We start from the raw sequence: 72089 nt of genomic DNA, 5'->3' as shown, positions 1-72089 counted from the left end.
TGAGAAACGTGTGGTAGGCCGGAAACGAAGAAATGTGACCAATACTGGGGAGGTTGTAGCAAAAAGACGAAAAGTCGATGAACCTAAAATTACAAGCAGAAACAAAAAGGATTCTGTTGAAGATGTTGTTGGTTTTCAATTTGAAAACAGTTCTGGTGTCAACTGCTATGATAATGTAGTGGTTAATGTTTTGTTTTCTCTAGAAAATGTAAAAGAAGAGATTGTGGTCAATTCTGATCAAAGATTTTGCAGTTTGTTAAATTCTGTGTTAGAGAAATGTAGCACTGATAGAACAAACATAGAAAGTGTGTCTGAAATTCGAAATCTGTTAGACAGATGTTCAGGCCAAACACAATTCTCTCAAAATATTCAGCAAGATTGTCAGGAGTTTTTAATGTATATGCTTGATGTATTGCATGCTGAAGGTGTAGATGTAGATCAGCTGTTTGGGCTTTCTTATCAATGGCAGCATGACTGCGAGAACTGTATGGTATCAAGTACTACTAGTGTAGACTCAGAAAGATTTATATATTTAACTTTGCCAGACAGTAAATCAGTCTCCTTTAATAAGCTAGTAAAAGCAGCTGATCACAACATGGAGTGTAGCCAATGTAAATCTGAAATGATGTCCACATTATTTATACGAACATATGGCCAGTATGTCATTTTAATGTTCCAACGATGTAGGCCTGATGGAACAAAATTGACAACTTTAATTAAAAATTTTGTAGCTTCGCAGTTGTCAATATCAGGAAGGACTTTTGTAACTGCAGCAATTATATATCATGACGGCCCTTCAATAACATCAGGACATTACACAGCTTATTTAAAGTCTAGAAATGGCTGGTCATTCTGCAACGATTCTGTTTTAATTTTCAAAAAAAAATTGCTGTATGACCTTAAAAACTCTTACCTGGTGTTTTTAAAACCAAAATTTTAGGGAAATAATCTCGGGATGTGCTCTGTGGAATTTCAAGAAGTTCTAATGGCTCCTACACAATTTGGCCTTGAGGATAAGTGTAGTTCAGAGACATAACTTCTAACCATAAGACTGGACGTCATGGAGAAATAAGTGCACTTTGAATGAGTTCAGAAAAACTATTTCTTTTTATAAGCTAATTGAAGCAGCCAATCAAAACATAGAGTAGAGGGAATGTAAGTCTGCAATGCTGTCTACTGTTTTACATTGCTTTGTGATTGAAAGTGATGTAGAGAATTAAATAATTGTACTAGTCATAGAGTTAGTGTAAGTCTGCTTCATAGTAAGCAGTATCAGGGTCATAGGAAATGTAGAACATGACTGAGCAAGAAGAGGAAGATATTACTATTCCTGGATTGTGAAAATGATCTTCAACATTTTAATTCTGAAAGTTGCAGAAATGCCAAATGACGGGATTGGCTTACAAGAAATCCAAGAGTTATAAATGGCTCTGACAAGATTTGGCCTTGTGGAAACTTGTGGTAGAGAGCAAGAAGTCATTTATTGCATGTAACATGTTTTTAAAAACGATGGAGATTTTCTTTCAGAAAGTGGCGGGCTGAAAGTAATAACAGCACAACAGAGTGTAAGCTGTTCATAGGACATCCTTTGACGTCATGGAAAGTAAGTTAACTTTAAGGAGTTCTGAATTCTGATTTGTTATGTTGTATGGGTTTTTTAAACACAATCATTTTGATTGTGTTTTTTTTTCCCCGCTGTTATATGATGAATACCTTCAAATCACTGTTTTTAGTGAATTTTGATACATTCTGAGAACAGCAAAAATAAACCATTTAACATGTATAATTAATTCTGTACTGTTTGCATTTATGATGTATATGTAGAACTGTGTAGGAGGCATGGAGAAGGTGAGGCTTCTGTAAGTGTCAAAGTTGTTGCATGCAGTGCTGCGCTTCTGCGTATTCTTTCATATGCTAGACTACATCTGCACAATGAGATACCTAAGCAAAGGAAACACAAGTGATGTGATTGTGAAATGAGCAAAATAAATTGCACATATTTCATTTACATCACCTGTGTTTCCTATCATTACGAAGCACATTGTGTAGATCAAGTTTAGGTCTGTCCAGGGAAACATAGGAGGTTTGGACTTTGTTCAAGAGTGCAGTGGACATGACTCACTTCATTGGTAGACCTTCACATATATTATGTCCTCTATTCTCTTCAACAACTCGAAATTTCATCTGCAACCCTGAGCAGGCCTCACCTCAAACAAACCTCTGGATAGGAGACATCTTATTGGCATCCTGAAGCAATTATTTAAAATGTTAGTGTCTTGCGACACTTTTCTGAGACAACAGCAATGCAAAAGATGCACCATATTTTAAGATAGGCCTCACTTCATCTGCATCAAGATACTGTTAGTTTAAAATGTATATCTTTAGGACTGTGTAGGGGGCCTGGAGAAGCAGAAGCTTCTGTAAGTGTCAAAGTTGTTGAAAAACTGTTTGTCCTTCAATCTTTTCCCTTGTCTTTTGTAATTTTTAAATACATGTTTTAATATTTTTCAAATGTTTGTTCTCTCTTTCACAGATTGAAAGTATAAAAACAAAAAGTGAGTAATTTAACGACAATTATAAGGTAAATGTTTTGTACTCTTTTCGTTACATTTCTATCACATTTAACTTCTATTAGTTCCACTGCTTCATTTCTTTAACCCTCAGTTTCCTGCCTTTGCTACTTCCCTCATTCCTTTCTCTATTACCTACTTACTCAACTCCTTCCACTCTTTTTCTCAGTCCCTCTCTTCTCATAGTTCCTCACTCTTGTTCACTCACTCCGTCTCTATTACTCTTAGTGTCTTTGACTGATCACTCTATCACTATTTGTTCATAATGCTTTCTCTGTGTAGTTGAAGCACACTAAGGGGCATATTATGAACACAGCCAATAAAATTATTGCTCTTTTTATTGGCAGAAAACTGGTGCAAAAGTGGTTTTAGCGGCAGTTTTCTGCCGCAAAAGCAGCTTTAGCGACACATTTCTGCCAATAAAAGCTGCAAAACTTTTATTGCCTATGTTGATGATATGGCTCTATGTTACTTACATTTCTTTGCTATTTCAATTAATCTTTTTCTGTTATTTTTTGTTTTCTGTTTTCTATTTTTTCTCTCTGTTATTCCTCATGTTTTAATCTTATTTTGAACATTCACTCACATTCTCCAAGAAACTCTTCTTTGTTAATGTTATACTCTCTTTTTTTTTCTTTCACTTCGTTATCTATTTTGTTTTTCACAATTATACCCTCTTCCGTCTTTTCTTCGGTAAATAGATCTATTAAACAGTATCTCTTCTTTACTCCCTATAGCTGTCTTTCTTTTAACATCACTCTCTGTTTACTTTCCTTATACTTACTCTTTTTTTTTTTTAACTTTTTTTTGGTTAGCTCCCGGTCCGCGTACCGGGAAGCTAACCGGGAAGCGAACCAAAAGAAATAGAGCTTGCCAGAGTGCTAAACATTCTAGCAATTTTTTTTGAAAGGGAAGGTAGTTCTGAAAAGAACTTTTTTTTAATATTTTTGTTGTTTTATATTTTTTTTTTTTTTTTTGAAATTTTTTTGTTTTTTTTGTATTTTTTGAACGATTTTATATTTTTTTTGGTTTTTTTTGGGGGGGGGGGAAACAACAAAAAACAGGCATTGAAAAGGGCTCAACAGGAGCAAAAAAAAAATTACTGGGGGCGGTTAGGGCAATTATGGTGTTCATACGCCAGGTTGATAGCATTTATGCTCATATTGCCACATGCTAACAACGCACGACAGTGCATACAAGTGTGGATCATGTGGCCAAAATTTTCTTGTATGTTTGGCACAGTTTCCCGTGCCTCTGCTGGTGTCAATGAAATGGATATTCTTGATCTGGCCACAGGAGTTGATCTTGGATTTTCCTGCGAATCCCGTATTTCCGCCCGGCTATAATTGAGTGGATGCTTCCTTGTCATGTGCCTGTGCATAGTATGGTTGCCATAACTATATTTCTTATCCGTCCCTCTGGATAATTTTTCTTTACAGATGAGGCAGGTGACATACCTCACATTCACTTTTTTTTGGCCACGAGGGATCGAATAAAACTGCCAGATGAAACTGGCTTTCTTATGGGAAACCCGGGTCACTTCTTCTAAGAACTGTGGTTCTTCTCCCTCCTCTTCATCCATTTCTTCCTCTTCCTCCTCAGTGTTGGTCATCACCTGGGGAGGTGGTCCTCTCTTCCCATGAGGAGGTGGAGGTGGTGGTGGGGGTCCACCAGCTGAAGCAACTACTGAAGCCATTTCTGATATAGTAATAAAGGTCTTCCTCTCACAATGATGAAAGTCAGAGTGAGGAAAGAAGGAGGGGTTTTCATAATTTGGGAAAAACAATACTTCTCAACCAATGAAAAGTGTTATTTTTAGGTCACCTGACCTAGCCTTACATCATTATGAAACCAAAAGTGAAATGAACCAATGAAAAGTTTTATTAACAAGTCACATGACCTCTCACGCTCATGTTACGCGCTGCGGAACGCGCCCCGGTTAGCTTCCGGGTCGCTGAGCTTCGCGCCTCGGTCCGCGCCCCGGGACACTTCCGGGTGCGCTAACGCGGTACGTCACAAGACGCATTACGCGGCAACGCGATACATCGCGCTTTCGCGACGCGCCGCGGATCGCTTCCGGAGAGCTGCGTTTCGCGCGTCGGTCCGCGCCCCGGGGCACTTCCGGGTGCGCTAACGCAGTACGTCATAAGACGCATTACGCGGCAACGCGATACCGTCACTATGTTGATTTCTTACCGGTTCGCGGACCGGGTCGCGGCATCAATTTGAGCTAACGGAAAGCTTCCCGGTTCGCGGACCGGGAGCGAAACAAAAAAAATATTTTAAAAAAATTATTAATAAACATATAAAATATATTTTTGGATTTAAAGAAGAATACATTTTACAGCTATAGATATTAGCTTTTAAAAAACCAATGAAATTCACTGAAAAAACCATAGGTTATAGACCATATATAGTTAGGAATTAGCATTTACAAAACCTTGAAAATTCACTGAAAAAACCATAGGTTATACACCATATATCGTTAGGAATTAGCATTTAAAAAACCTTATTTTACTCACACAAAACCAATGAAATTCCATATATAGTTAGTTGTACTAACTATATATCGCGCACCCGCAATCCACTGCTGATCATGTCACATATTACATCATTCATGACATGGTCAGTGACATCACTGATGACATCTCAAATGACATCACTGATGACATCACTGATGACATCTCAAATGACATCACTGATGACATCACTGATGACAACATCCAGTGACTGTATTTTTCTGTAAAGTTAAAATATGTCTTACATATTTAAGAATGAGTGGATGTATAAGTGTCTGGATGAAGGATTTAGTAGGTGCATGACTGACTGTATGAGTGAGTGGTTAAATGTGTCTCACTGAGTGCATGGGTTAGTGACTAAACTGTCTTAATTTGTGCATCATTATGTCTGTTGTTCTGTAAACTGCTGCATGTGTTGATCAGTAGCTATATGAGTAACTATATGGGTTATTGATTGGTTGCCCAAGCATTTGTATGGGAGACTGAGTGTGTATGTGGGTGGCTGGGAGGTGTATGACTCTGTGCATAGATGTATGGGTTCAAAAGTGCATGTGGAAACAGCTGTATGGGCGGTTGACTGTGTGCATGACTGTATTGGTGAGTGAATAGATATCTCAGTGCTACATGTCAAAGTAAGTACATATGTAAAATACAGTACATGTGAGAGTTGACATATATAAATAACTGTGCATAAGAGCCAGTGAATGTGTGAGTGGCTGTATGGATCATTGTGAACTTGTATCCAGGATTGTATAAGTGAGTAAATATGTTTTAGTATATGTTTGAATAAGTAAGGTGTGTATAACTGTATAGTTGTGAAAATGGAGGTGTGATTGATTCTTTGCATGACTGACTAGGTGTGTAAGTAACTCCATGGATGAGTGACAGTCTGTGAGTGTCTGTTTACACTGAGTGTATCTAAGGTTATATTAGAGTCTGAAGAGGTTCATCGTATTATCACATGAATGATGTCATCAGTGATGTGATCAGTAATGTCAAATGAGATGTCATCAGTGATGTCATCAGTGATGTCATTTGAGATGTCATCAGTGATGTCATCAGTGATGTCATTTGAGATGTCATCAGTGATGTCATCAGTGATGTCACTGACCATGTCATGAATGATGTAATATGTGACATGATCAGCAGTGGATTGCGGGTGCGCGATATATAGTTAGTACAACTAACTATATATGGAATTTCATTGGTTTTGTGTGAGTAAAATAAGGTTTTTTAAATGCTAATTCCTAACTATATATGGTGTATAACCTATGGTTTTTTCAGTGAATTTTCAAGGTTTTGTAAATGCTAATTCCTAACTATATATGGTCTATAACCTATGGTTTTTTCAGTGAATATATATATATATATGGCGGAGGTGAGGGCAAAATAAAATAGCTTCAGCAATACTTTTGGGTCTGCATCCTTTCTTGCTGGCAAAGCGAGTTTGGGAACGGAGTTTAGAATTATGGCTCTATGAATGCAGGGTACTAAAGGCAATAATGTTATGCAGGGAGGGGAGGAGCCAAGCTCGCGAGCGTAATGGTCGCCTTTTAGCTCGGCTCCCGCAGCCCTCCGGCCTGATCGTCTATCCTGTATCATATCCTGTCCGGAGACGACACATTATCGGAGAATTGGAGACGGAACACCTCGCTTGTACTCACCGTTTGGCCCGGAGGTTTCGACGTGCAGCGGTTCCGAAGTTGTGCCCTCCGCAAGACCGGGGCCTCCATGGAACCTGGACCGGGACCTAGCCTGTGGGATCCGACGACTGTCGGCCCCGGTCGAGAGAGTGAACCAATGATGAGAGCCGTTGTGCGAACATCCCGGCGATCCTGATCCGGGCCTGCCCTGGAGGCCGCGAGGCTGATATGGGTGAGATGCACCGGGGACTGATTCTGTGAAGGGGTTCCCCCCGCCGCTGCTGTGTCCGGCGGCCCTGGACCTCTGCGCCCGGACTCTGCTTGTTGGGGGCACCGGTGCTGGTGTAGGCGGAGACCCGCATTGGGCGGACATCCTTTCTGCACCAAGGCTGCCATTGCTGGGAACCCCCCGGAGCTCTGTAAAGTCCTACATTTTTTAACTGTTTTTTGAGAGTCGCGGAGGGTGGCGACTGGGCTGACTTTGCGAAATGGCGGACGACCCTCTGAAACTTGTATCGCCTCGTGGCGGCGGGCTTGGGTTGCCTGATTGCGCGGGGGTCCGGTCTGGTGAGTGTGAACTTACAGTCCGAGATATCCTGGAAGCTCTGAGATCCCTGCGCGCATCCCTGGCCCCCGATGTCCCTGTGAGCCCGCCACGATCTGCCGCCATTTTGAGCAACCGTTTCTTCTTGCTCCCCTCTTGTTTCAGAGACTCCATTGCCTCGCCCCCCTCAACTGCTGCAAGTGTTGCTGCCGCTGATCGACGATCATTTTGTGTGCCAGTGACTTTGGAGCTCCCTGCTTTTCGAGGCTCGGACCCCGGGGACTTGGACATTGTGCCGCGGCCCTGTTCGGCTCGGATGCCTAGAAATATTGGTGGACTGCCGCCTGCACCTGCATCGCTGGCTACGCGTTTGTCTATTGCAGAGAACCCCTCGCTTTCCCAAACGGCGAAACTGAACTCCTGTTCTTCCTCACCCGTGCTGCGATTGCTGATGCATTTAAACTCTCTACTCGGACTTTTGCTCACTTGCGGACCGATTGACCCCCCTTGTCTATATGGTAGTCATAATGTTTTTCGATTGTGTGCTGGTCTTGTATTGAGTAGCTCATTTCACATTGTCATGTGGTGGGTGGGATTTGTGGTTCGGAAGGGATGGGGGTGATATGTACGACTCCTGGTGGATTATTGGTGTGCGACCTCGTGGCGCCGTTGTTTGTACCCATAGCGCGGTGGGAGGGCCCCTTCTCTGTAAGTTTTACGGCGCTTGAAATGGTGTCGTCCTGGTCTGTTTTTTGCTGCGACTGTCTGGTTGGGCGGAGGGCTGCGGCCGACCGTATTGATTTCTGTTCTCATGCTCCTCCCTCCTGTTTTCTTTATTTCTGTTTATGTTTCTTTTTGTCTCGTTCTTCTCTCTTTCTTTTCTTGCTATATTTCGGTTTCTGGTTTAGGGCGACAGGCACGCTGTCTGAAGGGTAGGCCATAGCCTTCTACAGGGGTGCAGGGTGGGATGGGTGGGTTGGGTTCTATTTGTTGTTTGTTTTATAGTTCTATGGCCCTTTTGTATCCCTTTATAGTAATGCCGCGTCTGTCCTTGCCTCCCGTGGTATGTTCGGGGTGGGGTGTGTGGCGTCGTTGATCCTCCTCTTATGGGTTGGTTGCTTTTCATCTCGATTGCTGTACCCTCCTTGTTGCTGATACTCCTGTTTTCTCCTGTACTCTCGCCACGGGACGCCTGTTTCGGCGTGGTCTTCTTTCTTTCGTTTTTCTATTTCATTTCCTTTTATAATTTTTCCGCCTTGTCCTTCTCCCCTTCCCCTCTTTCCCCCCTCTCCCCCCTTTTCCTCGCCCCCCCCCCTTTTCCTAGAGGTCACTATGACGGGTTAGTTTTTGATGTAATGTATATCCGATCCCTCTGTTCTGGCTCGGCTGTGATGTTGGGTGGTGGGCATGTAAAGATTATAATGATCACGTGTCGATTGTGTCTGAATTATCCCTATCTCCCTGTGTGTATTGTGTTGCCTCTCCTGTATTACGGCCCCATACCCCCTTATTGTCGCTGAGGATGGTTTTGGGACTTCGGACTCCTCTATATCGAAAGTGAGCCTCTCGTACCCCTTATCCCCATATTATAAAATTAACCTTCTTTGCTCCTGTTTCTTGGCCGTCTGGTTCCTATGTGTTTTCTACCCTTTTTACGATTGTATTGCCTCTGATTCTTGCTGATTGTATCTGTAATGTTTGCCTTGGAACCTCTGACCGCTTTACATATTGAGGCCGGCCGATTTGGTTGTAGGCCTAGACTTGTATATCCTTTTGACGCTAATAAAGGTTTTACAAAAAAAAAAAAAAAATAATGTTATGCAGCGCTTCACAGGACTTCAAGTACCAGAATGCCAATGCATGTCCGGAATGTGCCGCGCCCACTCAGGGCGGCCTCATTCAATTAAATAAATATAAATGAAGCACTGGTTTGTCATGTCCCTCTGTGAAGCCTTCCATGATTACGGGGCGTTCCAGCCTCAAAACGCATCGGAAATGGTGAAATGCATGAAATGTGTCAGGAAGCAAGCTACAGCGAGGCACATTCTGCTGGAAGGCTAGAGACAGCGTTGTGTGCTCTTTCGAAGCTTTAGGGATTTTGTTGTTCCACATATATGTATATATATTAAAAACAGGTAAATCTATATATATATATATATATATTCACTGAAAAAACCATAGGTTATAGACCATATATAGTTAGGAATTAGCATTTACAAAACCTTGAAAATTCACTGAAAAAACCATAGGTTATAGACCATATATAGTTAGGAATTAGCATTTAAAAAACCTTATTTTACTCACACAAAACCATTGAAATTCCATATATAGTTAGTTGTACTAACTATATATCGCGCACCCGCAATCCACTGCTGATGATGTCACATATTACATCATTCATGACATGGTCAGTGACATCACTGATGACATCACTGATGACATCTCAAATGACATCACTGATGACATCACTGATGACGTCATCCAGTGACTGTATGTTTCTGTAAAGTTAAAATATGTCTTACATATTTAAGAATTAGTGGATTTATAAATGTCTGGATGAAGGATTTATTAGGTGCATGACTGACTGTATGAGTGAGTGGTTAAATGTGTCTCACTGAGTGCATGGGTTAGTGACTAAACTGTCTCAATTTGTGCATCATTATCTTTGTTGTTCTATAAACTGCTGCATGTGTTGATCATTAGCTATATGATTAACTATATGCGTTATTGATTGGTTTCCTACGTATTTGTATGGGAGACTGAGAGTGTGTATGGGTGGCTGGTAGGTGTATGACTCTGTGCATAGATGTGTGAGCAGTTGATTCACTAGATGTATGGGTTCAAAAGTGCATGTGGAAACAGCTGTATGGGCGGTTGACTGTGTGCATGAGTGTATGGGTGAGTGAATGGATATCTCAGTGCTGCATGTAAAAGTAAGTACATATGTAAAAAACAGTACATGTGAGAGTTGACATATATAAATAACTGTGCATAAGAGCCAGTGAATGTGTGAGTGGCTGTATGGATCATTGTGAACTTGTATCAGGGATTGTATAAGAGAGTAAATATGTGTTAGTATATCTTTGAATAAGTAAGGTGTGTATAACTGTATAGTTGAGAAAATGGATGTGTGATTGATTCTTTCCATGACTGACTAGGTGTGTGTGTAACTCTATGGATGAGTGACAGTCTGTGAGTGTCTGTTTACACTTACTGTATCTAAGGTTATATTAGAGTCTGAAGAGCTTCATCGTATTATCACATGAATGATGTCATCAGTGATGTCATCAGTAATGTCAAATGAGATGTCATCAGTGATGTCATCAGCGATGTCATTTGAGATGTCATCAGTGATGTCATCAGTGATGTCATTTGAGATGTCATCAGTGATGTCATCAGTGATGTCATTTGAGATGTCATCAGTGATGTCATCAGTGATGTCATTTGAGATGTCATCAGTGATGTCATCAGTGATGTCACTGACCATGTCATGAATGATGTAATATGTGACATCATCAGCAGTGGATTGCGGGTGCGCGATATATAGTTAGTACAACTAACTATATATGGAATTTCAATGGTTTTGTGTGAGTAAAATAAGGTTTTTTAAATGCTAATTCCTAACTATATATGGTCTATAACCTATGGTTTTTTCAGTGAATTTTCAAGGTTTTGTAAATGCTAATTCCTAACTATATATGGTCTATAACCTATGGTTTTTTCAGTGAATTTCATTGGTTTTTTAAAAGCTAATATCTACAGAAGTAAAATGTATTCTTCTTTAAATCCAAAAATATATTTTATATGTTTATTAATAATTTTTTTTTAATATTTTTTTGGTTTCGCTCCCGGTCCGCTAACCGGGAAGCTTCCAGTTAGCTCAATTCGATTCCGCGATCCCGTCCGCGAACCGGTAACAAATCAACATAGTGACGGTATTGCGTTGCCGCGTAATGCGTCTTATGACGTACTGCGTTAGCGCACCCGGAAGTGCCCCGGGGCGCGGACCGAGGCGCGAAACGCAACTCCCCGGAAGCGATCCGCGGCGCGAAAGCGCGACGTATCGCGTTGCCGCGAAATGCGTCTTGTGACGTACTGCGTTAGCGCACCCGGAAGTGTCCCTGGGCGCGGACCGAGGCGCGAAGCGCAGCGAACCGGAAGCTAACCGGGGAGCGTTCCGCAGCGCGTAACATGAAAGTTAGAGTCATGTGACTTGTTAATAAAGCTTTTCATTGGTTCATTTCACTTTTAGTTTCATAATTATGGAAGGCTAGGTCAGGTGACCTAAAAATAACACTTTTCATTGGTTGAGAAGTATTGTTTTTTCCAAATGATGAAAACCCCTCCTTCTTTCCTCACTCTGACTTTCATCATTGTGAGAGGAAGACCTTTATTAATACTTGAGAAATGACTTCAGTACTTGCTTCAGCTGGTGCACCCCCACCACCACCTCCACCTCCTCATGGGAAGAGAGGACCACCTCCCCAGGTGATCACCAACACAGAGGAGGAAGAGGAAGAACTAGAGGAAGAGGAGAGAGAAGAACCACAGTTCTTGGAAGAGGTGCCCCGGGTTTCCCATAGGAAAGCCAGTTTCATCTGGCAGTTTTATTCAATCCCTCCAGGGCAAAAGAAAGTGAATGCGAGGTATGTCACCTGCCTCATCTGCAAAGAGAAATTATCAAGAGGGACTGATAAAAAGTATAGCTATGGGAACTATACCATGCATAGGCACATGACCAGGAAGCATCCACTTAATTACAGCCGGGCGGAAATACGGGATATGGAACAAAACCCAACAGCAACTCCTGTGGCCAGGTCAACATCGTCAATATCATTGACACCAGCAGAGGCACGGGAAACTGTGCCAAACATCCAAGAGAATTTTGGGCACATGAAACATACTTGTATGCACTGTGGTGCGTTGATATCATGTGGTAACATGAGTATTAATGCCATCAACCTGGCTTATGACAATCATAATTGCCCTAACCGCCCCCAGTAATTTTTTTTTGCTCCTGTTGAGCCCTTTTCAACGCCTGTTTTTTGTTGTTCCCCCCCCCCAAAAAAAACAAAAAAAATATAAAATCGTTCAAAAAATACAAAAAAAACAAAAAATGTTCAAAAAATACAAAAAAAATATAAAACAACAAAAATATAAAAAAAAAAGTTCTTTTCAGAACTACCTTCCCTTTCCAAAAAAATTGCTAGAATGTTTAGCACTCTGGCAAGCTCTATTTCTTTTGGTTCGCTTCCGGTTTAGCTTCCCGGTACGCGTACCGGGAGCTAACCAAAAAAAAAAACTTTTTAAAAAAAAAGAGTAAGTATAAGGAAAGTAAACAGAGAGTGATGTTTCAAGAAAGACAGCTATAGGGAGTAAAGAAGAGATACTATTTAATAGATCTATTTACCAAAGAACAGACAGAAGATGGTATAATTGTGAAAAACAAAATAGATAACGAAGTGAAAGAAAAACAAGCATTGGCATAGCCAATAGGTATCGACTTTTGGACCTTCTAAGTCTTTAGTTATGCAGCATAATATCCTTGGTGCAGCAACATCAACTGTTGCATGGCTAAACACGTATAAGGTCCCAAAGGCGAGACCTATTGTCTATGCCAATGCTTGTTTCTTAAGTAGAATTGCAATACGTATGGCTCTTCCATGTAAAAAAATCTTATCTTGTGCTCTAAAGATTGCTAAAGTCTCGACAGAGAACAGGCTAGATTGTAAGTAGGGTAAATTGCGCTTGGTGATCTGTTTGAGGGAGCGTCTGCTTTGCCTGGTGTCTTTGGAGAGCAATTTTGATTGTTATACTGGACAATATAGCCCTAATGTAAATAACATAGGGGCATATTATCAACATAGGCAATAAAAGTTTTGCAGCTTTTATCGGCAGAAATGTGTCGCTAAAGCTGCTTTTGCGGCAGAAAACTGCCGCTAAAGCCGCTTTTGCACCAGTTTTCTGCCAATAAAAAGAGCAATAATTTTATTGGCTGCATTCATAATATGCCCCTTAGTGTGCTTCAACTACACAGAGAAAGCATTATGAACAAATAGTGATACAGTGATCAGTCAAAGACACTAAGAGTAATAGAGACGGAGTGAGTGAACAAGAGTGAGGAACTATGAGAAGAGAGGGACTGAGAAAAAAAGTGGAAGGAGTTGAGTAAGTAGGTAATAGAGAAAGGAATGAGGGAAGTAGCAAAGGCAGGAAACTGAGGATTAAAGAAATGAAGCAGTGGAACTAATAGTAGTTCAATGTGATAGAAATGTAACGAAAAGAGTACAAAATACTTACCTTATAATTGTCGTTAAATTCCTCACTTTTTATTTTTATACTTTCAATCTGTGAAAGAGAGAACAAACATTTGAAAAATATAAAAACATGTATTAAAAAATTACAAAAGACAAGGGCAAAGATTGAAGGACAAACAGTTTTTCAATAACTTTGACACTTACAGAAGCTACACAGTCCTAAAGATATACATTTTAAACTAACACTATCTTGATGCAGATGAAGTGAGGCCTATCTTAAAACATGGTGCATCTTTTGCATTGCTGTTGTCTCAGAAAAGTGTCGCAAGACACTAAAATTTAAAATAATTGCTTCAGGATGCCAATAAGATGTCTACTATCCAGAGTTTTGTTTCAGGTGAGGCCTACTCAGGGTTGCAGATGAAATTTCGAGTTGTTGAAGAGAATAGAGGACATAATACATGTGAAGGTCTACCAATGAAGTGAGTCATGTCCACTGCAATCTTCAACAAAGTCCAAACCTCCTATGTTTCCCTGGACAGACCTAAACTTGATCTGCACAATGTGATTCGTAATGATAGGAAACACACATGATGTAATTGAAATACATGCAATTTATTTTGCTCATTTCACAATCACGTCACTTGTGTTTCCTTTGCTTATTTATCTCATTGTGCAGATGTAGTCTAGCATATCAAAGAATACGCAGAAGTGCAGCACTGCATGCAACAACTTTGACACTTACAGAAGCCTCACCTTCTCCATGCCTCCTACACAGTTCTACATATACATCATAAATGCAAACAGTACAGAATTAATTATACATCTTAAATGGTTTATTTTTGCTGTTCTCAGAATGTATCAAAATTCACTAAAAACAGTGACTTGAAGGTATTCATCATGTAACAGCGGGGAAAAAAAAACACAATCAAAATGATTGTGTTTAAAAAACCCATACAACATCAGAAATTAAAATTCAGAACTCCTTAAAGTTAACTTACTTTCCATGACGTCCAAGGATGTCCTATGAACAGCTTACACTCTTCTGTGCTGTTATTACTTTCAGCCCGCCACTTTCTGAAAGAAAACCTCCATCGTTTTTAAAAACACGTTACATGCAATAAATGACTTCTTGCTCTGTACCACTATTTTCCACAAGGCCAAATCTAGTCAGAGATATTTATAACTCTTGGATTTCTTGTAAGCCAATCCCATCATTTGGCATTTCCGCAACTTTCACAATTAAAATGTTGAAGATCATTTTCACAATCCTGGAATAGTAATATCTTCCCCTTCTTGCTCAGTCATGTTCTACATTTCCTATGACACTGATACTGCTTAATATGAAGCAGACTTACACTACCTCTATGAGTAGTACAATTATTTAATTCTCTACATCACTTTTAATCTCAAAGCAATGTAAAACAGTAGACAGCATTGCAGACTTACATTCCCTCTACTCCATGTTTTGATTGGCTGCTTCAATTAGCTTATGAAAAGAAACAGTTTTTCTGAACTCATTCAAAGTGCACATATATCTCCATGATGTCCAATCCTATGATTAGAAGTTATGTCTCTGAACTACACTTATCCTCAAGGCCAAATTGTGTGGGAGCCATTAGAACTTCTTGAAATTCCACAGAGCACATCCCGAGATTATTTCCCTAAAATTTTTGTTTTAAAAACACCAGGTAAGAGTTTTTAAGGTCATACGGCAATTTTTTTTTGAAAATTAAAACAGAATCATTGCAGAATGACCAGCCATTTCTAGACTTTAAATAAGCTGTGTAATGTCCTGATGATATTGAAGGGCCGTCATGATATATAATTGCTGTAGTTACAAAAGTCCTTCCTGATATTGACAACTGCGAAGCTACAAAATTTTTTATTAAAGTTGTCAATTTTGTTCCATCAGGCCTACATCGTTGGAACATTAAAATGACGTACTGGCCATATGTTCGTATAAATAATGTGGACATCATTTCAGATTTACATTGGCTACACTCCATGTTGTGATTAGCAGCTTTTACTAGCTTATTAAAGGAGACTGATTTACTGTCTGGCAAAGTTAAATATATAAATCTTTCTGAGTCTACACTAGTAGTACTTGATACCATACAGTTCTCGCAGTCATGCTGCCATTGATAGGAAAGCCCAAACAGCTGATCTACATCTACACCTTCAGCATGTAATACATCAAGCATATACATTAAAAACTCCTGACAATCTTGCTGAATATTTTGAGAGAATTGTGTTTGGCCTGAACATCTATCTAACAGATTTCTAATTTCAGACACACTTTCTATGTTTCTTCTATCAGTGGTACATTTCTCTAACACAGAATTTAACAAACTGCAAAATCTTTGATCAGAATTGACCACAATCTCTTCTTTTACATTTTTTAGAGAAAACAAAACATTAATTACTACATTAGCATAGCAGTTGACACCAGAACTGTTTTCAAACTGAAAACCAACAACATCTTCAACAGAATCCTCTTTGTTTCTGCTTGTAATTTTAGGTTCATCGACTTTTCGTCTTTTTGCTACAACCTCCCCAGTATTGGTCACATTTCTTCGTTTCCGGCCTACCACACGTTTCTCAAACAAAGGATACTGAGGCAAATGTGGCGCATACTCTCTTCTTAACCTATTGTATTCCTTAACACAATCTAGATCCGCACAAATGTTTGTGACATCACACTCAATCAAGTACAATCCCGATAAAGTTCTAACTCGTGACAATGCCACGTATGCCATACCTTCCTTGAACACAGAACTGCCAATATTCACCAATGCACAGTCTACACTTAAACCTTGCGATTTATGGATTGTCACCGCATATGCCAAGCAAACAGGAAACTGCTTACGGCGAACATATAAGTCTTTCACAAGCAAAAATCTAGCAGAGCAACGACCAATTAGCTGTACTTCCTCAATGCCATCAAATTTAATTTTTAAAAATTCAATTCCATCTCTATTTCTGTATTTTACAAAATCAACAACATTACCCATTGACCCATTTACCAGACCTCTTTCAACATGTAAATTCCTTCTTAAAATTATACGGCAGTTCAAGCCAACATTCAGAGTCTTTTCAAAACCTGCAGTTTTAGATATAGTCTTCTCTAATGAATCCAATTTTGTTTTCAGATTCTCAGACAAAATAATTGTTGATCCCATATGCTCTACTCTGTCAATAGCTTCCAGTTTCACAATCTCTTGCTTTTCTAAATTCAACATTTTGTTGTTGAATTTGGCACATTCTGCAAGAGTTGGCATCAAACATATTCCAGATTTCTTATCAGTAATTTTCTGAAAAATATTCTCAGGCACAACATCTTGTTCTGGATACAAATTTGACAGTAATCGTGCATGTAAAGCTTCTTTCCCATGCTCGGTCACTTTTCCAATTCTAACATCTTGTAGAATAGTCTTGTAAACTTCATCCTTCGCCTGACGCATATTTTCATGCAGTTCAGCATAATTGAAGTTTAACCATATATTGACGTTGCCAATGCTGCCTAGGCACTTCCTGGTATCTTCATGCGTGAGCATTTTGAACACAGGTTGCCCTTTCACTGGTGTCAGCTGTAGAAGATCTCCGAAAACAATGATGTGTTTGCCACCAAATAACACATCATACTCTGTTTTGAGAACTTCTTGCATCCTCAAATGCACAAAGGCAAGCATGACATTGGAAACCATGCTTACTTCGTCAATGATAAGAAGTTTCATTTTCCTCAAGATTCTTGAAACTTCAAAACAAGCATCTCCAGATAGCTTGTGATATTCTAATTTGTTGTCATGCTCCACTGGCAGCATCAGTAAACGATGTAAAGTAATCCCTTTAATATTATGTGCTGCCAGTCCAGTTGGAGCAGTGACAACACAAGACAGCGATGACTCTGTCCTTTCCTGCAAATAGCATGAAATTGCTTTAATGAGGAAACTTTTTCCAGTTCCCGCTTCTCCACTCACGTACAGTCGGACAGGCTTCAACGACGTACATGAGCACTCTTTCTTATCATGACTTAATCCATGATCAATTTGCATGGTAACTTCGTCATATATTTTCCTCTGCTCAACGTTGAGTTGCCTTTCCAACTCTTCTAAGTTAACCGCATCCTCTTGAGCATGTGCCATGGCTCTTTCCACTTCATTCATAGCAGTGGCAGCTTCATTTTCAATAAGAGGTCCTCCTAGTGGATCCTGACTCAATGAAGCAGAACTCTGACTGTCCTGAGAACTGTCTCTGGCAATCTCGGCTGCAATCGTTGCTTCCTGCTCAATTTCCGCATTCAACATTTCTACATATTTGGGAAAAGCAGGACATTCTATGGTCTCCTTGGCGGCATTGAAAGAGTCTTCGTAACAGAGGAAATCTCCAAGCAGTTCCTCTTCTGCACGCCAAGGCTTGAAAAGTTGCAAAAGTGCTAAATAGAAAAACTCCTTTTTTTCAGGAGATTCGCCACTCAATTTTCGATGGTTTATCAAGTGGCATTTTCTTTGCTTGACCAGACATCCCTCACTTCCTATTACAGCATACACTCCTTTCTCAGTATCTTCTTTGATGTTCCTCTTGAACATGTAATTTTGCAGAACCTCATACAGACAAACATTCTCTAGGTGACTGCTTCGATTTGGATAATATGTATCCAACATGTTTGTCTTCAAAATGTCGGTACTGTTTGGCTCCTTTTCCGCCAAATACTCAATTTCCCGCACAGGTTTGAGAACTCGATTACGCGTTGCAGCAAGACCAAGACTCGCCCAAACGATACTCCTGGACTTGGCATAGAGACTTGCTGAAGACAACCGGTCAGAACATTCGTACGCTCCGATTTCTCGATGCGACAACATCTTCAGACTGAAACTGTACAACTTCTTGCTGAGGCTCTTTTCATGGGAAATGTCCTCCCACATATCCTTCAATTCTGTCTTCTCTTTTTTGGTGATGTAAGACGTCACATACCGAGCCACAGCCATACAGTTATCAGCCACAAACTGTATATCCATGTTAGCATTCCACATGGACAAAATCACCGGGTTGTAGTCGTTGATGTACTTGGACTCTTCGTTCCTCTTCAAATTGTATGTGTTTTTAGGTGATTTCTTCATCACATTGTGTCGCAGCGAAGACATCAAACTGTTTACTCTTCCTTTAGAAATCACCGGTCGTGGAAAGCCGAAACGACATTTGGTGTAGAACTTGTCTTTGTTTCGGAATTTACGTCGGCAGTACTTTCCACATCGATGGCTTTGGAAACGCAGAACTTTTTCTCTTAGGCTTTTCTTCTCCTTTGCGTTTGGAACAGCACACGTAGAATACTGTTGGATGAAACTCATCACTGAGTCTTCTGGATCCGTTCCAAATTTAGGTGCATCCTTGATCCACAGCAACATATGTATATGAGGAGCACCTCTTGCTTGGTACTCCTTTCTCCAGAAGAAATCCAACACCTCTCCAAGAGGTGGATTCTTCTTATTCATGATGAAAGACATCATAGCTTCAAATCTATGATTGAAGTACCTACATACATTGACTGGATCCAAAGAGCACAGTTCTCCGGGTGTCTTGAATTCGATGTTTTCTACGTTAGCATTTGCCTCTCGTAGAAATTCAAGTAAGTCTTCCCAGCCATACTCGGCACAGCTCAGAGTGATAAACCATGTGGGAGTACCTAAGTTCCTCAGCATACATTTTAAATCACCATGACGACGGTACCAGTACTCATTAGTACCACGCTGACACGCCATGAGATTAATCAGGTGAGAATCCAAAATACTATCTTGGACATTCACTTTATCCATAAAGTCACTTGCAGAGATGTTTTGCATGTGTATACCACTTTTCAAGATGTGGTTCACTGCATATGACAGTCCAGACAGATCGCTTTCAAACAGGAGATGAAACAAATAGGGAATGCATTGTCGAAACCTAGCATCTCCTGCATACAATCGCAAAGTCCGGTATTCAGAAGCAGGAATTTGATGAGGTCGCTCATCATATCTTCCTCCCTGACCTGTTGGAAAAAGCTGTGGGAAACACCGAGCTTCCAAACTTTCCTCCCAAACACTAATGGGACTCCCTTTGGCTTGTTTCATTTGAAACAACTCAATAGCATTCCCCATGACTTCCTTCGAATGCAAAGGATAAACACTATAATGTTCATATATTTCCTCACTAGTAGAGGGTTCTACTTTCTCAATTTGACCAGCACACAAATCGCTATCCTCTTCCTCACTTACTTCCTCTTCTGCAACATATACATTCTTATAGTATTTATTATTTTTTTTCAAATACAATGTTGCCTTTTTAACTTTCCTAACATCTACTAAATCTTGCCATATTTTCTTATTCTTTGTCGGAACCCCATTAACTAAGATAACCAGAGGTTCCTCTTCCACTTTTTCTACTCCAATTGTGTTAATGTTTTTCTTGAAATCTAGAGGCAAATAAACAACTCTTCCCTTTAATCCTCTCTGTAAATCTGATGGAGGCAATTTCCCTGTCTTTGGCTCCATTCTTACAATAGCCTGAAAGGGATGGATACTTTGAATCAAAATAGATTCATAAGTATTTAAGTCCTTCAATTCAGAAGGAATCTCAACCAATTCCAGATTATTATGAACTGCTCTAGCAGGCATCTGGTTTTGTTTTAATTTGTTACAACAATAAGTACACACACGTTGATCCAATCCCAAATCAAAACAATTTTCTACCATCAAGTATGTTGCAAAATCCTTCCATTCACTATTATTTTCCCTTTCACTTTTTGCATATAAATCCACTAACTTAGTCTGATTCTTATAATAAGTGCGTCTACAACACACACAAGTGAAATTAGGCCTCTCACTTGATTTCATGTCAAACGTCGCAATTTCCCTCTGGAAATTATCTGTACTGGAAACATGTACACTATCTTCCAAATGACCCTCTACTTCTTGCTCAATTTCAACATTCTCCTCTTTACTTCCAAAGTAACAAAACTCAATTTCTTCACATATATTCTTCACATCTATTTCAGAACCATGCAAAAGAGCAGCGCATAATTGTTTCAGCATAATTGCTGGACTCTTAGCATAATACAACAGTCGAACTAACTTCCTCACTTTGTTATGATGCACTGCTAGCATCCTGAAGTGATGAAAAACACTCTGGCATACTCTCCTGGAAAGACAAGCCAGTGAATGACCATGCAAACCTGTCACTTCTCTTACTCTGCAAGGATCTAATTCTTGCAACAACCTCATTTTCTGCTTCAAACTTTTTTTGTTAAATGACCGTACAAAATCACAAAGCAAATTGATGGAATCCTGTCGCACACTGCAAATACTACTACACTTCCAGGTGTACACAGGACCCTTAGCACGTCTTCCTAAAACCTCATTACCTAACAACTCTTCTGCCTCTGTTGTCACAAGTTTTTCTTTTTCAACTGGACAACCATCTTTCACTTCATAAGCACGACCACTGATGTCAACTGCATGCACCAAATCATTATCCTGGAAATAACTCTCTTCATTAAAAAATGCCTCACAGCTTGAACTATGTATCCATTCTCCAGAAAAAACTTCACAAAAATTACTACGATTAACTATTCTCTTCCATCTACTATTTCTTTTGAAATCAAAAATTGCCTTGTTTAGCTTCCTAATTCTATTGATTATCAAAATAAATAACTTACGTTTAATTTCAAATGCCTGATCAATAACTTTCTCAACTTTTTTTTTTCTCTTATAAAAAACTAGTTTCTGTTGACCTTTCTTAATATTTTTTAACAAATTGCCAATTATCCTGTTACGGAACATTCGTTTACGAATCTCCCTAAACTGTTGTTTCCTTCTACTATCATGCACAGATTTATCTCTTGCTCTAGCAGTAACATTTTCATTTGTCCTTTTCTTTCCATTTGATTTACTTCTCGTGTTATGGATTGAAACATTTTCTGTAGTAATATTTTTTTTATTATAAATATTTCTTATGAAATATTTAGAGCTCTTACCCGGTGCTTTCTTCGTGGCTTGAGAAATCTTTTTGTTAGAGGACTGCTGCGTTTTTTTTTTCTCCTGCTGTCTTTGACGTTTTGCAGCCTTTATCTGTCTTAGTATTGTAGGCATATTGTAATCTTGAAATGATCTGCAGTTGAGTCTGAGGAAAAATATAATAAAAAATATTAATAAACATTATTATCAAACAGTAAATCAGTAATAGTGATCAAAAACATAACACACTACTTACAATCAGATAGGAGAAAGCTGCGTCAAAACCCTGCACCTGCTTGAAGCTGGCATAGGTCTTGACGCAGCATTGTAGAGATGGGGCACCCCTGAGCCTTGCTGGAGCTGCATCGCACTTGCGATACAACTCCAGCAATGCGCCACCTTTACGGCACAGATGCGTCACGCATCTGTGCCGTTTTTGCCCCATGCTGCGCCGCATTGTAAATGCAGCACAACATGGGTGGCGGAACAGTGGCGCAAGATGACTGTCACATCCCTGGTGATGCGCCAGTCATCATAAATCTATCCCTAAGCTTCTTATCTTGTTACAGATGAACTGCCATATGTATCATCAAAAGATTTTACATTTTCTAAATAGCGAATTTTAAGGAATAAATAGCGATTCTTTACCATTCCTAATTTGCGATGAGCAAATTGCTAATTGCAAGTTACCCATTCATTTCCATGGCCTAGGAGGCTAATATGAATGAAGGTTTAATTTGCGATTAGCAATTTGCTCATCACAAAGTAGGAATTTTTCCAAGGGTGCAGGGGTGTCTCAACAACACCTGCTGCACCCCTGAAAAACAAATTTAGGGGCATATGGCACACATACATGCCTTAAGGGCATGTGTTGGCGTCATATGGCACCTTTTGTTTTTTTGAAAAAAAGCTTTTTGAAAAGAATTCACAAATTACCACTAATTTACCACAATAGTTTCCAAATCCTTAATGTCATTTTTTACATAGTTTTTGTTTGATACATTGCATTTAAGTAGTCACAAAATTTACAAATGCTTCAGTGCAATCGCAAAATAAGGAATAGCAAATTTTGCTACTCCTTATTTTGCATCAAAGTTGTTTGATACATACCATTTGTCTAATTAACATTCGCAAAGGCCGAAATTCATAGAATTTTGATCTTTGCAAATGCTAATTAGCTTGATACATATGGCCCCAAGTGAGGCCTGTCTTGCGACATGGTGCATCTTTTGCATTACTGCTGATTGGGTTTTATGTGGTACGTTTTTTTTTTACACTATGACATATCTGCCTAAATGCATCAATTTTTAATGTTGTCACCTCATAGCAAATATTATGCACCACCGCTGCATCATAAAAGTGACGCACAGTGGCAGAAAAAAGGCATACACCTATCATAAATCTATCCCTAGCATTTTAAATGATTAATCCAGGATGACAATAAAGTGTGTCCTATCCAGAGGTTTGTTTAAGGTGAGGCCTACTCAGGATTGCAGATTAAAGTTACGCTTGATGAAGAATACAGAGGAGATAATACATATAAAGGACTACCAATGAAGTAAGTAATGTGCACTTTATTGCGCCAGTCATCATAAATGTATCCCTAAGCTTCTTATCTTGTTACAGATGAACCACCATATGTACCATCAAACTATTTTGCATTTCCTAAATAGCAAATTTTAAGGAATAAATAGCAATTCTTTACTATTCCTAATTTGCAATGAGCAAATTGCTAATTGCAAATTACCCATTCATTTCCATGGGCTAGGAGGCTCATAGGAATTAATGTTGCAATTTGTGATTAGCAATTAGCTCATCACAAAATAGGATTTTTTTCAAGCGTGCAGGGGTATCTTAGGAACACCCTGCTGCACCCCTGAAAAAGAAATTTGGGAGCACATGGCACACCTACATGCCCTAATGGCATGTATGGGCGTCATATGGAACCTTTTTTTTTTTTGAAAAAAATGCTTTTTGAAAAGAATTCGCAAATTACCACAAACTAGAAGTTGGTGGTAGTTTCCAAATCCTTAATATCATTTTTTACATATTTTTTTTTCGATACATTGCATTTAAGGAATCACAAATTTTGAATTATTGACATTTTAAGTAATTTCCACATGTGCAGTGTTTTCAAAATATAATTTGAAAATCGTTTTTGGGGAAAAGTAATGGTTTGCAAATTTATGACAAGGACATAATGGTGTATGCTTCTCTATAAGGCATTTCAGTATCTCTAATGTCATTTTTCCCATATTACATTATAAGACCTTTCCCCATGAAGCACATTCCTTGTAAATATGCTCCCACCTGTGCATTGCAAATTTAGATTTTGACTGTTTCAGACACATAGCCATGTTGAAAGTGACCCAAAAAATTTGCAAACGTTTTAAAATAACACATTCATGTGTCTTAAGGACATTTTAAGTCATTTCCCCATGGACAATGTTTTCTAAGTGGCACAAAAGAGGTATACACCTATCATAAATCTGTCCCTAGCATTTTAAATGATTAATTCAGGATGACAATAAGATGTGGCCTATCCAGAGGTTTGTTTAAGGTGAGGCCTACTCAGGATTGCAGATTAAAGTTACGCTTGATGAAGAATACAGAAGAGATAATTTATTGTAAAGGCCTACCAATGAAGTAAGTGATTTCTACTTCATTGCGCCAGTCATCATAAATGTATCCGTAAGCTTCTTATCTTGTTAGACATCAACCGCCATATGTATCATATAACTATTTTGCATTTCCAAAAAAGCGAATTTTAAGGAATAAATAGCGATTCTTTACCATTCCAAATTTGCTTTGAGAAAATTGCTAATTGCAAATTACCCATTCATTTCCATGGGCTAGGAGGCTCATATAAATGAAGGTGCAATTTGCGATTAACAATTTGCTCATCACAAATTAGGAATTTATTCCAAAGGTGCAGGGGTGTCTCAAGAACACCCTGCTGCAACCCTGAAAAAGAAATTTGGGGGCATATGGCGCACATACATTTTAACAACATTCCTTTACCTCAACAACGATTTTCAAATCATAACTTCAAAACACTACACATGGGAAAATTACTTAAATTGTCCTTAAGACACATAAAAGCGTTTTTTGATTGGCTTTCCTGCATGGTAGGGTCACTTTTAACATGGCTATGTAACACAAACATTCAAAATCAAAATTTTCCATGCACAGGTGGGAGCATATTTACAAGCAATTTGCGCCACAAAGAAAGGTCTTACATTAAAATGGGAAAAATAACATCAGGGACAGTCAATTGCCTTATAAAGAACCATACACATTATGTCCTTCTCATGAATTTAAAAACAATTCCTTTTTCCCAAAAACGATTTTCAAATCATAATTTCAAAACACTGCACATGAGAAAATGACTTAAAATGTCATTGAAACACATGAAAGCGTTTTTTGATTGGCTTTCCTGCATGGTTGGGTCACTTTTATCATGGCTATGTAACACAAACATTCAAAATTAAAATTTTCATGCACATGTAAGAGCATATTTACAAGCAATTTGCGCCACAGAGAAAGGTCTTACACTAAAATGAGAAAAATAACATCAGGAACAGTCAATTGCCTTATAAAGAACCATACACCATTATGTCCTTGTCATGATTTTATAAACAATTCCTTTTCCCCAAAAACGATTTTAAAATCATAATTTCTAAACACTGCACATGGGAAAATGACTTAAAATGTCATTAAAACACATGAAAGCGTTTTTTGATTGCCTTCCCAGCATGGTTTAGTCACTTTTAACATGGCTATTTAACACAAACATTCAAAATCTAAATTTTCCATGCACATGTGAGAGCATATTTACAAGCAATTTGCGCCACAGAGAAAGGTCTTACACTAAAATGAGAAAAATAACATCAGGGACAGTCAATTGCCTTATAAAGAACCATACACCATTATATCCCTGTCATGAATTTAAAAACAATTCCTTTTCCACAAAAACGATTTTCAAATCATAATTTCTAAACACTGCACATCAGAAAATGACTTAAAATGTCATTAAAACACATGAAATCATTTTTTGATTGGCTTTCCAGCATGGTTGCGTCACTTTTAACATGGCTATGTAGCACAAACATTCAAAATCAAAATTTTCCATGCACATGTGAGAGCATATTTACAAGCAATTTGCGCCACATAAATCATAATTTTCTCATTAAAGCACACTATTCTCTATCTAAAGTAAAGAAATATTTTCTCACCTTAGCAAATACTTTGAGTTTGAAAACAGTCTCAGAAACACACCAATTTGTCTTCAGCAGAGCAAAAGGTATGCACTCCAGAGTCTGCAGCTATCAAAAGCACAGAAATGCTGTAATTCTTCACACATATTTCTCATGTCACCCAATCAAAACTCTTCCCTCATTTTTTTTCAAATGAAAACCCTTCCCCCTCTGCCCTTTCTGCCTATTTTCCATAGCAACCACCTCTTGGAGAAACTCTGGTGTTTGCAAGTTCACACAACAATGTTGCAATTGAACTCTGAACTCTCAGTGCACCTGCATATCCAGTGCTTTCTTTCATTTAATGATTTTTTATTGACCACTCAAAATACATCTTTCAAACAACACATCTGTACACCCTAACTTTCTGTTTTCATCAATCAAAATCCACCAATCACTGTTACTGCTTCATAAACACAGAAACTCCACAGTTTTTTTCATTTCAAACTCTCATTTTTTCAACTGCCATTTCATTGCCACACTTCATCTGACTGCAGGAGAACCTTCTCTCACCATGTTTTCTGTCTGGATTGTTGGTCATAGTTATATTCACTGGGCTCAAAGGTACGTTGAAAGCAGGAATTTACCTAACCTCAATTTACAAGATGTGGAAATTAAGTGGTTTGGCCACAGAGGATTAAAATGTCACCAATTGATACCATTGGTGAAAACCTTTATGCATTTGCCAAAACCTGACCTGTTAATTGTGCACTGTGGAGGTAATGACTTGGGCACTTTGACTGGTGTAGGTCTGGAAATGCTTTTAAAGGATACCTTTGAGCAATTAATGGCACTTTTTCCTCAGACTGCCTTGGTATATTCAAATATATGCCAAAGACAGAAATGGAGGTGGTCAAACCAATTTTGTCCACAAATTGAGAAGTCGAGGAAGCATGTAAACAAATCTGTTTCAGCTTACATGAGAGACCATGGAATGGGCTCCCTGTACAACAATAACTTGCGTTACTACATGCAAGATATCTACAGAGGAGATGGAGTTCACTTCTCAGATGAGGGCAACAGAATTTTCACTCTGAATTTAAAAATGTGCATTGGTACCTACTTATAAGTACCTAAATGTACCATAAACCCAAAAGCTCTTCTCAGAGCTACCCTACATCTGATCACTCACAATTATTATTTAACTCTAACATTTTTCACTAATTTTCAACAAAGTACGCTCCCGGGGGCGCTACCCGGTACGCGAACCGGGAGCTAACCTCGCGAAATTTTTTAAAAAAATGTTTTTTTTTCGCACATATAAACCTCCTCAGCCACCCTCAGAAAACCTAGGGGGTCAAGATAAGTCTACCGTGCCCCCTTCTACCCATTCTGAACATTATTTGCCCTCCATCTTGTATCTTAATTCGACCGAAACACAAAATGGTGGACTCCCGGAACGCTTAAGGTACGCGAACCGGGGCGCTCAACGGTTCGCGTACCGGGTCGCTCCCTGGGAAGCGCACCATCAAAAAAGGTGGGAAAGTAGTTCACAGAAAAGCCACTTGAGACAATTTCACCAAATATAGATTAGCTCATACTACATACCAATCCCTACCATTTTCACAAATTTGATTGGAATTCCATTTAGCCATTTAGCCTGTAGACCTCTCTAAATACCGTGAGGTAAATTACTTCACAAAACACATCTGAAATGTTGGAATTGACAACCAATTAAAATGTTACTTTCATTTTCTACTTTTTTTACCTGACATTTGATTGGTTATGTACCCGAATATATATAAAGGAAGAGAAGGAAACACAGCCATTTTGACTACTACTTCCTGGTGTACATTTCAATAGGATTTTCATTAATAACTTCAACTTCTTTTTAAAGGTAAGTTGTTATTTTTAAAACTCAAGTATATTGTGCACTTTAAGTTAATATGGCAAACTTTTTCTGTTAGTTATATACTATCCCTCTGTAGTACTTATAAATTTAGATACACTTTTTTATATTCCTACTTCCACTCTGATACTATACACTGCCCAAAGATAAATTCTCTGTTAAAAACTACCTATCTAAAATTAATCCCAACAGTGCCCTACCTCTACTAATATATATTTTTTTTATGCAAATTTCAGGGAAAATGGAAAGTGAACAAAACATTTCATTTGAAATTGTCCTTCCAGAGTCCAACACAGAAATCATTGATCCAAATGAGATTGAATTTATGGATGAAACTTGGGACCAAGAACTACTGCAATGTGTACAAGCAGTAGATAACCTCCTTGCAAATGAGGACATTTTACAACCTCAGAGACTACAATCTATATTCCATGATTATTATGAAATTTCTGACAATGAAATGTTAGAAAGTTTAATAAATTATGAAACACAATAAAAAAAGCTTAAAAAATTAAAAAAAATAAAAAATAATCAACAAAACCAACAATCAATTAACATACAGCATTTGAAAAGTCTATCATTTATTTTTCATTGTGGTACGCTCCCCAGAACGCTTCCCGGTTCGCGTACCGGGCGCTAACCACGAAAATAAACAAAAAAAAAATTTTTTTTTTTTTGCTTCGCGGGCCCCTTTAAAACCTCCACATTAAACCTAGGGGGTCAGCGAGGATCTACTATGCCCCCTTATAGTTATTTCCCCCTTTGTTTTGGCCTCCTCTTGTCTCTCGATCCTACCGAGAGACAAGATGGCGGCCGCTCCGGACTGTTTAGAATGTTGACAGACACCGGAAAGCCAATCAGCTTCGCTACGCGAAGTTCCGATACGCTTAAGGTCCGCGAACCGGGGCGCTGCCTGGTCCGCGCTTACAGATATATATCTTTTTTTAAACGTTAATTTCTCAAAATCCACTGGAGCACATATATTGAGACCTACAAAAGGCACATCGGGCTACCAGTCCCTACAATTTTGCCAAGTTTCGTGCAAATCCATTCAGCCGTTCGGGCTAAAAGTGAGGCTAACCGCCCTATGGAAAACTCAATGTTAAAAACACGTTTTGGGACCCCCCTTTTTTCTCGGCCCCCCCTGGACGAACCCCCCCCAAATTTTCAGGGACTGCTCAGAAACAAAATGTTCCATTTTCCTGAAAATTTCAGCCAATTCCGTCCACAAACGCCAAAGTTATTAGACATAGAATTTTCAAAAATCCCATAGGGAAAAAATCCTAACTATATATACCTACTGGCGACCGCCAGTAGGTAATATATATATTCACTGAAAAAACAATAGGTTATAGACCATATATAGTTAGGAATTAGCATTTACAAAACCTTATTTTACTCACACAAAACCATTGAAATTCGCATATATAGTTAGTTGCACTAACTATATATCGCGCACCCGCAATCCACTGCTGATCATGTCACATATTACATCATTCATGACATGGTCAGTGACATCACTGATGACATCACTGATGACATCTCAAATGACATCACTGATGACATCACTGATGACAACATCCAGTGACTGTATGTTTCTGTAAAGTTAAAATATGTCTTACATATTGAAGAATGAGTGGATGTATAAGTGTCTGAATGAAGGATTTAGTAGGTGCATGACTGACTGTATGAGTGAGTGATTAAATGTGTCTCACTGAGTGCATGGGTTAGTGACTAAACTGTCTTAATTTGTGCATCATTATGTCTGTTGTTCTGTAAACTGCTGCATGTGTTGATCAGTAGCTATATGAGTAACTATATGGGTTATTGATTGGTTGCCCAAGTATTTGTATGGGAGACTGAGTGTGTGTGTGGGTGGCTGGGAGGTGTATGACTCTGTGCATAGATGTGTGAGCAGTTGATTCACTAGATGTATGGGTTCAAAAGTGCATGTGGAAACAGCTGTATGGGCGGTTGACTGTGTGCATGAGTGTATTGGTGAGTGAATGGATATCTCAGTGCTACATGTCAAAGTAAGTACATATGTAAAACACAGTACATGTGAGAGTTGACATATATAAATAACTGTGCATAAGAGCCAGTGAATGTGTGAGTGGCTGTATGGATCATTGTGAACTTGTATCAGGGATTGTATAAGAGAGTAAATATGTGTTAGTATATGTTTGAATAAGTAAGGTGTGTATAACTGTATAGTTGAGGAAATGGAGGTGTGATTGATTCTTTGCATGACTGACTAGGTGTGTGAGTAACTCCATGGATGAGTGACAGTCTGTGAGTGTCTGTTTACACTGAGTGTATCTAAGGTTATATTAGAGTCTGAAGAGGTTCATCGTATTATCACATGAATGATGTCATCAGTCATGCGATCAGTAATGTCAAATGAGATGTCATCAGTGATGTCATCAGTGATGTCATTTGAGATGTCATCAGTGATGTCATCAGTGATGTCATTTGAGATGTCATCAGTGATGTCATCAGTGATGTCATTTGAGATGTCATCAGTGATGTCATCAGTGATGTCACTGACCATGTCATGAATGATGTAATATGTGACATGATCAGCAGTGGATTGCGGGTGCGCGATATATAGTTAGTGCAACTAACTATATATGCGAATTTCAATGGTTTTGTGTGAGTAAAATAAGGTTTTGTAAATGCTAATTCCTAACTATATATGGTCTATAACCTATGGTTTTTTCAGTGAATATATATATATATATATATATATATATATATATATATATATATATATATATATATATATAAAAATTCAAAGTTCCTCTTTGTAAAGAAGATCACTCCGGACACTGCGGGGCTTAATAAACTGGTACTTTAATCAGGATTTCTTGGCAGACAGGTTTCGGTGTGTGCCTTCTTCATGTGCCATCATCCTTAAACTGTGAATGCACTTCACTTATCAATGTTTTCTGGCTCCTTCCTCCAAGTGGCGGCGGGGCTCACCTGCACCGAATTGCTCTTGCTTGCCTGAGTATTTGGAACTACTAGTCCCGAGATGCAGCAAGCCAGCAACGCAAGCGTAGGTAAGTGAGGCTTCACTCTTACAACACTCCTGTGACTGGTTTTTCCGCCTCTGCTCTCTGCCAAAGTCTCCGGGCAACCACAGCTTCACAGTGCAGACCCGATGCGGCGTCTCTCCGCTCTCTCTGCACTCGATGTCAAAGCCGCTGGAAATTCCCTCGGAGATAATGTGGCGGACCGTGGCCTTAATCCGACCCCTCAGAAACATCAAGTTTGCTTCCAATATGCCCATGGTCACTTGTAGGGAGGGTCCTTCGTGCGCCTTACTGGAACCGCGCTAAATATAAATTCAAAGTTCCTCTTTGTAAAGAAGATCACTCCGGACACTGCGGGGCTTAATAAACTGGTACTTTAATCAGGATTTCTTGGCAGACCGGTTTCGGCGTGTGCCTTCTTCATGTGCCATCATCCTTAAACTGTGAATGCACTTCACTTATCAATGTTTTCTGGCTCCTCCCTCCAAGTGGCGGCGGGGCTCACCTGCGCCGAATTGCTCTTGCTTGCCTGAGTATTTGGAACTACTAGTCCCGAGATGCAGCAAGCCAGCAACGCAAGCGTAGGTAAGTGAGGCTTCACTCTACAACACTCCTGTGACTGGTTTTTCCGCCCCTGCTCTCTGCCAAAGTCTCCGGGCAACCACAGCTTCACAGTGCAGACCCGATGCGGCGTCTCTCCGCTCTCTCTGCACTCGATGTCAAAGCGGCTGGAAATTCCCTCGGAGATAATGTGGCGGACCGTGGCCTTAATCCGACCCCTCGGCAACATCAAGTTTGCTTCCAATATGCCCACGGTCACTTGTAGGAAGGGTCCTTCGTGCGCGTTACTGGAACCGCGCTAAATATAAATTCAAAGTTCCTCTTTGTAAAGAAGATCACTCCGGACACTGCGGGGCTTAATAAACTGGTACTTTAATCAGGATTTCTTGGCAGACCGGTTTCGGCGTGTGCCTTCTTCATGTGCCGTCATCCTTAAACTGTGAATGCACTTCACTTATCAATGTTTTCTGGCTCCTCCCTCCAAGTGGCGGCGGGGCTCACCTGCGCCGAATTGCTCTTGCTTGCCTGAGTATTTGGAACTACTAGTCCCGAGATGCAGCAAGCCAGCAACGCAAGCGTAGGTAAGTGAGGCTTCACTCTTACAACACTCCTGTGACTGGTTTTTCCGCCCCTGCTCTCTGCCAAAGTCTCCGGGCAACCACAGCTTCACAGTGCAGACCCGATGCGGCGTCTCTCTGCTCTCTCTGCACTCGATGTCAAAGCCGCTGGAAATTCCCTCAGAGATAATGTGGCAGACCGTGGCCTTAATCCGACCCCTCGGCAACATCAAGTTTGCTTCCAATATGCCCACGGTCACTTGTAGGGAGGGTCCTTCGTGCGCGTTACTGGAACCGCGCTAAATATAAATTCAAAGCTCCTCTTTGTAAAGAAGATCACTCCGGACACTGCGGGGCTTAATAAACTGGTACTTTAATCAGGATTTCTTGGCAGACCAGTTTCGGCGTGTGCCTTCTTCATGTGCCATCATCCTTAAACTGTGAATGCACTTCACTTATCAATGTTTTCTGGCTCCTCCCTCCAAGTGGCGGCGGGGCTCACCTGCGCCAAATTGCTCTTGCTTGCCTGAGTATTTGGAACTACTAGTCCCGAGATGCAGCAAGCCAGCAACGCAAGCGTAGGTAAGTGAGGCTTCACTCTTACAACACTCCTGTGTCTGTTTTTTCCGCCCCTGCTCTCTGCCAAAGTCTCCGGGCAACCACAGCTTCACAGTGCAGACCCGATGCGGCGTCTCTCCGCTCTCTCTGCACTCGATGTCAAAGCCGCTGGAAATTCCCTCCGAGATAATGTGGCGGACCGTGGCCTTAATCCGACCCCTCGGCAACATCAAGTTTGCTTCCAATATGCCCATGGTCACTTGTAGGGAGGGTCCTTCGTGCGCGTTACTGGAACCGCGCTAAATATAAATTCAAAGTTCCTCTTTGTAAAGAAGATCACTCCGGACACTGCGGGGCTTAATAAACTGGTACTTTAATCAGGATTTCTTGGCAGACCGGTTTCTGCGTGTGCCTTCTTCATGTGCCATCATCCTTAAACTGTGAATGCACTTCACTTATCAATGTTTATATATATATATATATATATATATATATATTCACTGAAAAAACCATAGGTTTCACACCAGTTATAGTTAGGAATTAGCATTTAAAAAAACCTATTAAATTCACTGAAAGAACCATAGGTTTCACACCAGTTATAGTTAACTGATAACACCATCCAGTCAATGTGTGTCTTTCTGAAAAATAAATAATAGTGAGTAATGTTTAAATATTTAAATATATGTATTAATGTAACACTTTGTGTATAAGTGGCTGCATGGGTTGGTGTGTAGCTACATGTGTAGGTATATGGGTTATTAGATGTTTTTCTTAGTATCAGTATAAGTGTTTGTATGGTTTGGTGGGGGTATTACTTAGCACATAGATGCATGAATGACTGACTCTCTGTTTGTATGTGTTTTGAATACAGCACATGTGCAGGACTGTATGGGTGGATGAGTGTGTATATGTGTATGTTAGTGAGTGAATGACTGTCTCACTAGTGTCTTTATCAGTAACTACATATGTTTTAATGTAGTATATGTGAATATTGATGTATATAAGTGAGTATATGTGAGAGTGAGGGATTGTAAGAGTTCCTTTTTAGATTAGTATGTGTTTCTATAAGTGATTGTTTAAGAGAGTAAGTATGTGTAAGTTTCCTTAAAAGTAAAGTGGTAGTGTGTGTATAACTGTATATGCAAATAAATGGATGTTTAATAGTTTATTTGCATGTGTGAGTATGTGTGACAGTATCTTTTGGATGAATGTCGGTGTGTAACAGGATGTATAGGTGTATCACTACATATGATGAGTGAGTATATGTATGAGTGACTACATAGAACTGTTGGTGAATGAGTGGATGTGTATATAGATGGTGGAATTACTGAATTGGTTGTTGTAACTGGTATGGGTATCTCTATTTTTTTGAAAATGTTAGTTTCTATTTTTGAATATGTGTTTCAAGGGTTACATTACAGTGAAAGGAGGAATGTCACTCTGTCACAAGGATGGTGTAATCAGTGATGTCATGAGTGATGTCACTGACCATGTCATGAGTGATGTAATATGTGACGTCATCAGCAGTGCATTGCATGCGCAAGTTATAGTGAGTCCAACTAACTATAACGTGGGAATTTCAATGGTTTTATGCGAGTAAAACTTCCAGCTAACTATAACTGGTGTGAAACCTATGTTTTTTTCAGTGAATTTAATAGGTTTTTTAAATGCTAATTCCTAACTATAACTGGTGTGAAACCTATGGTTTTTTCAGTGAATTTCAATGGTTTTTAATAGCAAATCTCTATAGGTATAAAAAATAATACATTTTAAAACGAATGTTATATTGTATAATTATGTCCCCCAAATTTTTTTTTTTTATATTTAACTTTGGGCGCGTCCTGGGGCGCGTACCGGGGAGCGTCCCGGGAGCGCTATTGTTGCGAACGAAAACAACATCGTGACGTATCGCGTACACGCGTGATGCGTCATATGACGCACAGCGTAATCGCAACCGAAAGCACGCGATCGCATACGATCGCGAAACGTCCTGACACGCTTACGCTACGCGCCCGCGGGCGCGCCCCGGGGCGCGTAGCGTAAGCGCGTCGGGTCATGTGACTTGAAAATAACACTTTCTATTGGTGCAGAACAGGTTTGGTTTCTAAATGAGTAATGCCTGGGTCTTGTGACCAGCCTGGGTCTTGTGACCTGAAAATAACACTTTCTATTGGTGCAGAGCAGTTTTGGTTTCCATATGAGTAAAGCCTTGGTCTTGTGACCTGAAAATAACACTTCTGATTGGTTCAGCACAGTTTTTTTTTCAAATGATAAAAAACCCCACCTTTCTTCCTCACTCTGACTTTGTCTTTTGACTGAGGAAGACCTGTTTCATCTACAGAGACAATTCTTTTGTACTTTGAAATGGCTACTGAAGCAGCAGCTGGAGCATCTGCACCACCACCACAACCACCAAGAGGGCCACCACAACAATACATTGCTGGTGGAGAAGAGGAGGCGGAGGAAGAGGAAGAGGAGGAGGGGAGCAGATGGCTGCCGGAAGAAATTACCCCATACAAGCCAAAAGAACACATTGTATGGGAGTTTTTTTCACTTCCAGAGGGCAAGAAAAAAGTTAATGCGGCTAAGGTAACATGTTGAATCTGTGGTGCAGAACTCTCAAGGGGCAATCCAGATAAAAAATATTCATTTGGTAATAATACCGTGAATCGGCACATGATCCGGAAGCATCCTGCTAACTATTCTCGTGCAGAGATCAGGGAACTGGCCAGTCACCTCCCCCAGTGTTCTAGGACCAGCTCCAAAAGAAAGCAATCCACTCAATCGGGACCAGAAACATCAGAGGTGATGCCTTGTATCCAAGAACGATTTGGTACTTTTAGAGTCACTTGTACTGAATGTGGCAAGCTCATCGCCTATGGTGAAAAGAGCGTAAAGCTGATCGTCCTTGCTGGTGACAATCACATTTGCCCCAAGCAAAAGAAGTAATTTTTTCCGTTTTTTGTTTTTTGCTCCAGTTTTGCCATTTTCAATTCCCTTTCTCTTTGTTTCTTCCCATAAAAAATACAAAAAAAATATAAAACTGTTTTGAAAAGCCAAAAAAAGTACAAAATGTTCAAAAAACATTAAAAAAAATATAAAACAACAAAAAGAATAAAAAAACAGTTTTTTTTAGAACTACCTTTCATTTATAAAATTAAAGCTATATTTTTAAAGGATCTCTGTCAATTTTTTGTCCTTATGGTACGCGTACCGGGGCGCGCCCCCCAAAAAAAAAAAAAAAAAATTTATGAAGCAGTTAGCATGAGGGAAGGACACAAAGAGAGTTATGTTAAGAGAAAAAGAGCTACAAGATGACCACAGAGGGATTGTTTATTACATAGTAAAAAATACAGAAGGTGTAATTAGATGAAAGTGAGAAAAGTAAAATGACTAAAGGAGCGAAAGAAAGAAAGAGAGAGGAAGAACACTAAAGTAGAGATAGTGTGAGACTGTGATTGGCTGTTAAAAGAAAAAGAAAGGACAGTAAAAAATGGAGAATGAAGGGTAGTGGCGGAACCACGATAAATGAAGAACGATGAGGGAAAGTGAGAAAAGACCAGGTAGTATAAGTAAAGAGGGGTGAAAGAGGGAGAAAAATTGAATTAGGATAACACATGGGGAGTGACAAAGAGAGAGGACAAAGAGAGTAAAGGAAACAGTACCTGAATGGGCTTGAGTAAAACAGCAAAAAAAGATAAGTAATGCAGTGTGTGACTTATAGGGAGTCAGTGGGTGTAGGTCGGGGTGTGGGTGTGTAAGGTGTGTCTGTGGCTGTGGTTGTGTGGAGTGTTTCGGTGTGGGTGGAGGTGAGGGTGTGTGAAATATGTGTGAGAAGTGTATGAGTGTGGGGTTTATATGTGTTCGATGTATGTGTGTGTATGGAATGTGTGTGTGTGTGTTTGAGGTGTGTGTGTGGGAGGATTTTTTGTGTGTATGGGGTGTGTGTGTGGTGTGTGTGTGGGGTGTATGTTACAGGTATGTGTATGTGTTGGGATGGGGATGAGGTGTATGTGTAGGAGTAAGGTAAATAATTAAGAAAAAGAGAATGAGTGAAGAAGCAAAAGAAGGGAACAGAGGGTAAGTGAAGTAAAGAATAGGGATTGAAAGAAGTTGAATATGAGAGGGGAAATAGGGAAAGGGGAGTAAACATGTAGAATAAGAATAAGTGAGGGAAGCAGAGTAAAGACACAGGAGTGTGGTAGATTGAGAAAATGTTAGTGAGCTTAAAGCAAAGGGTGATGACAAACTACATTTTGTTAGTCATACTTACCATATAATAAATATAACTTTAATTAATCTTTTTAACTACACTTTGTATCTGTGAAAGAGAGAAGAAAAAATAAGTTATAATTAGTAAAATATGTATTTTAAATTAAAAAATACAAATGAAGAGGTTAAAAATCATAACGCTCTATTTAGAAATAAAGTTAGAGTGAAGAACATAGAAAGGGAAATAAACTAAGGTAGAAGGAAAAAAAGAGAGAAAAAGAAATAGAAGAAGAGGAAATTATAAAGAGTAAGGCATATAGATTCACTGACAAAAAGAGAGAGAAGAACAGAGAAATGAACTGAAGGTAAGAAATATACTAAAACAATGTGAGTTAGCAAAACTAAATCAGGAAACAGAAGTACGTAAAAAGATAATGACTGAGACAGAAAACAGTCTAATTAAGGATGCATTTAGAAGAATGAGGAATAGAAGATAACTGAGAGTAAGTGAAGAACAGTCATAGAGTAAAAGGATGAAGGGAGACAGGATAATATACAACGATTGAGGGAAATGGACTGAGGAAGTTATAAGGTAGACACACTAAGACAAAAACTGAGTGAAGTGGAGTACAATAAGTGAGAAAAGAAAATGAGTAAGTGAGCAAAAAGAAGGAAAGAGAGGAGAAGACGACTAAAACAGTGGTACTGAGAGAAAATAATTTGGTGATGAAAGTAAAGAGAAGGACATTGAAAGAAAGGAAATGAGGGATAGTAACGGAACCAGAGTAAAAGAAATGGGATGAAGAACGATGAGAGAGGAGCAGTGTAGTTGTTGTAAAAGAAGTGATAGAAGGTAGATAAACACAAGTGAAAATAACACAAGTAGAGTGAGGCACTGAGGACATAGAAGTAGTGAACGAAAAATAGAGAGAAGAGGTCAAAAGTAAGGAGCAAACAAAGATAAGCTAGGGAGAGTGGGTGATTTATAGTGATAGAGTGCAATAATACTGCTGAGTGAGTAAACAGGAATTACTAAAAGAGCAAAGGAGGAAAATACGGAAAAGAGAAGTAAAGCAGAGAGACTGAAAGCTGAAAAGTTATGCAAGGGAGAGACGGGATACACACATTTGAAATGAGAATGAGGGGTTGTCAAAGAGTGGAGTAAGGGAACGGGGGTTACAGAGAGTGAGAGAATGACATTATAAATGAGTAAAAAGAGCTGAAAGAGGATGGAAAAAGGAAAGTAAGTGTCACAGAATGGGAATACAATTTAATTTACACAATCCAAAGTATAAAATAACTTGTACAACATGTTACATAGTTTATTTTTGCTGTTCCCAGAATATATTGAATTTCACTTAAAACAGTGAGTTCAAATTACTCATCATATGACAGCGGGAAAAAAAACACAATCTAAAAGATTGTGTTTTAAAAAAAAACTTAAATACTGACAAATGACAAATGTACGCTAAAGTTAGATTGACTTACTTTTCCTTGAGGCCAAATACTGTATCATGGTGGTCCTTTTCTCGTTGGAAAGTACTTTGCTGTTCACTTAAAAATCCATTTCATCGACTTTCTATAAGAAAAGCTTCAAGAACATCTGAAATATTTTCAATATTTTCATATACTCCTTTTTTTCAGTCATGACTCTTTACTCATTCCTGCACCTTTCCATTTGGCCAAATAGTGTCAGATGTATGAGTATATGTTCAAATTAATTCTAAGGCACTCTGAAATGACCTTTTTCCCGACATTCTGAAAGAAAGGCTCTACAACATTTTCACAATATTTAAGTATTTGTAAAACCATCTCTGACTCACTCATGTTCATCATTTTGTATAATACTAACATCACTTACTATGACATCCACTTACGGTACCTATATGACAAGTCAATTTTTTATATTCCCTGGATCACTTTTACTCAGAATATATTTTTAAACAGCAAAATAACCTTTATTAACTGCTCCCGTCTTCATTAGCCAATTACTTTTACCTAAATTTTGGCTGTAAAAACACTAGGTATGAATTTATAAAGCCAAAAGGCAAACGTTTTTTGAAAGTCAAATGAGTGTCGTTACACTGGGTCCAACCTTTAGAAGTTTTTAAATAGCATGTGTAATGCCCTGATGTTGTAGAAGGACCATCATGAAAAATAATAGCTGCAGTTGCAAAGGTTCTTCCTGATATCGATAACTGAGAAGCCACAACATTTTTAATAGAAGTTGTCAATTTAGTTCCATCAGGTCTACATCGTTGGAACATTAAAATAACATAGTGACCATAATTTTGTAGAAATAATGTGGACAGCATTGTAGACTTACATTGGGTACACACCATATTGTGATCCGCTGCTTTAACTAGATTATTAAAAGACACTGATTTGCAGTCTGGTGAAGTCAAATATATACATCTTTCAGAGTCTATTCTAGTACTACTTGATGAAGCACAGTTATCACAGTCATGTTGCCATTGATAAGAAAGGTTAAACAGATGTTTTATATCTACTCCTTCATCTTCCAATACATCAAACATATACATTAAAAATTCCTGACAATCCTGCTGAATTATCTGTGAAAATTGATTTTGACCTGAACATATGTCTACAAGATTCCTAATTTCTGAAACACTTTCTATTTTGCCTCTATCACTACTACATTTCTCTAACACAGAATTCAATAAACAGCACAATGTTTGTTCCCGATTTTCGACAATCTGTTTTTGTAAATTTTGAAGAAAAAAAACAACATTAACTACTACATTAGCATAGCAGTTGACACCAGAACTGTTTTCAAACTGAAATCCAACAACATCCTCAACAGAATCCTTTTTCCTTCTGCTTACAATTACAGTTTCATCTACTTTTTGTCTTTTTGCTACTACCTCACTGCAATTACTCTCCTTTCTTCTTTTTCGGCCTTCCACACGTTTTTCAATCAGAGGATATTGAGGCAAATGTGGAGCATACTCTCTTCTTAACGTATTGTATTCTTTAACACAATCTAGATCAGCACAAATCTTTGTTTCATCACACTCAATCAAGTACAATCCTGATAAAGTTCTGACTCGTGATAAAGCCACATATGCCATACCCTCTTTAAACACAGAACTTCCAATGTTCACCAAAGCACTATCTACACTTAAACCTTGAGATTTATGAATTGTCACTGCATATGCCAAACAAATAGGAAACTGTTTTCGGCGAACATATAAGTCTTTCACGAGCAAAAATCTAGCTGAACGACGACAAATTTGTTCTATTTCATCAATGCCATAAAATTTAATTTTTATAATTTCAATTCCATCTCTATTTTTGTAATTCACAAAACCAACAACATGACCCATTGCTCCATTTACCAGACCTCTTTCAACATTTAAATTCCTTCGCAAAATGACACGACAATTCAAACACACATTCAGAGTCTTTTCAAAACCAGCAGTTTTAGATATACTCTTCTCTAATGAATCCAATTTTGATTTCAAATTTTCAGGCAAAACAATTGTTGCTCCCATATGCTCTATTTTATCTGTAGCTTCCAGTTTCACTATCTCTTCATTTTCTAAATTTAACATTTTGTTGTTGAACATGGAACATTCTTTCAGAGTTGGCATCAAACATATGGCAGATTTCCTCTCGTTAATTTTCTTAAAAATATTCTCTGGAAGAATGTTTTCATTTGGGTACAAATTTGAAATTAACCGTCCATGTAAAGCTTCTTTTCCTTGCTGACTTATTTTTCCTACTCTTACGTCTTGTAAAATATTTTTATACTCTTCATCCTTTGCCTGCCGCATATTTTGAAGCAGTTCTGCATATTTGAAGTTTAACCATATATTAACGTTTCCAATGCTTCCTAGGCACTTCCTGGTATCTTCATGCATGAGCATTTTGAACACAGGTTGTCCTTTCACTGGAGTCAACTGCAGAAGATCTCCAAAAACAATAATATGTTTTCCTCCAAATAAAACATCATAGTCTGTTCTAAGAATTTCTTGCATTCTCAAATGCACAAAAACAAGCATTATATTTGACACCATGCTTACTTCATCAATGATAAGAAGTTTCATTTTCTTCAGGACTCTCGAAACTTCGGAACACGCATCTCCAGATAGCTTGTGATATTGCAATTTCTTATCATGCTCCACTGGCAGCATCAGTAAACGATGTAAAGTAATCCCTTTAATATTATGTGCTGCCAGCCCAGTTGGAGCGGTAACAACACAAGACAGCGGTGATTCAGTCCTTTTCTGCAGATAAGATGCAATTGCTTTAATCAGAAAACTTTTTCCAGTTCCCGCTTCTCCACTCACGTACAGTCGGACAGGCTTAAATGATGTACATGAGCACTCTTTCTTCTCATGACTCAATCCATGTTCAACCTGTTCTGTGACTTTGTCATATATCAGTTTCTGCTCAACGTTTAATTGTTTCACCAAATCTTCTAAATTAATTACATCCTCTTGAGTTTGCTCCATAGCTCTTTCCACCTCATCCATGGCAGTGGCAGCTTCATTTTGGATAATTGGTCCTCCTAGTGGATCCTGACTCAATGAAGCAGAACTCTAACTGCCTTGAGAACTGTCTCTCGCAATCTCTGCAGCAATTTTTGCTTCTTGCTCTATTTCTTCATTCAACATTTGCAGATAATTTGGAAAAACAGGACATTCTATGGTATCCTTCGTAGCATTAAAAGAGTCTTCATAACAGAGAAAATCTACAAGTAGTTCCTCTTCTTCTCGCCATGGTTTAAAGAGTTGCAAAAGAGCCAAATAGTAAAATTCTCTTTTGTCTGGATTTTCACAACTCAATTTTCGATGATTAATCAAATGACCTTTTCTCTGTTTCACTAGACATCCTTCACATCCAATGACAGCATATATTCCATTATTGATATCTTCTCTGATGTTCCTCTTATAAATATAGCTTTGAAGAACTTCATAGAGACAAACGTTCTCAAGATGAGGACTTCTATTTGGATAGATTGTATCCAACATGTTTGTCTTCAAAATATCTGTACTTTCTGGTTCTTTCTCCGCCAAATACTCTATCTCTTGTACAGATTTCAAAACTCGATTTCTTGTTGCAGCAAGACCTAGACTCACCCAAATGATGGTTCTAGATTTGGCATAGAGACTTGCTGACGACAATCGATCAGAACATTCATATGCTCCAATTTCTCAATGCGACAACATCTTCAGACTGTAACTGTATAATTTCTTGCTTAGACTCTTTTCATGTGAAATGTCCTCCCACATTTCCTTCAGTTCTGTCTTTTCTTTTTTTGTGATGTAAGACGTCACATATCGAGCCACAGCAATAGAGTTGTCAGCAACGAACTGAATATCCATATTAGCATTCCACATGGACAAAATCACTGGGTTGTAGTCGTTAATGTACTTGGACTCTTCGTTTCTTTTTAAATTGTATGTATTTTTTGGTGATTTCCTCGTCACAGTATGTCGCAGAGAAGACATCAAATTATTTACTCTTCCTTGTCGTGGAAAGCCGAAACGACATTTTGTGTAGAACTTGTCCTTGTTTCTGAATTTTCGACGACAGTACTTTCCACAACGATGGGATTGAAAGCGTAAAACTTGTTGCCTTAAACTGTTTTCCTCTGTAGTTTTTGGAACAGCACATGTTGAATACTCTTCAATGAAGCTCATCACTGTCTCATCCGAATCTGTTCCAAATTTTGTGCATCTTTAATCCATAACAACATATGTATGTGAGGAGCACCTCTCGCTTGATACTCCTTTCTCTAAAAGAAATCCAAAACCTCTCCAAGGGGAGGATTTTTTTTGTTGGTAATAAAAGACATCATAGCTTCAAATCTATGATTGAAATATCTGCATACATTCACTGGATCCAAAGAACACAGTTCTCCAGGTGTTTTGAATTCTATATTTTGTATATTTGCATTTGCCTCTCGTAGAAATTGAAGTAAGTCGTCCCATGCATACTTGGCACAGCTAAGAGTGAGGAACCATGTAGGAGTTCCTAAGTTTCTTAGCATACATTTCAATTCCCCATGACGACGGTACCAATACTCGTTTGTACCACGCTGACATGCCATGAGATTGATTAGATGAGATTCTAAAATATTATCTTGCAGATTCACTTTCTCCATAAAGTCCCTCGCCGAAACATTTTGCAGATGTGCTCCACTTTTCAGTATATGGTTTACTGCATAAGAAAGCCCAGACAAGTCACTTTCATACAGTAGATGAAACAAATAGGGAATGCATTGACGAAACCTTGGATCTTCAGCATATAATCTTACAGTTCGATATTCAGATGCAGGAATTTGAAGTGGTCGATCGTCATATCGTCCACCTCAACCTGTTGGAAATAGCTGTGGAAAACAACGAGGTTCCAAACTTTGTTCCCATACACTAATGGGACTTCCTTTTGCTGCTTTCATTTGAAACAATTCAATTGCATTCCGCATTACTTCTTTGGAATGCAAAGGATGAACAGTATAATGTTCATATATTTCTTCACTTCTAGACACATCAACTTTTTCAATTTGGCCGCCTGAACAATCACTGTCTTCATCTGCAGCTGTTTCCTCTGCTGCAACACATACATCTTTGTAATACTCATTGTTTTTGACTAAATACAACGTTGCCTTTTTGACTTTCCTAACATCCACTAAATCTTGCCAGATTTTTTTACTCTTTGTCGGAACCCCATTAACTAGAATAACTAAAGGTTCCTCTTCTACTTTTTCTATACCAATTGTATCAATATTTTTTTGAAATCTAGGGGCAAATAAACAACTCTTCCCTTTAATCCTCTCTGCAAATCTGTAGGAGGCAATTTCCCTATCTTAGGCTCCATGCGAACAATTGCCTGAAAAGGATGGACACATTGAATCAAAATAGACTCATATGTATTTAAATCCATCAATTCACGGGGAATGTCTACCAACTCCAGATTATTATGAACAGCTCTAGCAGGCATTCGGTTTTGATTTAATTTATCATAACAATATTTACAAATACGCTGATCAGAACTCAAATCAAAACAATTCTCCACCCACAAATAAGTTGCAAAATCTTTCCAACATAATTATTCATCTTTTCACTTTTTACATATAAATCAACTAATCTAGTTTGATGCTTATAATGACTTCGTCGACAACACACACAAGTAAAATTCGGCCTTTCACTTGATTTCACCTTAAACCTGGTAATTTCCTGCTCAAACTTTTCTGTATTTGAAATCTGTACATTGTCTTCCACATTACCTTGAATTGCTGTGTCAATTTCTACACTGTCCTCTTTTTCACGAAAATAACAAATCTCAATTTCTTCACAAATCTTCTTCACATCTAATTCAGTTCCATGCAAAAGAGCACTGTTTAATTGTTTAAGCTTAAGTGCTGGACTTTTTGCATAATACAACATTCTCACTAATTTCCTCATTTTGGTATGATGCACTGCTAACATCCTAAAATGATGAAAAACACTTTGACAGACTTTTCTAGAAAGACAAGCCAGTGAATGCCCTTGCAAACCTGTGTTTTCTCTAACTCTGCAAGGATCTAAGTCTTGCAACAACTTCACTTTCTGCTTTAGACTTTTCTTACTATATGTACGTAAGAAATTACAAAACAAATCAATTGATTCCTGTCGCACACTACAAATACTACTACACTTCCAAGTGTACACTGGACCCTTAGTACGTCTCCCTAAAACTTCATCAGTTAACACCTCTTCTGGTTCTCTAGGCACAAGTTTCTCTTTTTCAATCGGACAACCGTCTTTCACTTCATACGCTCGACCACAGGTGTCAACTGCATGCACTAAATCATTATCCTGGAAGTAACTCTCCTCATTAAAAAATGGCTCACAACTTGAACTGTGCAACCATTCTCCCGAAAAAACTTTACAAAAATTAGTCCGAATAATTACTCTTTTCCATCTACTGTTTGATTTGAAAACATCAATTGTCTTGTTAAGTGTCCTAATTCTATTGATTATTAAAATAAATAATTTTTTCTTAACTTCAAAAACCTGATCAACAATCTTCTCTTCACTTTTCTTTTTCTTATAAAAAGCAGCTCTCTGTTTACCTTTCCTAATGTTTTTTAACAAATTTAAAAAGTGACGCATGTAGGTAGATGCGTCTCTTTTTAAACCTCTGTGCCACATTATACTCAAAAATGTAAAAGCCATTCATTTTCCCCAAAATCGTTTTTGACATCACATTTAGGAAACACAGCACAGGTCCTATGTACAAGCATAGGCTTCATGAAGCCTAGTCCACTGCACTCTTAGACACAAGCCTCACCACCTACGCTCCCCAGGAAAGCCCAAACATGTACCTTTTTGCGCCATATTTAAAAAGTGACGCATGTAGGTAGATGCGTCACTTTTTAAACCTCTGCGCCACATTATACTCAAAAATGTAAAAACCATTCATTTTCCCCAAAATCGTTTTTGACATCACATTTAGGAAACACAGCACAGGTCCTATGTACAAGCATTCCATGTCATTACTGAAACCTCACTATTTTACAAAATACAATTCCTCTATGCAAACAAACTGAATATGGTTCCTACACTGAGTTAACACAGGTAACATCATTGGAAAGAGTCAAATTGATGCCTGTGTCTAAGAGTGCAGTCAGGGATAGGCTTCATGAAGCCTAGTCCACTGCACTCTTAGACACAAGCCTCACCACCTACGCTCCCCAGGAAAGCCCAAACATGTACCTTTTTGCGCCATATTTAAAAAGTGACGCATGTAGGTAGATGCGTCACTTTTTAAGCCTCTGCGCCACATTATACTCAAAAATTTAAAAGCCATTCATTTTCCCCAAAATCGTTTTTGACATCACATTTAGGAAACACAGCACAGGTCCTATGTACAAGCATGTGCCTCACAGCAGGGATAAGACTGAGGCAAACGCTTTCACATGGAGCTTTCCCCATATGATAGGATTCTGACACCTAAGAAGGAGTGCAGATGACATGAAGACTGTCCAGGGGAGCACAAAATGTGAGGCTTGTGTCCAAGAGTGCAGTGGACAGGACTAAACTGGAGTAGTGTGCAAAAAAAAAAGAATCTCATTTATGAGGCCCTGCGTCAGTTTTGCACTGCTGATGCGTCACTTTTTGTGACGCATCGGCGGCATAAAACATGTACCTTTTTGCACCATATTTAAAAAATGATGCATGTAGGTAGATGCGTCACTTTTTAAACCTCTGCGCCACATTATACTCAAAAATGTAAAAGCCATTCATTTTCCCCAAAATCGTTTTTGACATCACATTTAGGAAACACAGCACAGGTCCTATGTACAAGCATTCCATGTCATTACTGAAACCTCACTATTTTTCAAAATACAATTCCTCTATGCAAACAAACTCAATATGCTTCCTACACTGAGTTAACACAGGTAACATCACAGTAAAGAGTCAAATTGACGCCTGTGTCTAAGAGTGCAGTCGGGGATAGCTTCATGAAGTCTAGTCCACTGCACTCTTAGACACAAGCCTCACCACCTACGCTCCCCAGGAAAGCCCAAACATGTACCTTTTTCCGCCATATTTAAAAAGTGACGCATGTAGGTAGATGCGTCACTTTTTAAACCTCTGCGCCACATTATACTCAAAAATGTAAAAGCCATTCGATTTCCTCAAAATCGTGTTTGACATCACATTTAGGAAACACAGCACAGGTCCTATGTACAAGCATTCCATGTCATTACTGAAACCTCACTATTTTACAAAATATAATACCTCTATGCAAACAAACTCAATATGCTTCCTACACTGAGTTAACACAGGTAACATCATTGTAAAGAGTCAAATTTATTTCTTTAAACATGCACACATTCTTTATTCCTTTTAAAAAATGTAAAAGCCATTCAATTTTCCCAAAATCGTTTTTGACATCACATTTAAGAAACACAGCACAGGTCTTATGTACAAGCATTCCATGTCACTACTAAAACTTCACAATTTTACAAAATACAATTCCTCTATGAAGTAAAAACTTTTTACCAAGCATTATCAAAAAGCATGACACATAGTAACATTAAAAAACCACAATTTGCTTCCAAATCTTCTCCATAGAGTATACAAGTCTCTATCTATATTAAATGAATCATAACTCACCTTTACAAATGCTCTAGGAGATTCACAACAGTGTCAGATACACACACCAATATTTCTTTAGCAGAGCAAAAGGTATGTTCCCCAGCCACTGGAACCATTAATGGCACAGAAAACCTCTAATTGTACACACATATTCCTCATGGTAACCAATCAAAACTCTTCCCTCTCTATTTTCAAATCAACACCCTTCCCCCCCTCAGCCCTTTCTACCTGTTACCATAGCAACTCCCTCCTCACTGAGCCCCCAGGGTTAAAAGTTTATTCTACAATGTTGCAAATCAAATGAGCAAAGGTGTTTGACCACTCAATACACCAGCTTATCTGGTGCAATGTTTCTTTAAATAACTTTTTTTAACCATTCAAATTACTTCTTACACAGAACACAACCATGCACCCTATCTTTCAGTTTTCAACTATCTCAATCTACCAATCATTGCTTGTGATTCAAGAGCACTGAAACTCCACAGGTTTTTTTTTTTGCAAACTCCTACTGTTCCAACTGCCATTTCATTTCTACACTTCATCTGACTGCACCAGAACCTCCTCTCACCATGTATTCTGTCTGGATTATTGGACATAGCTATATCCACTGGGCTCAAAGGTTTGCAGAAATTTTCACAACCTTGACTTACCAAATGTGAAGATTAAATGGATTGGCCAGAGAGGATTGAGATGTCACCAATTGATACCATTGGTGAAAACCTTTTTGCATTTGCCACACCCTGACCTTTTAATTGTGCACTGTGGAGGAAATGACTTGGGCACTTTGACTGGGGTAGGTCTGGAAATGCTTTTAAAGGACACCTTTGATCAATTGATGGCACTTTTTCCTCACACTGCCTTGGTATATTCCAATATATGCCAAAGACAGAAATGGAAGTGGTCCAATCAATTTTGTCCACAATTTGAGAAAGCACGGAAACATGTGAATAAATCTGTTTCTGCTTACATGAGAGACTATGGAATGGGTGCAATATACAATAATAACTTGCGTTACAACATGCAAGATATCTACAGAGGAGATGGTGTGCACTTTTCAGATGAGGGGAATAGAATATTCCTCCTGAATTTAAGACTGTGCATTGGTACCTACTTGTAGGTACCTAAATCAGCCACAGAACCCAAAAGCCCTTTTCAGGGCTACCCTATCTCTGATCACTCCAAATGATTATCTTTTTCTAACTTTTTTCACTATTTTTCACCATAGTACGCTCCCCGGTACGCTTCCCGGTGCGCGTACCGGGCGCTCCCCCCGCGAAAAATAAATTTGTTTTTTTGCCTATTTGGGCCTCCTAAGACCCCCTCAGAAAACCTAGAGGGTCAAGGAGTGCCTACGATGCCCCCTTATACCCATTCACAACGTTGTTTGTCCTCCATTTTCTGTCTTAAATCTACCAAAAACAAAATGGAGGACTGCCGTAGCGCTGCCGGTACGCGTACCGGGGCGCGCACCGGGAAGCGCTCTAAAAAAATGTTAAAAGTTAATTTACATAAAAACCACTGGAGACACTTTCACCAAATATAGAATAGCTCATACTACATACCAATCCCTACCATTTTCCCAAATTCGATGGAATTCCATTGAGCCATTTAGCCTGTAGACCTCTCTAAATACCCTGAGGTAAATTACTTCACAAAAACACATCTGAAGTGTTAGAATTTACAACCAATTAAATTGTTACTTTCATTTTCTACTTTTTTTTCCAGACATTTGATTGGTTATGTACATGAATATTAATGAAAAATGAGAGGGAAACACGGCCATTTTGACTACAACTACCTGAGGTACATCTTGAAAGGATTTTCGCATTTTGTCTTCTTCACCTCTCTGTAAAGTAAGTTGATAATTTGTAACGGGCACTTTAAGTTAATTTGTAAAAACGTTTTCTAATAATTATTTACTGTTCCTCTGCTATAGTTATAGATAGAGATAGGCTCCTCTGTTATATTTATGGATTGACTTAGGCTTCTCTGCTATAATTAGGAATTTACTTACGTTTCTTCACAGGCACTTTTTTATATTTCTACTTCCTGCCTGTTACCATACACTGCCCAAAGTTAACTTCATTGTTAAAAAATCTGAACTACCTGTCTGAACTTAAACCCAACAGTGCCCTAACTCTACTGATATAGTTATTTGTTATGCAATTTACAGCAAAAAAATGGAAGGGGAGCAAGAAAATATCAGTTTTTCCTTCGAGATGACATCTGAGGATATTCTAAATGAAGATTTTTTGATGAAGAATTTATGGATCTGTCTTTGGATCAACAATTTGTTGAATGTTTACAAGATATAGAAACATGCATGTTTGAGGAGATTCCAGATGATGTAATGCTGGAAGTTTTATTGAACTATGAAAATTCAAACCAATAAATTTTTATTTAATAATTAAAAATTCTTTGAGACATTATTCATTTTTATATGTAATTCTTAAACTAGTACCAAATTGATTATAATGTAAAGTCAGACTTATAGTATACTGTGCAACTTTTTTATGTTACATAGTAATTTTGCTCATAGATACTTCCTTTCTCCCACTATATTATCTCCAATGTGTATTTGACATCTCTTTTTCATCTCCTGCCTCCATGCTCTTTCTGCTTTCCTGACAGACTATGGTATGGATTCCATATACCACAATAAATTCTATAACAACATGCAAATTATTTACAGAGGAAACGGTGTACATTGAATTTAAGACTCTGCATTGGTACCTACATGTTGGTACTTAAATCACCCACACAACACAACAACTCTATTCAGAGATACCCTACCTCTAAGCACTTTAAATTATTATTTTAGTGTTTCACTGAGTTTTCCCCATGTGTGGGGGGGGAGGTGTGTGTGGGGGATGTGCGGGGTGTGTCTGTGCGGTGTGTATGTGTGTGTGTGTGTCTGGGGGGGATGAGGTGTATAGGTGTGTGGGGTATGTGGGTGTGGGTGGGGATGTGGGTGTGTAAGGTGTGTGTGTGGGTGTGGGTGTGTGGGGTGTTTGGGTGTAGGTGGGAGTGTGGGTGTGTGAGGTGTGTGTGGGGTGTGTGTGGGTGTGGGGGGTATGTGTGTAGGATGTGTATGTATGTGTGGGATGTGTGGATGTGTCTGTGAGGTGTGTGTGTGTGTGGGGGGGAGGTGTGTGTGTGGGATGTTTGGGTGTGTCTGTGAGGTATCTGTGTGTGTGTGTGTGTGTGTGTGTGTTGCGGGGTGAGGTGTGTGTGTGAGTGTGGGTGTGTGGGATGTGGGTGTGGGTGTGGATGTGTAAGGTGTCGGTGTGGGGGTGTGGGGTGTTTGGGTGTGGGTGGAGGTGTGCGTGTGTGAGGTATGTGTGGGGAGTGTGTGGGTGTGGGGGTGTGTGGTTGTGTGCGTGTGGGTGTGTGTGGGACGTACTTGTAGGTACCTAAAACAGCCACAGAACCCAAAAGCTCTTTTCAGAGCTACCCTACCTGTAATCACTCAAAATGATTATTTTACACTATTATTTTCACTATTTGTCACCAAAGTACGCTCCCCGGTGCGCGTACCGGGCGCTCCCCCCGCGAAAAAAAAGTAATTTTTTTTTTGTCTCGCTGGACCCTTTTATGGCCCCCACATCAAACCTAGGGGGTCAGGGGGAGTGTACCCTGCCCCCTTTTGGTCATTTCCCCCTTTTGTTTTTAGCCACCTCTTGTGTCTCGGTCCTACCGAGACACAAGATGGCGGCCGCTCCGGACTGTTTCGAATGTTTACAGACACCCGAGAGCCAATCAGCTTCCCGTGCGCAAGTCGAGTGGCGCGCCCGGAGCGCTCCCCGGTGCGCGTACCGGGGCGCTGCCATAGATATATAAATTTTTTTTAACTTAAATTACTCAAAATCCTCTGGAGCACATATCTTGAGACATAGCAAAGGTACATCGGGCTACCAGTCCCTACAATTTTGCCAATTTTGGTGAAAATCCATTCAGCCGTTTGAGCTAAAAGTGCGACCGACCGCCCTATGTAAATTAACATGGGGAAAACACGTTTTGGGACCCCCCTTTTATCTCGGCCCCCACTTGATGAATCCCCTCTAAACTTTCACAGAAGGAGCGGAGCCCCGCCAGGCAAAGTTGCTGAAAAATTCAGGCCGATTCCTCAACTGGCGCCAATGTTATTCCAAATAGAATGTTGCGATTTCCCTGTGGAAATCAATCCTAACTATAACTACCTACTGGCGACCGCCAGTAGGTAATATATATATATATATATATATACACTAACAGAAGGGGTAGCTGACCGCCAAGGATGTCCTTGGGGGCCAACTACCCCTCTAATTACCTCCAGTAAGTCCCACACGGCAGGATTGCTGAGAGGTTGTCAGAGGCCTCAGCCCCCTTCTCCACCACTCTACAAACGTGCCTCCTGGTGCACTACTAGTTGAGGGAGGAAGTACCCTTGGCTCTTGAGAGTCCTTGGGGGCCAACTGCCCCATCTATTATCCCCAGTAAGCCCCACACAGCAGGATTGCTAAGAGGTCTTTGGAGGCCGGAGGCCAAGCCCTCTTTCTCCACGAGTCTGCAAACGCATCTCCTGGCACACTACTAGTTGGAGGATGAAGTTCCATTGGCTCTTGAGGGTCTTTCGGGGCCAACTATCCCTCCTGTTACCTCCAATAAGTCCCACCCGGCTGGATTTCTAAGAGGTTGTCAGAGGTCATGGCCCCTTCCTCTACAACTCTGCAAATGCACCTCCTTGCACACTACTGGTTGGGGGAAAAAGTCCACTTTAGCCCTGAGGCCATCATGAGTAAAGTGGAATTCATGACCCAAACAGTAGCGCGCCAGGAGGCATGTTTGCAGAGTGTTGGAGAAAGAGAGCGTGGGACTTACTGGAGGTAACAGAAGGGGTTCCTGGACCACAAGGACCCTTAGCATCCAAAGGGACTGAAACGCCAACCAGTAGTGTGCCAGGAGGCACGTTTCCAGAGTAGTGGTGAAGGGGCGTGTTCTCCGTTGACTAGCCAGAGTTTTGTTTCTCTTTTTTAAAGGGAGTGGGGCTGTGTGGCCCACCTTCACTAGGCCATTTTCCGCCCTGGGGATCCCATCCTCCATGGCCAGGCATTTTTCATTGGTTGAGGGAGGCCACTGGGTACCCTGGTCCGCCCCCCCACACCCAGGGCATCCAGTTTTTCAAGTTGTGGCCTGAGGAAGCCTGAAAGCCCCCACGTTCCCTGCCCCTTCTCTATGTCCTGTGGGAGCCAGAATTGCTTTTGGACAGAGGGAGCTGCTGACAAGCAGCTCCCTCTGTCCAAAAGCAATTGTGTTCTGCCTCTAGTAAGCAAGAGCATTTTTTTGCTCTCGTTTACTCGAAGAGGACCAGAGTTTGCTATTATTTGATGGCAAAATGCAATATCCCTGGGGTGGACAACCTGGGTCATTGCTGGAACCAGCCCTGGGAAGTGGCGGCCCCTAGGGTCATCTATTGCTCCTTGAGCAGGGCATGCGGTCCCCCTTCTTTCTTTATATTTGCCCCAGGAAGCTGGTGGCCCTTATGGCTGAAGTCAGGCACCTTATTTTTTGTTAAAGCCAGTGGAAGGTAGCTTTAGGGTGGTCCGCATTGCCCCCGCATTTTTTCTACATTAAAGTCCTGGGGGTGGCAGCCCCCGGCCCTGCAGAGGGGTCCATGTGGCCCCTGCTTTCTTAACACCGAAATCCCCAGGGAGATGGTGGTACCTGGGGAAGCAGGGGGGATCTGCCAGCCTCCCTCAGATTCATTGGTAAGAAAGCCCCGGGGAGGTGGTTGGCCCCTGGGGCAAAAGTGAGCCCAAGGAGGGGAGGCACATGTGTTCCCCTGCCATTATTAAAAAAGAATGCCCCGGGACTTGGCCCACCCTGGGGCCAATTATGAACAAAACGCAAGAGCCTGCGCTTAGCTTTTTAAAAAATGTGTTCCAGATCTGCAGATCCCACTAAAATGTAAAAAAGAAAATGCTTTTTTGGACCCTGTGTGTCTCAGTGGGACCCACCCAAGAAGCCTAAGGACTCAGGGTATTTCTACCATGTCCCCTTTTCTTTTTCTTTACATTTTTTGTGGGACTTGGTTCAACTGAGTCCCAAGATGTCTGCCAACATTTCCTGGTTGATGTGTTGGCAGCCAATTAAATTTCAGTAGGCTTTCAGTAGGCTGTTGGGCTCCAAAATATCTATGTTTTTTAAGCTTGAATATCTCTGAAACTACTGAACATATTTACACCAAATCACAAAAAGCACACTTTCTGGATCAACATCTAGATTTCTGTTAAATTTGCTAGAATTCCGTTCTGTGGTTCAGGCTGTAGTCGTGTTCAAATAATGAAAAATGCCCATACACATAACATGGGGAAAACACATTTTGGGATCCCCTTTTTCTCTGCGCCTGCTTGATGGATCACCTAAAACTGAGCACCACAGCAACTGAACCAAAAATTTGACTTTCTTGAAAATTTTGTGAAGATTCGTCAAGCAGCACCAAGGTTATTAGCTAAGCAAAAAACGTTTTTCCTATGAAAACTTTGGTCCTAAACTATAAAAACATACTGGCCACCACCAGTAGGTAATATATACATTATATATATACATGCGCACACACATGTGCACATACACACACGTTTTAAAGTAAACATTTTTAAATTTGCCTATATTTTCCTCTAGGCAGATTTCCACCTCAGTGGTGGAAAACTCTATCAGTTCATGAAAAGCGAATTGTGGTCACTTTACACTCATAAATTAATCCATTGGAGGAGCCACCCTTTGATTGGAAGGGGTAGAGACATGTAATTTGGCACTTGATTGTAAATCTCCACGTGGAAATTGTGATTAACTAAAACGTTGAGATTTACACCTAAGTGTAGGAGTTGATCTACATGATTGTTGTTCTACACACATAAATGTGTCTTTTGAAAGCATTCTTTGTGATTATGGAAGCATGATTTTGGATAAGTTCCAACTACCTAATGTAAAGCATACCATCACACTTTGGGGTCGATTCCGATTCGGGAAAAAAATGCTCCGAATAGCCGTACGGACCATTTTTCCCATACGAATCGTAATCTGCAACGTCCCCCGTACGTACGACTCCGTACGATTCGTACCAGGAGCTGGACTCCGTACGAATCGTACAGGGACCGTACGAATCAAGTCCCAGTACGAATCTCCCCCGGAACCCGCTGTACGCGACATCCGTATGGTTCGCGGCTGGTTTTTCCGACCCAGCAAGTACGATTCGTGTCGGGTACGCACCGTACAACGCTTTTCTACGGGAGCCGAAAACATCCGCAGAAGCAGAGTTCGCCTCGAAACAGGTACGGAACGGTCCCCCCCGGGGACGGTACGTACACCCCATGATTGCATGGGTACGGTGCGTACCCCTGCGATCATGGGGTGTACGCACTGTACCCCGTGATCATTGGGTGTATGCACCGTACCCCATGTTCGCTGGGTGTATGGTGCGTACACCCTGCGATCGCGGGGTACGGTGCATATACCCCATGATCGCAGGTGTACGCACTGTACCCTTGCGATCATGGGATGTACGCATTGTATGGTGTGTATGTGATTGTGTGCTTTTCCGTACGAATCGCACTTACCTGACGTGGACCGTACGAATCGCGTCCTTTTACCCCAGTCCGGATCGTACTCGTCGGGTCGTACGGCATGTTTACGATTCGTATGGAGAGGGCTCCGGATACGAATCGTACAGACTTTTTTTTCCAGGATCGGAATCGACCCCCTCATGTTCAAACCTAAAACAGAAGAGGATTTTTCACTTCCTGGAGACTGGCTGGTGTGAGCCCTGCAGGCTGATGGAAAAACATTAACCACAAATGCCTCCTGCAGCCACCAAGCTTGCAGAGTGTATTTTGATTTATCTTAATACGGACACCAATTCTACAAAAAATGGGGGGTTGATTGCTAACACTGTTTACGCATGAAACCCTAAATTACTGTTTGAGTACCTATATTAACTCCTAACCTCCTCCTATTCTCGGCTTAGCAATGGAATAAACAGCAGTAACCAGCCTAAGGTTCAGTTTGATGCCAAAGTCCTCCTGCTGTTGCCATATCAATATTGATTCTCCTTTATCTGCAAGGAATAACTTCCCCCAGCACATCTGCATTTACATTGCAAATTAGCCCCTTCATATCCCAACATGTTCATTTTGTGACATGTGTAGCCTCTTGCATGGACATCCATGATATCCATCTGTTGTTTTACTACATTCTCTGAAAAAACACATCCTTATATGGTGTATGTGAGAACTTACATTATTAAGTAATAATGCACTATTCCTTACTAGGTCCAGTTAGGTCTCAAAATGTAAACCTGAGCTCTACCCTTAATTGCTGTAGCACAGAAAAGGCTGACTTATCTCAGGACAAACAAGTTTAAAGCATTTATCAGTGTCAAAACATTTCATAAGTATGAAAACACAGCGCATTGAAAATCCCCTTCAATGTGTAAAAATAGTGAAAATGTTAATGAACAAGTAGACAACAAAACAACAAAATCCAGAAGTAGGGAACTGGAGTTATGAGTTTAAGATGCTTCTTGTGCCAAAAAGCACAAAGTGCTAACTGCGGGTATCTGGTCGTGATAGACTGTGTCAAAGTCAAAAGTTAGGGCCAACCAAGAGAGAACATGGTTCAGATCCAGGTACCAGAGTCAGTAATTTTGCTGGAGAAAAATTCAAGTTGATGAGGATGTCGAAGGGTCGGGCTGCAGGCTGGATCTGAGGAACAGTACATCAACAACAGACTAATGAAGACCTAGTGGGGCGGTCATTGTTGGTGCGAAGAGCTCAGTGTGGTTAAAGACCGGATTTTTAATTCTGGAAGGTCTTGTTGGCAGTTGGATGCAGTTTCTTTATTGGCCTGAGTGTAGTCCATTCGCTTTCACAAGGAGACTGGAATTTTGTGCAGGCTGTCCACTCAGATGAATCTGACTGATACATTGACAAACAATGTATCAGTCAGGGGTACAAAGCAAGAATGGAAAAATTGGTCCGTTTTTTTAAAGGAGACATGAATCACACTCTTTCTTAGGTGTGTTGAGAAGGTAATCAACACTGATTATTAACAAAATACTTGTTTATCAAGGCATACAATTAATGTAAAAAGCACCTTGTTAGAAAGACAAACTACATACCAAAAACCAATGTAAAGCATACAGTTAAATGTCAAAAGAAGGAGAAAGGAGGAGGAGCGCCAAAAGGATTCAATTGCAGTGTATTTATTTCATATACTCAAGATTGTTAGCACTATACATATGAAGTAGTAAGGTTGCAAGGAAGGGTGGAAAAAGATTTGAGATGGTTGTGCTCGTTGTAGAGAGGGGTGGGTAAAGGTCACTGGTTAAGGAATACACATTATTTCAATGATTGAGAAAACAGACTGGTAAAGAAGACCAGTATACAGGACCTGCCCTTGCCAATTGCTTAGATGGCAGCAGGATTAGGTTGCCCTCTATCTGTCCTGAGGAAGACTCACAGCAGAGGACTTAAGTTACCCTCTTTGCAACAGTTGAGTCAAAGCATCAACGCTATCCACCCACATGGGACCTGTACCTTTCTTCTCCTTTTCATTGGTTGATGTGGCATTAATACTCTATCACACTGTTTAATTTTGATCTAAACAATTGGCATGGGCAGGTCCTATATACTGGTCTTCTTTACCAGTCTGTTTTCTTAATCATTGAAATATTGTTTATTCATTAACTAGTGCCTTTTACCCACCCCTCTCCACCAAGAGCACAACCATCCCAAATCTTTTTCCCCCCTTCCTTGCAACCTTACTACTTCAAATGTATAAAGTGTCATCAATCAGAGTATATGAAATAAATACACTGCAAATGAATCCTTTTGGCGCTCCTCCTCCTCCCTCCTTTTTTTTTTACATTTAACTGTATTCTTTACATTGTTTTTTGGTACATAGCTGTCCTTCTAATAAGGTGCATTTTACATTAATTGTATGCCTTGATAAACAAGTATTTCGTTATATGATATTAATAATCAGTGTTGATTACCTTCTCAACACACCTAAAAAAGAGTGTGATTCATTTCTCCTTTAAAAAACTATCAATGACCAATTTTTTCATTGACACATTGTCAATGACAGCTATGGGTTCAGCTGTGTCCTGGTTGTAAGAAGTTGGCCAGGCATATGCGGTCCACTATTCTAGTGGGCACCTTGCACCAGTCCAAATGACCCTTATTGATGGTAGGTTTAAAGACAACCTATATAGAAAGCTATCCTAGTGGTAGCTGTGGGGAGCAGCCTTCAGGCTAAGTCTTGAAGGAATGTAAAGTATCTTGTTTTACAAGTCTATAATCTCATGAATGACCAAATGAAACGTTCTGAACTGGGATGGGGCAGTGAGCTAAATAACGGTGATGGATCAAGCCCTGATCTTTGGACTGGGTAAGAGTGGTCTGCTTAATTCAGACACTCTGTTCATCACCACCCCCCTTTTCTGAATCGTTTTTGGCCACTATAGGTGTGGCAGGGTATACTCAGACATGAGTCCCTTGCTCACTGCTCCATCAGGATTCAAGCAAGCCGGGCCGACGACGGCTGAAATGCCAGAAACCGGTCCCCGGAAGCTTGTCTCCTTTCTGGTGAAGAATTGGCTTGGTAGTTTGGTCTGCCCTGTTCCCATGATGCACTGGGCCAGGGACAGACTAATTTGCATATAGCCAGGTTCTGAGCTGGGATGGGGCAGTGAGCTAAATAACGGTGATGGATCAAGCCCTGATCTTTGGACTGGGTAAGAGTGGTCTGCTTAATTCAGACACTCTGTTCATCACCACCCCCCTTTTCTGAATCGTTTTTGGCCACTATAGGTGTGGCAGGGTATACTCAGACATGAGTCCCTTGCTCACTGCTCCATCAGGATTCAAGCAAGCCGGGCCGACGACGGCTGAAATGCCAGAAACCGGTCCCCGGAAGCTTGTCTCCTTTCTGGTGAAGAATTGGCTTGGTAGTTTGGTCTGCCCAGTTCCCATGATGCACTGGGCCAGGGACAGACTAATTTGCATATAGCCAGGTTCTGAGCTGGGATGGGGCAGTGAGCTAAATAACGGTGATGGATCAAGCCCTGATCTTTGGACTGGGTAAGAGTGGTCTGCTTAATTCAGACACTCTGTTCATCACCACCCCCCTTTTCTGAATCGTTTTTGGCCACTATAGGTGTGGCAGGGTATACTCAGACATGAGTCCCTTGCTCACTGCTCCATCAGGATTCAAGCAAGCCGGGCCGACGACGGCTGAAATGCCAGAAACCGGTCCCCGGAAGCTTGTCTCCTTTCTGGTGAAGAATTGGCTTGGTAGTTTGGTCTGCCCTGTTCCCATGATGCACTGGGCCAGGGACAGACTAATTTGCATATAGCCAGGTTCTGAGCTGGGATGGGGCAGTGAGCTAAATAACGGTGATGGATGAAGCCCTGATCTTTGGACTGGGTAAGAGTGGTCTGCTTAATTCAGACACTCTGTTCATCACCACCCCCCTTTTCTGAATCGTTTTTGGCCACTATAGGTGTGGCAGGGTATACTCAGACATGAGTCCCTTGCTCACTGCTCCATCAGGATTCAAGCAAGCCGGGCCGACGACGGCTGAAATGCCAGAAACCGGTCCCCGGAAGCTTGTCTCCTTTCTGGTGAAGAATTGGCTTGGTAGTTTGGTCTGCCCTGTTCCCATGATGCACTGGGCCAGGGACAGACTAATTTGCATATAGCCAGGTTCTGAGCTGGGATGGGGCAGTGAGCTAAATAACGGTGATGGATCAAGCCCTGATCTTTGGACTGGGTAAGAGTGGTCTGCTTAATTCAGACACTCTGTTCATCACCACCCCCCTTTTCTGAATCGTTTTTGGCCACTATAGGTGTGGCAGGGTATACTCAGACATGAGTCCCTTGCTCACTGCTCCATCAGGATTCAAGCAAGCCGGGCCGACGACGGCTGAAATGCCAGAAACCGGTCCCCGGAAGCTTGTCTCCTTTCTGGTGAAGAATTGGCTTGGTAGTTTGGTCTGCCCTGTTCCCATGATGCACTGGGCCAGGGACAGACTAATTTGCATATAGCCAGGTTCTGAGCTGGGATGGGGCAGTGAGCTAAATAACGGTGATGGATCAAGCCCTGATCTTTGGACTGGGTAAGAGTGGTCTGCTTAATTCAGACACTCTGTTCATCACCACCCCCCTTTTCTGAATCGTTTTTGGCCACTATAGGTGTGGCAGGGTATACTCAGACATGAGTCCCTTGCTCACTGCTCCATCAGGATTCAAGCAAGCCGGGCCGACGACGGCTGAAATGCCAGAAACCGGTCCCCGGAAGCTTGTCTCCTTTCTGGTGAAGAATTGGCTTGGTAGTTTGGTCTGCCCTGTTCCCATGATGCACTGGGCCAGGGACAGACTAATTTGCATATAGCCAGGTTCTGAGCTGGGATGGGGCAGTGAGCTAAATAACGGTGATGGATCAAGCCCTGATCTTTGGACTGGGTAAGAGTGGTCTGCTTAATTCAGACACTCTGTTCATCACCACCCCCCTTTTCTGAATCGTTTTTGGCCACTATAGGTGTGGCAGGGTATACTCAGACATGAGTCCCTTGCTCACTGCTCCATCAGGATTCAAGCAAGCCGGGCCGACGCCGGCTGAAATGCCAGAAACCGGTCCCCGGAAGCTTGTCTCCTTTCTGGTGAAGAATTGGCTTGGTAGTTTGGTCTGCCCTGTTCCCATGATGCACTGGGCCAGGGACAAACTAATTTGCATGTAGCCAGGTTCTGAGCTGGGATGGGGCAGTGAGCTAAATAACGGTGATGGATCAAGCCCTGATCTTTGGACTGAGTAAGAGTGGTCTGCTTAATTCAGACACTCTGTTCATCACCACCCCCCTCTTCTGAATCGTTTTTGGCCACTATAGGTGTGGCAGGGTATACTCAGACATGAGTCCCTTGCTCACTGCTCCATCAGGATTCAAGCAAGCCGGGCCGACGACGGCTGAAATGCCAGAAACCGGTCCCCGGAAGCTTGTCTCCTTTCTGGTGAAGAATTGGCTTGGTAGTTTGGTCTGCCCTGTTCCCATGATGCACTGGGCCAGGGACAGACTAATTTGCATATAGCCAGGTTCTGAGCTGGGATGGGGCAGTGAGCTAAATAATGGTGATGGATCAAGCCCTGATCTTTGGACTGGGTAAGAGTGGTCTGCTTAATTCAGACACTCTGTTCATCACCACCCCCCTTTTCTGAATCGTTTTTGGCCACTATAGGTGTGGCAGGGTATACTCAGACATGAGTCCCTTGCTCACTGCTCCATCAGGATTCAAGCAAGCCGGGCCGACGACGGCTGAAATGCCAGAAACCGGTCCCCGGAAGCTTGTCTCCTTTCTGGTGAAGAATTGGCTTGGTAGTTTGGTCTGCCCTGTTCCCATGATGCACTGGGCCAGGGACAGACTAATTTGCATATAGCCAGGTTCTGAGCTGGGATGGGGCAGTGAGCTAAATAACGGTGATGGATCAAGCCCTGATCTTTGGACTGGGTAAGAGTGGTCTGCTTAATTCAGACACTCTGTTCATCACCACCCCCCTTTTCTGAATCGTTTTTGGCCACTATAGGTGTGGCAGGGTATACTCAGACATGAGTCCCTTGCTCACTGCTCCATCAGGATTCAAGCAAGCCGGGCCGACGACGGCTGAAATGCCAGAAACCGGTCCCCGGAAGCTTGTCTCCTTTCTGGTGAAGAATTGGCTTGGTAGTTTGGTCTGCCCTGTTCCCATGATGCACTGGGCCAGGGACAGACTAATTTGCATATAGCCAGGTTCTGAGCTGGGATGGGGCAGTGAGCTGAATAACGGTGATGGATCAAGCCCTGATCTTTGGACTGGGTAAGAGTGGTCTGCTTAATTCAGACACTCTGTTCATCACCACCCCCCTTTTCTGAATCGTTTTTGGCCACTATAGGTGTGGCAGGGTATACTCAGACATGAGTCCCTTGCTCACTGCTCCATCAGGATTCAAGCAAGCCGGGCCGACGACGGCTGAAATGCCAGAAACCGGTCCCCGGAAGCTTGTCTCCTTTCTGGTGAAGAATTGGCTTGGTAGTTTGGTCTGCCCTGTTCCCATGATGCACTGGGCCAGGGACAGACTAATTTGCATATAGCCAGGTTCTGAGCTGGGATGGGGCAGTGAGCTAAATAACGGTGATGGATCAAGCCCTGATCTTTGGACTGAGTAAGAGTGGTCTGCTTAATTCAGACACTCTGTTCATCACCACCCCCCTTTTCTGAATCGTTTTTGGCCACTATAGGTGTGGCAGGGTATACTCAGACATGAGTCCCTTGCTCACTGCTCCATCAGGATTCAAGCAAGCCGGGCCGACGACGGCTGAAATGCCAGAAACCGGTCCCCGGAAGCTTGTCTCCTTTCTGGTGAAGAATTGGCTTGGTAGTTTGGTCTGCCCTGTTCCCATGATGCACTGGGCCAGGGACAGACTAATTTGCATATAGCCAGGTTCTGAGCTGGGATGGGGCAGTGAGCTAAATAACGGTGATGGATCAAGCCCTGATCTTTGGACTGGGTAAGAGTGGTCTGCTTAATTCAGACACTCTGTTCATCACCACCCCCCTTTTCTGAATCAAATGAAAGGAGAACCACACCAGATATATATATATATATATATATATATATATATATATATATATATATATATATATATATATATATATATCGCGCTCGTCACAATCCCAAAATCCCAGGAAAGAGATGACAGCACTCGGGGGGTACCTCTGATCACACAGTAGTTTATTTAACTACAAGCTCGCCAGCTTGTAGTTAAATAAACTACTGTGTGATCAGAGGTACCCCCCGAGTGCTGTCATCTCTTTCCTGGGATTTTGGGATTGTGACGAGCGCGATGTCTTGCGGCGTTCTTCGAGCCGCCGACAGCACCCGCCCATAGCGGTACAAAAGGGGGTGGTAATGGACGGAGCATCAGAACCAATCAAACACTCACACCCAGTCAAAAGATCTGGGTTTGATCCATCACCGTTCTTTAGCCCACTCTGCCACCCCAGTTCAGACATGGCTATATGCAAATCAGTCTGACCCCCCCTTTTGTACCGCTTTTGGCCGCCATAAGTGTGGCAGGGTATGCTCAGACGTGAGTCCCTTGCTCACTTTGCCACTGGATTCAAGCAAGCCGAGCTGAAGACGGCTGGAATGCCAGAAACCGGTCCTCGGAAGCTTGTTTCCGGTCCAGGGAAGACATGGCTTGGCAGTTCGGGCTGGACTGTTCCCATGAGGCACAGGGTCAGACTGATTTGCATATAGCCATGTCTGAACTGGGGTGGCAGAGTGGGCTAAAGAACGGTGATGGATTAAACCCAGATCTTTTGACTGGGTGTGAGTGTTTGATTGATTCAGATGCTCCGTCCATCACCACCCCCTTTTGTACCGCTTTTGGCCGCCATAAGTGTGGCAGGGTATGCTCAGACGTGAGTCCCTTGCTCACTTTGCCACTGGATTCAAGCAAGCCAGGCTGAAGACGGCTGGAATGCCAGAAACCGGTCCTCGGAAGCTTGTTTCCGATCCAGGGAAGACATGGCTTGGCAGTTCGGGCTGGACTGTTCCCATGAGGCACAGGATCAGACTGATTTGCATATAGCCATGTCTGAACTGGGGTGGCAGAGTGGGCTAAAGAACGGTGATGGATTAAACCCAGATCTTTTGACTGGGTGTGAGTGTTTGATTGATTCAGATGCTCCGTCCATCACCACCCCCTTTTGTACCGCTTCAGGATTGTTAAGGCCTGCCATAGGAGTGACTTATATGTGTCAGTGATTAAAGGTAGTTATAGGTAGCCTATATCTTAGTAAGGGGTGCATGCACCACTTTACACTGGCTGCAGTAGCAGACCCGTGGTGCCATTTTGGAAGGCTTCACAGGGGTGGCATAATACATGCTGCAGCCCCTGGTAGACCTCTGGAGTACCTATGCCCTTAGTACCTAAGGTACCATATACTAGGGACTCACAAGGGTACCCCAGCAACCAATCTGGAGTGTACCTAAAGTACATGCCATCATTTTAGAGAGGAAACGGCTAGGCTGGGGTCCTGATTAGCAGGGCCCCAGCCAGACTAAAGTCGAAAAACAGTGAAACACCAGCAAAAAGTGGGGATAACCATCATAAGAAAATCCCACTCTCCTACAGTGGTATGAGCCTCTAGTTCTCTTTAGAAAAAAGTTGGAACTAAGGTATCAGAGTCTGGCTCTTGTGATTTTTGAGGTTGGAGGAGTACACTCTAACACCAACCACGGGATCAGAACCTGCTGGCACCATCTGGGGGTTATGGCTCACTCTTTCAGAATCCACTAGTAGGGTCCAGGCAAATCAAGTTGGAACTGGTCAGCTGGGCTAGGCAGACCTGGGCTTTTAACAACTTTTGTGTTCCTGGAACCTAACAGGACATTAGTTAACTAGCCCTTGGAGACCACTTTTCTGTCCTGGGATCAAGTGAGAGAAGGTCCAGCCCTTGGGGTTTCTCTCCATAGATTACAGCAGGTACAGTGATCTTTTTGAAGTCAGGATTAAACAGGTTCAGTCCTTTTTCTGTCTTCCTCAGTACCAGTAGTTTTCTGAGGAGGGTCCAATAATATAGACGAATGTCACCTGCCCGACCCCCTGTTGTAAACTGAATGACAACATTTATCACGAGCAATGCGCTGGGGCAGCCTCTCCAGAGGAAGGACTGGAGGGAGGACGCAACCTGGGGGAACCAAGAATTGGGGATATGAAGTGGAAAATTCTGCAAAGTGTAAAGAAACTGTGGGAGTATAGTAATTTTGATGAGTGTGACATGGCCCAGGGCATTGAGAGGGAGGGTCTACCAAGTTGGCAACTGCGCCAAGTTAAGAGAGTGTGTAAGCTCAGGCAGGGTTGATGTGTGGACCCTGAGGTACTTAAACCTGAGTCAGCAGATCGGGGTGCCTTGTTGGCAGCCCAGCCTAGAATCTCCCCTCTTACAGGAACAAGGAGTGATTTCGCTTTGTTTACCCAGAGCCCAGAGGCATCACCAAACAAGCACAAGATGTCCAAAATGCAGTTACTCTGCCCCTGGGGGTCGCTCAAAAATAGCAGAACATCATCCATTTATAAGGCTATTCTGTCGTCCAGTGTATAACTCCATCTCCATCCCTGCAACTGGGCGTCACACTGCACCATACAGGCTAGGAGCTTAATTACCAGTGCAAAGAGGAGAGGAGACAGGGGGTACCCCTGCCTGATACCATGACTAATTGGAAATTTCTAGGATAACACCCCATTGACCAAGACCTGCACCCTGGGTTGTGCATAAAGGACATCGATCATCCGACGAAAGAGAACACCAAAACGGTGAGTAGCCAAAATATAAAAATTTAAATATCGACTTACAGTAATATCGATGTAATTATATCGAAGGAACAGAATATAGAACGTAAGTAATATTGATTTTTTTAATATCGAAGGGACTGAATTTCGAAGGTAAGTAATATCGATTTTATTAATATCGATGTAAGTAATATCGATGTTACTAATAGCAATGTTAGTAATATCGATGTTACTAATATCTATTTGTATATGATTTTTATGTATATTATTATGTATTTATTGTGTATGTGTTATTTTTTAATGTTATTTAAGTTAATTTTTTATTTTAGTACCGTAGCGGGTTGTGGGTTTATAGGGGAATACGGTGGGAAGTAATTTAATTATACTAAATTAATTATTCATTTTTGGGAATTATAAATTAATTTTAATTAATTTTTGTGTGTACATTCTGTAGCGGGTTCTGGGTTTATAGGGGAATAGGGTGGGAAGTAATTTAAATGTAATTAAGTAGTAATTTATTTTCATTAATTGGTATTGCTAATTATATTATTGTTAATGAATTATTAATTGGTAATTAATTTTAATTAATTGGTAAATAATTGTAATTAATTGATTACTTGAAAATTATGTTAAGTGTATTATTTTATTATTGGAGTTTGTAGTGTGTTTATAATGGCATAGTGTGTAAAGTAATTGATATGTAATTAAGTAATGATTACATTTATAGTTGGATATTGATAATGTATTGGATATTAATTATTAATTGGTAAGTATATAAAGGTATACATTTTTGGTTATGAAAATTAATTTATTGTTGTTTAATCATTAATTGGTAATTAAATATAACTAAATAACATGGATTGATATTTGTAATTAATATATTAATAAGTAATTATTAATTGGTAATTAATGTTTGGTAATTATTATTTTTGGTATGACACATTGTTTAATTATGCTTTTGTTATAAAATATATTTTATTGTTCAATGTTTATTAATTGGTAATTAATATGTATTAATTATTATTAATTGGTATTTATTATTAATGTATTGTTATTTAATTATTCATTGGTAATTATGTTTTAATAATTATTTATTGTATTTGTAAATAGTTAAGATGCATTTAATAATTAATTTATTAAATATTTTAAAATATTAATTTATTTATCAGTATGTTATTTTTAACTTCTTCGCTGTCCAACACTTTCTCTACTGTTGCACTCACTGGAGTGGGAATAGTAATTTTGACCCTTACGCTATCCAACACTTTCCCTACTGTTCCATTCTCCGGAGTGGGAATAGTAATTTTTACCTCTACGCTATCCAACACGTTCCCTACTGTTGCACTCTCTGGAGTTGGAATAGTAATTTTTACCCCTACGCTATCCAACACTTTCCCTACTGTTGCACTCTGGAGTGGGAATAGTAATTTTTACCCCTACGCTATCCAACACTTTCCCTACTGTTGCACTCTCTGGAGTCGGAATAGTAATTTTTACCCCTACGCTATCCAACGCTTTCCCTACTGTTGCACTCTCTGGAGTTGGAATAGTCATTTTTCCCCTACGCTATCCAACACTTTCCCTACTGTTGCATACTCTGGAGTTGGAATAGTAATTTTTACCCCTACGCTATCCAACACTTTCCCTACTGTTGCACTCTCTGGAGTGGGAATAGTAATTTTTACCCGTACACTATCCAACACTTTCTCTACTGTTGCACTCTCTGGAGTTGGAATAGTAATGTTTACCCCTTTGCTATCCAACATTTTCCTTACTGTTGTTTTTTTTGGAGTTGGAATAGAAGTTTTATTCCCTCTGTTATATAATATTTTTTGTATTATTTTAGTTAATGTAGTATATAATTAATTTTAAAAATATTAATAGTAAATTTCACTTTTTAATTTGTTTTACATATTTATTTAATTTGTATTTATGTTATTATTTTATGTGTATAGATGTATTTGTAATTGATAATATTTTTAATTATTTATAAGTTATTAACCATTATTAAACGTTATTATTAAGTAAGAATTTCTTATATAATATATGTATGTTTATTTTTTTTTTTATTAAATTATGTATATTAATTATTCTTTTTAAATATTATAAAATATGTTGTACTCTGTTTTAATATATTTATAAGTATTATTTAATTTATTTTACATATTTTTTAATGAGAAAAACAATATCATTTATAACGATATTTTTGACATCGATATTTTTTTCCCTATATTTTTCTACTTACCATGTTGTAGATAGGATGTCGATATTGTTGACATTGATATTTTTGTTCCGATATTTTTGTATGTCGATATTCTGTCTTTCGATATTTTGTCCGACATTCCACCAAAACATATATGAAGAAGTACCTCCAAGAGCTAGTCCCATCCCACCTTGTCGAATGCCTTTTTAAAGTCAATCAACATCAAGGCCAGCTCTCACCCAGCTAACTTGTCGTTCACCAAAGCTGCGTGTATTTGGTATATGCAATGTCTTGTGCTTCGATTGGACATGAAGCCACACTCATTAGGGTGGCTAATGGTAGTATGGACTGATTGTAATCTGTTTGCTAGGATTTTGGCGTTTATTTTAACACATTATTAAGGGAGATTGTGCAATAGGAGGCCCACTGCAGGGCAGGCCGATCTGACTTGTTTTTGGGTGGTCTTATCTTAGTCCAAAAAAAACTTAATGTGAGTGGGTTGAAAGAGGAATTTACCCTGGCTACAGGTGTGCCGCAGAATAGCATCTTGGTCCCGGTAGTTCAAGATTTTAGTAATGATCTGACGTGGTAGCACCAGGGGAAGGAGTTCCGCATCAATACTCTAAGTGCCTGGTCCACAACAAGCCAAGGTAACAGGTTCCCTCGAGGTTACATGATTTAATCAATGTTTCAATAAATGTCTCCTGATGGGGGCCTCGACCCCCTCTGAGAAATCCACGAAGTGCAGGTTACTCCTGTGGGAGCAGTTATCAGTATATTCCACCCTGACTCGAGGCTGGAAACAGAAGCAAGGTGACCTTGGCCTTAAAGTCAGCTGAATCATCTTCATTTGTGGAGACCTGTTCCTTCACTTTTGTGACCCTTCCAGACACATTCCAGAGATCTTGCTGCAATAGTGCGGCATCCAACTCCACCTACAAAATCTTAGATTTGAGGGCCATTCAGGAGGCCTGGATGGCCTGTAGGATTTGAGCCACATCTGTATTCGAGGGACCCTCAAATCCACTGGACTTTGCCCCCAGTTGCTTGATGAGTTTAATGAGGTTATTGTTGTAGCTGTCAATCTTGAATTGGGACCCGAGCCCAGGATCTTATCTTTCCCCATGGCCCAACACCAGCATGAAAGCCGGAAGTGGAATAGCAATAGGAGTTAGACGGTTGCAGCAAAGCAAAGATGGGCATCTTCAAACACCAGCGTAACTGTGCATGTCTCTGGTCCATTGCTCTAGGGCAGAATCACCAGGCAGGGAACACCATTCCCAGGGGCATCAGGCAGCAGCCTCTCAAACGAAAGGATGGCAGGCGGACAAACCCAAAGTAAAACGGGACCGCCTGCCATAAGGGCGGCGGTCCCGTGGGGGCCATTAGGATGCGCCCGTCACAGTGGCAGGCGCATCCCGCATTTTTAACATTGCAGCGGGCGGTGCTAAAAATGCACTCTGCGCACTTCAATGCACAACATGACAGGCACCGTGCGGTGCCTACCACGTTGTACAGTGAAGTGCAGGGGGGTACCATACATACCCCCCATATGCACCCCCCAACCCCCGGAGTCCCTGGGGGCCCACAATGAGCCCCCACAAGACATTCCCGCATGCCACTATGGAAAAACATGTTCCTGCCCACATCCTAATATGAATGGCGGTGTCTAACAGACAACGCCACCATATGAAACCCTTTTCCGTTCTTGTTGACTGGGTGCAAAAAGCGGCGGACGGCCCGGTCTTCCCATGCCCCAGGGATTGGACAACCAAACTAGGTATTGTAAGTTTTGGATTGGGGGAGTGACCCCCCCGGCCGTATTTACTAACCGTACAAAACAATATTCAAAACATTTCCATTTACAGAAAAAATTTAATGCAGAAAGTACAGTTTACATTGATAGACACATGTTGTTGCAAGGGCTAACCTTAACACATTCTAATACAGAAGGCACTCCTACCGTAAATCTAACAATGCAAGATATGATTTTCTGCGTGTCCCTTTTTGAGCCTGACGGCAAAGTCAACGTCTGGCAAGCTTCTCTCCCCTCCCTCTTTCAGTCCCTGGGTACTGCCACTATTACTCCTGGAGCAAGGTTGCGCAGGGGGTACAGCTTATCGGACGGATCTTTTTCCCCCTGGCCCCCCCACGCCCTGGCCTTGAACTCCATTAAAGGGGGCCGCAGACTGCTGGGCATGCGCGTACAGGGGTGGCCCCAGGCCCACTGGGAAGGATGACTCCCCCAGCCCCCGTACTCCTAAGCCTACTTACCGTCTGTCACTACCCCCGGAGTTACATGGTGCTGACCGCTAAGACCGCAGACTATGCTTACCAGTGTTGACCTTACCGCCACAGGCCAGCATAGTTGACCGACAATCTGGCCCCCACTCCTGCAGCTAGAAAGGTCCTGTACTCTGTTTCAAACCCTCGAGCCAAGCTATGATGTCGTCCATAAATGCATGATTCCCCTTATGTGAAAGGGACACCCCGTCCTGTAGAAAAAACTGTTCTCCCTTGTGTGTTATGGTTCTTAATCTAGGGGTCCTAAACAATTTATCGAATTTATTGTTGAGCCGATTTACCGCGTGATTCAACGCCCTAACTGATTCGCCCCCCCCTCCACTGAAACCTCGGTATCATGTGGGACCACGCTATTATGGACTGAGGACACTGCTTCGTCAGCCACCCCACTTCCCTAAGTAACTCTTCAGTCAGTCTCCTCCTACCTATTTTTGCCAAATGATTACCCCCCAAGTGCAGGATCCAGATTGCTGGTGGTCCCGATCTTGTGCATAAAGCATGGTTCACCAGCTCTCTGAATTGTCCCACGCACAAACCCCCTGCCCAAAAAATGACATTTTTGACCCTAAGCTTGTCATCCTATCCTTGACGGATCCTGTAAAGAAAGAATTCAGACAGCGAACATAGGAGTGTCCTACCACCCAAATCTCCTGGTTCTTCTGGTGCGAAGAGTAAACTTGCGTCACCTCTTTAGTTACTTCGCTGCGAACAGCTACCTCTTGAACAGACGCATGCTTCTCCCCTGAGTCACAGGATGAAGAAACTGCAAGTAACAGAGAAAAAAGGGGCAGGGTCAGTGCAAAGCCACACCGGCATGTCATACAAAGACTCCAACTATACTACACAATGAAGCATCTCATGTACCAACAACAAGCTTCCCTCATTCTTGAGTCACAAGAATCAGGTATAGGGCAAGTGGGCCTAAATGAAACTGCTACCTTGATCCTAAAGCATGTGCAGCCGCACATATCTTTTATAGCAGTCGGAAGTCCACCTCCCGAACTTTTTAACACGTTCCCTCCCCAGGCCCCTTGCCTCTGCTTCTGAGGCTGCACCTATCCTGAAAGAGTGGGTTCCGAAATTGGCGGGATCTAACCCGGCTTCCTCAAGTGCCTTGAGCATAACTCTTTTAAACTGGAACACTGTGAGGGGCGTCCTACCCTTGTGTATAAACAATGGCCCCCCCTAGACTTAGCGTCCTTGGGCCATGAATGCCTCTAACCTGTCGACCGGGCAGCATGCTGTATTCCCTGCCCTGTGTAAGACCACGGAATCCCCCCTACCTTCCTGATCAGTTTTTGATTTAGGTATGGAAATCATCACCGAGCCCTCGCCCAGCTTCACGTGTCCTGCTTGGATCACCCCAGCCAATCCTGCTTATTCCTTGCGACTAGCTCACCCACCCTGAAAGCACCGTAAAATGCTAGGCAGAATGCCGCCTTGAAAAGGACGGCCTCACCAGGTGATGTACAAACCTGTGGTAAGGCCACTACTAACTTTCCCAGTGTTTCTAGGCCAACAGGCCTCCTCACATCAGGCTCGGTCCCCCACAAGCGTTGCCACCCCTTCAAAAACTGCCGTATCACAAAATGTTTAGTGGGGTCACCTTTCCCATGCAACTTCGCAAAATAAGATATTGCTGCGATATGTCTCCTTGCTGCAGCTACTGTGCGGCCCTGTTCCCACATGAAAGCAAGGTACCCCACTACTGACTCATGATCTAGCCATTTGCCGTCCCACTGATCCCCTAGAAAAAGACAAAAAGAACCAAACGCCCCTTCATATGCACTCCTTGTTCTAGGCACTAGGCTTGCAGCCACGAGGTGCGGTACTCTGGGGCACCAAGTTGCCATAGTCATTCTGGGAAAGGTGTCGGGTGGGGCGCTGCCTCTGGGATGTGGGTTGCTAGGATTTTGGCGTTTATTTTAACACATTATTAAGGGAGATTGTGCAATAGGAGGCCCACTGCAGGGCAGGCCGATCTGACTTGTTTTTGGGTGGTCTTATCTTAGTCCAAAAAAAACTTAATGTGAGTGGGTTGAAAGAGGAATTTACCCTGGCTACAGGTGTGCCGCAGAATAGCATCTTGGTCCCGGTAGTTCAAGATTTTAGTAATGATCTGACGTGGTAGCACCAGGGGAAGGAGTTCCGCATCAATACTCTAAGTGCCTGGTCCACAACAAGCCAAGGTAACAGGTTCCCTCGAGGTTACATGATTTAATCAATGTTTCAATAAATGTCTCCTGATGGGGGCCTCGACCCCCTCTGAGAAATCCACGAAGTGCAGGTTACTCCTGTGGGAGCAGTTATCAGTATATTCCACCCTGACTCGAGGCTGGAAACAGAAGCAAGGTGACCTTGGCCTTAAAGTCAGCTGAATCATCTTCATTTGTGGAGACCTGTTCCTTCACTTTTGTGACCCTTCCAGACACATTCCAGAGATCTTGCTGCAATAGTGCGGCATCCAACTCCACCTACAAAATCTTAGATTTGAGGGCCATTCAGGAGGCCTGGATGGCCTGTAGGATTTGAGCCACATCTGTATTCGAGGGACCCTCAAATCCACTGGACTTTGCCCCCAGTTGCTTGATGAGTTTAATGAGGTTATTGTTGTAGCTGTCAATCTTGAATTGGGACCCGAGCCCAGGATCTTATCTTTCCCCATGGCCCAACACCAGCATGAAAGCCGGAAGTGGAATAGCAATAGGAGTTAGACGGTTGCAGCAAAGCAAAGATGGGCATCTTCAAACACCAGCGTAACTGTGCATGTCTCTGGTCCATTGCTCTAGGGCAGAATCACCAGGCAGGGAACACCATTCCCAGGGGCATCAGGCAGCAGCCTCTCAAACGAAAGGATGGCAGGCGGACAAACCCAAAGTAAAACGGGACCGCCTGCCATAAGGGCGGCTGTCCCGTGGGGGCCATTAGGATGCGCCCGTCACAGTGGCAGGCGCATCCCGCATTTTTAACATTGCAGCGGGCGGTGCTAAAAATGCACTCTGCGCACTTCAATGCACAACATGACAGGCACCGTGCGGTGCCTACCACGTTGTACAGTGAAGTGCAGGGGGGTACCATACATACCCCCCATATGCACCCCCCAACCCCCGGAGTCCCTGGGGGCCCACAATGAGCCCCCACAAGACATTCCCGCATGCCACTATGGAAAAACATGTTCCTGCCCACATCCTAATATGAATGGCGGTGTCTAACAGACAACGCCACCATATGAAACCCTTTTCCGTTCTTGTTGACTGGGTGCAAAAAGCGGCGGACGGCCCGGTCTTCCCATGCCCCAGGGATTGGACAACCAAACTAGGTATTGTAAGTTTTGGATTGGGGGAGTGACCCCCCCGGCCGTATTTACTAACCGTACAAAACAATATTCAAAACATTTCCATTTACAGAAAAAATTTAACGCAGAAAGTACAGTTTACATTGATAGACACATGTTGTTGCAAGGGCTAACCTTAACACATTCTAATACAGAAGGCACTCCTACCGTAAATCTAACAATGCAAGATATGATTTTCTGCGTGTCCCTTTTTGAG

This window comes from Lissotriton helveticus, chromosome 6 (assembly GCF_964261635.1).
Source record: "Lissotriton helveticus chromosome 6, aLisHel1.1, whole genome shotgun sequence".
Taxonomy (NCBI): domain Eukaryota; kingdom Metazoa; phylum Chordata; class Amphibia; order Caudata; family Salamandridae; genus Lissotriton; species Lissotriton helveticus.
This window is presented reverse-complemented; position numbering follows the sequence as displayed.